The following is a 62,210-nucleotide window of genomic DNA, read 5'->3' as shown; positions in this document are numbered from 1 at the left end:
GAGCCTACCAAAATGGGAAAAAATAGCTAAAATAATAAGAAGAGTGAGAATGTGGTTGCCTACTTCAGCTGGGTGCTCAGCAAAGTGGAGCACAATTGGGCCGTCACTTCCTGTGCCTACAAGAGCAACAGTTCCGGGTCAGAACTGACCATGCCAGTCTTCAATGGCAGTTCAGATTTAAAGAAATCAGAGGGACAGATAGCCCACTCGATAAAATGACAACAAATCTTCCACTTCACGCATGAAAACGGCCAAGCAAAGCAATGCAGATGGTCTCTCTTGTTGCCCTTGTGCAAGAAGCTCCTAGCACCATTGTGGCTGGGCAGAAGAGAAAGGGTGGAAGATACATCACACGTTTTTGCTGCTGCCGGCACCGCCCTTCTAGTCCTTGAAGACTGGCCACCCTCACAGCTCGTAGAAGTTCATAAGGTTCGCCCAGTCTTCTAGTGGGTGCAGAGGCCCCTTCTTCTGTTTTGTCTTCTCTCTCTACAGATGTGAAGGCCAGTGGGACTGCCTGATGGTTAGACAGGGGTTGCTGTATTGGAGGTGGAGGTAACCCAGGGTGGGCACGGATCGCATGCAGCTGATTCTTCCCCACAGTTTCTAGCTTCAGGTCCTAGTGCCCTAGACTCTGGGCACATCGGGGTGAACAAGACCCTGGACTGGCTCTGCAGCACTTCAACTGGGGCCGGTGCAGACAGAATCTAGAGAGCTGTGATGCCTATGCCACTAAGAAGGCACCGGGAGCCAGGCCAGAGCACTACTCCAGCAACTATACAGCAAGGCCGACATGGAGAGGGTGGGGGTGGATGAGCTGGGTTCACTTCTCGTAACCAACAGGAGGAATTGCTATAAGCTAATGGCTATGGACAATTTCACAAAGTGGCCGGAGGCATATGCGATCCTTCCCAGGATTTGGTGGTGGAGTGCCTACAATTAGGGATGTGCACAATGTTGACAGCATCAGAATAATTGCACAGCAACCGAGTGTTCTGTGGTCTGTGTCAATGCCAGTACCTCTACCCACAGCCAGCCATTACCTGTCAGTCACTTGAGTTCACGGTTGTCGGTGGGGATTCCAGCCAGGCACCAGCACCAGACTCTGGTTCAGCTGACGGACTACTACTGTGGGTAGAGTCTTAAAGGGGGGGCTAGTGTAGCGGTGGCTAGCAGAGCTAGCCATGTTATTATCTCTCACAAGCTTGTTTTCCATGTTATGGTATATGTTACCATTTTATATGATGTATTATGTAGCTAGGCAATTGCTATGCCCCTACAGTACATGTCTAACCAGCTAGCATAGAAGGGGAAGTTAAGTAGTCACCATGTTTGTGCACGTTATGTTGCATGAATCAGATGCTGACCCAAGGTGCAATGCTGTCTGTGTATAAAAAAGTCTGTGGTCTTTGCTCAATCTAATCACATGTCTAGTGAAAAACTCTTAAATAAAGCATGAGTATTTTCAAAGGTTTAACTGGTCTCTCTTTGGAAGCACTCACTACAATATTTTCAGTTGGCCCAGACAGTTTCTTTATATGAAAACATATTTTAGATGTTTACAGGCCTGCTGGCTTGTCAATAGCAGGTAGAGGGCATATATGAGGTTTTGTGTTAAAGACAGTGCCCTCTTGTGTTAACACTGGAATCATGCAGGCTTACAAATATCAAAACTGAATTCAAATTGAAACCTTAGCTTATATCTCTGTTGGGGTCACATATTTGTCTTTGCGTTGGTAATACAGATATATTTTAGTATAATACAATCTAGGGAGTAACAAGACAGTCAGGTAAGTTTCATGATATTGAGAGAAATTGCCACTCTCATTACTAGGGAGGTATTCTATCGATACACAATTGATAGGTTCGCTAATTGATTATTGTTTTAAACAATAGTTTTAAAAGACAAATAACAGGTTTTTTTTTTTAAGGTTAAGCCACAATTGTAGTGCATGGATGGGTCCCATTGTCTGATATCTGGTCTGGGCTGGATCGGTGCTGACTGCTGACTGCTCAGAGTCGACAACTGGCTTCAGTGACTCCCAGGAATGGGTAGGTCTTTTTGCTAAATAAAATTATTCCATATTAAAATGACACCTTTCTCTTCTATTTCTGTTTGACACCCATGGTCACCTGTATAGTTTACCTGTGCCACCTACAATGCAACCTACTCATCAACCATATATTTCAAATTATAGATTTTTTTAAAGGTAATTCGTAACAATACATTTTTGTTTATTTTTGCCCATAGTAGCACAAGCAAGTTTTTTTTTTTTTAAACGAATATAAGAAAAAACGCAGCACACCTCAGTCACATGACAAGGGTCACATTACTGTACAGCTTCAGTTTCACATTGTCGGAAGTGACGCTTGTTGGTGTAGGTTTGGTTGGGGCGCAGTGTTCACTGACGGAGAGGACAATATCAAAACCATAAAGGGGAAAAATCCTGACGAATTGAACGGTTGTCGGTAAAACGGGACAGAAACATGTAAGTAGGCAACACAGCTTGTCGCCGATACTGGTTTACCACCAGGGTTTGCCCGCGTGGTTTACCTGTAGCGACGATTCTGGGGTGGGCTCAAGGGTGAAGAATTGAATAACCTATGGTGATGCGAGAAGCTGGACCTGTATATCTTTCATTTCATCTCCTTACTGCGGCCTATTATTATGCGATTCCATTGCAGCGCCCATTCAGAAACTCAAGCCACGCACTGTAGTGTAACGCTACGTTACCTAGCGATAGTTTGCTTGCTGACTAGGTGACTAATGTCGTTAGCGATGCAAAGGCATTCATAGCCCATATGAGCTGGGTAATGTCGTTAGCTAAACCTTTTAGCTTGCTAGCTAGCTAACGTGACAGGTTTAGGCTAGGACAAACGTTGGGTAACTAGACCCTTGGCCAGCCAGAGGAATTGTAGAAAGACGGTCTGATTAATTGTGGACATTTCACCTGCGACTGAGCTAGCTAGCAATGCACATCGAAAGTGTCGAACATTTCCCGTTGGCTTCTAGTAGGCTTCTAGTAACCGTTTGCTGATTAGTAACGCATATTGTTAGCCTCACTTGGTTTTTATTTATTGATTCATAGCTAATTATTAAGTTAATTATGAGCTTAATTTACCACGTTTTAACAAAAAACGGTGGTCCGCGCTATCTAACAAATTAAGACTGTAGCTAGCTAACCCAACCAAAATAGTTCGATTTTTATTTCTGCAACGTTAACGTTACCTAACATTAGAATATCACCTCGTTTTATTAGAATCAGCATGTCTGACTTTGTTGGTAAACTAGTCTAACGTTAATGACATCAACCTAACCTCCGTGCTAGGCGTCCCGCGATTTAGGGTCTGTTTACCTGATCTATATCTGAATTATAGACCATAAACATTTTCTCTGATATCTTTTTGCATCCCATAGGATACAAAGAAGGTAGCTAGCTAACATATTCAGACAGTGTGTAGTTAACGTTACAGATGATTGCATTTAAATCGCATTTGAGTTTGTGTAAATCCATCAGTCATTAACACCATTTTTGTATAAAAAGTATACTGCTGTTTGTAAGGACACTACGTTGGCTTATTACGAGGGACACGCAAGCTAATAGGAACATTTATGCTATGATTTATGGGAATTTATTTAAGTTTATCATGTGTATTTTTGAGTGGAGAGATTTACATACAAACAACCAAAGCTGGCAACACTGTTTCACATCCTTTTGAGTGGTTCTGTGAAAGATTAATTTTAGGAAGGTTAAGAATTTCGTTCGTTGTACCTATCAATTGTTCTGCTTCATGGCAAGTCGTTCTCCAGTACTATTTCAAGCAATTTTCCGCCTCAGTTCACACGAGCCTACTAAAACAGTCGGGTACCAGTATGTTCAGTCGTGTGTTGAAAAGCTTATCTCTGTGGAGACGCTCGATATCCAGAATAGTTGATTGAAAACCCAGAAGGGCTCCTGTGGCCTGATTAAAATGTTTTTTTTTTTCTTTTCGTTTTTTTCTTTTCTTTTGTATTACACACGAGTGCTGCAGGTAGATCGCGGCTTTGGTGTATCGTGCCCTAGTTTTGATGCGACAGTGTCATTAGTGTCATTTTATTTAATTGATATGCATCTAGTTTGTAGAAAAGCTATTCTGAATAGAATTACATATTTAACTTTTTTTTTTCTAGTGGCTGGTTATGACCCCTGAAAACATTGTGATGTTTTCAGGGGTCATAACCTACATCCAGTGCTCTTTACTTAGCTTTTTTTTTTTTTCAATGCACGTCTTGCTGGAATTGGATACTGAATGACTACCGTGAAACTACAGCATGCTTAAACCTGCTTCAGGCATAGGTTTTCAGATAAATCTGAAAAACTCATTTTTAATTAATCTGGAAGCTTTACTGGCTATGTATCGTCTTGGTTCCAGCCCCAGTGGTGCTTGTGTTGTGTATGTACAAAGGTTGGAATGTCAGAAATAAAGCGCAAATGGAGAGACCAAGCCCTGAAATAGAATTTAACCGTTTCTCCAGTTGACTCTCCAGTCAGTGTGAAGAGTCACAGGAGTGCAGATTTAGTCCAAACTTATTACCCCACCCCAGCTTTAGTATGGTGGCAATGCTGCTCATGTTGACACTTTCAACAGTTTTTGTTTTCTGTGGTGAGAATGCCTAACAGATTTGTTCATCTTCGTTTGGAAGCCAGTTGCCGAAGATAACATGTTCTGAAACAGATTTGATGCAGAACTGCCCTACTTTTAAAAACACGACCAAGCTGGTAAATCTTCCCTTTCAACACACAGGGAAGCTTTGTTAGTGTCTAGACAGTCCATAGAGATGCCAGACAAAAACATGTAGCCTAGGTTTGATGGGTGTCAGGGTGAACAGAAGGAGAAGATGTGAACTTACAATGGAGGGGAAAAGAGAATATTAAAACTTGTCAATCCATTCATGGTTGTATATTGCATAGATAGTTAATGTGCTAACAAGGCATTGTTCTGTGGAGGGATGTTTTTTAAAATAGATTTGAAATATCAATTAAGTTATTTGTGATAAAAAGGTGTACAGTTTATTTCAATTTTCTGATAAGTGTGGTGAAATCAAGCTCGTTTGGGAAAAATTAGAAATGTCAAGAAGCGACCTACAAGTGCACCACATCTGTGGGAACTTTAAAGCACTATTGGTGTGAACTTTCACAACCGAGGAGTATGACTGCCGAAAAGATAGCATTAATATCTTCACAGTTATTACTACATAAGGTGGCCATTTTGATGAATCTTGAGATTGAGTTTTTTTGTGAAATGAAAGGTGTTTATTTCTTTATATCTGATTGGTTGAAAATTTGGCAGTCTACTAAAACCTTTGACCTGTAGTGTAGGCTATTAACAGGTTATGGGCCACTGAGTTGGTATCCGTTTCTCATGTCCAACCAAACACTTTCCCTAGGGGCTCATTTTAAGATGCATATCAATGTTTCACCCGGGGATGTCAAATATCTTTGGCCTTCCTGACGGATGGCTGATGACTGATAAGGGAAAGCACTGATGCCATTTTCATAGGATGGCTGGACATGCCCTTTAGACGATGAGCCCAAGGCGTGTTTTCAATTCAATCCATGGCAAGGTGTGACAGAAATAGCTCCGCATTGTGTGAGTAATGAGCTATCCATTGGCAGCGGTTGTCACAGCAACGAAGAAGGAAGACTAAAAGAAATAAAGATGGTTATTCTGTAATCTAAAATTGAGGCAGTCTTTGTATGCATGCAATTAACATTAAACAGTACAGTACAGTAGTTTGCTTGTTTCCTGATATCACATATTTAGATGTTCCCTAGTAGTGATTAGATGTTTAATTAGACAACCACAACAGTTCATTTTAATGGAAAGGTCAACGATAAGGTACAGTATGTTCTCAGAAGAATCTTTGTCTTAATGGATTATTCAGCATGTGGCATCTAATTTGAAAATAGCAGAAGTCGGTGGAACATTTAACAATGATCTGAAATTAATTTCGGGAGAGTGATTTCTTATTACCGAGAACACAACTAGTCAGTGGGTCTTGCCAGCCTGGTGAGCATTTGATGGCTGCACAAACATTTATTTATTAACTTATTTATTCAGGATATTTCTTGAGGCTGATTACTTTTTGTAAGCCCAAGTCAATTATACCTGGTATGCAGGCCAGTTGCAATTCCAAACAACGATAAGGTATCTATAGACACTGGAGAACATCTCAAAATTTGTAACATTGAAATTCTTTTCTTGTTGATGAAGCTCAACATTTTCTAATTTGTATGTTCTATACATATTCATATAAGAGCTTGTTTGTATGTGCATCGTTGATAAGGTTTTTTCATTTCATAGTTCAGTGTGGTTATTTAAGTAATGTCTCTGGTAATGGGACCACAGTAATGTTTCAGTTTCTATTTTGTATAGCTTTATATACAATCCAGTCACACAGTGCTTCACAATGGGCGTTTTGGTCATTCAGTGTAAAATCGACCACCTGTTCTTTTCAACGTTTTCATTTTATACAGAATTGATCAATATTTGCCCTTAAGAGAACTTGCTGGACCATGATTTCTGACCTTCTGAATAACTAGCCATTACGGAGACTGAAAGCCAACCTATACCATAAGACATCTTTTTAGAATCTTTGCTAAAAAAGAGAATATTATTTTTTACGTTTAAAGTGAATTCTCAAAGTGGATGAATTCCATTTCACTGGAATTTTATTTCAGTGGTTAGCCAACATATTTTGTTGCTCGAAGGAATCTTTCAGTCTTTGTGCTGTGCACATTACTGGTTGAGGGACTGCTTACATGCTGCCAGGTCTGTCTTCCACATGAATTGCAAATATTGCTTGAATAAGGAATTTATTGATCTGTTAATCTTCACATTTGCTCATATCTAAAATTAAGTATATATAAAAAACAATAGGTCAGCTTTGAGCAACTTTGTCAAACAATTTATCCCATAGAGATTCACTTCCATGGACATTTATTGTTATTTTTCTGATTTTATTTTGGAAATAGAAAAATCAATTTTAGCCAACATCGGAGAAGCGGCAACTTTACACTGACCTCTCTAAAGGAAGTTTATTCCAAAATGGTGGGCATCGAAAACAGCAGATTTGCACACTTAACTCAAACAATATAGGCCAGAGCTTTTAAGGGTGATGAGCAGTGATTAAGGGTGGGGTCGTGTGTTGGCCAGGTCTTCACATCATTTCTGTGAATGACGCCTGTGAAAGCTGTTATAATGCAGTCCGTTCATTCAGGGAAGCCCTGATATGCAGATTCACCATGACTAATAACACTTGTTTCCTTCAGCAAACAGAAGCAGACACCACTGCAACATGAATCCAGTTTACAGCCCGGCTCCGACAGGGGTGCCCTACGCCAACCCCAAAGGAATAGGATATCCAGGTAAGCAGGGTCCCACGCCCCTCAGAATCACTGGACGACCCAGCTAACCCTCACCTCATCATTAATGTTGCTGACCAGTGCAGGCCTGACCTTCCCAGCCATAGCTATGCAGGAACCCTACAGTTGCAGGGCATTTGTTTAGTTTGATTTCATGATATCTGATATTATTGAAATTCATCTACATCCACATAATTGCATAGTGCTGATGACATAAGGCACATACTCACTCATGTCATTGCACATATACTTGCATTCAGGGTAAAGCCAACAAGTGGTTAAGTCTTATTTTTATTGTGAACAATGGAAAGCATCTTGCTAAAATCTAGCAACATTAAGTTGCTATGAAGTACCGCAAGGGGCAAATGGGCCTCAAATTCAAATTCTGCAGCACTGCCTTTATGCATACAATTATGACATTGTTTTTGGTGGGTATCTCAAACAGTGTAGGCTGCAGTCTGCCCTGTGCCTGTGGGAAGGTTGATGTCTCTCTCTTTTGCGTTCATAGCAGGTTTTCCGGTCGGCTACGCTGCAGCTGCTCCTGCTTATTCCCCCAATGTGTTCCCTGGGGCCAATGCTGCCTTTCAGACAGGTAAAGTAAGGGCTCTCTTCATGGTCTTCCCCAAAGGGACTTTAAGGGGTAGAGACGACGTGGTCGCGTGGTTACGGTCTGGCTGTGACTCAAAGTGAACATGGCTATTGATGAAATCTGATGAGGAGCCATGCCCAGGATTCTGTTACATGCCACACATGCGTTTCTGGTTTCCAGGCCGAAGTATATTTCCCATTTCAGCCAAGCCATTTTGGCACATGCTTGGGAAATCCTGGAATGCTGTCATTTCCAGAATACATATTTGCTTATTTTATTTATCTTTTATTTACACAGGTAGTCTCGTTGAGATCAGTATCTCAAAATGTTTGGAAGTTTGGAAGTTTAATCCATCTGTGAGGGGCATTAAACATAGAACCGGTTTTGCCCAGCTCTGTGTTTACGTGTGGGATTTCTAAAGTGAAAAATTCCTGAGACCTGGTACCATAGATTTTAAAAATAATTCAAGATTTAAGATGAAACATAGTGGGGAATTAGATAAACAAATTGAATGCAATTCCCTTCTGTTCCTAAAAATTCCCTACTTTTTCCATATTAAATACATTGTTGAGTAAGAAATGTATCCCCTCTGATAAAATGCATCAAGTGCATCAACAGGATTTAAAATGGAAGGTGCTGCATGCATGTACAAAATGTCTCCGTAATCAAATGCTGTTGAAATGGCAGTTGATTTGTACAATGGTTTTTCTATTGACAAACATGCTTTATTTCTGTACAAGAATCCTATCTTAGCTTTAAGCTTATGAGACCGATGTTCCACATAAATCTTAAAGGACAGTATACTATCCAGCCAAATTCCCAAATAGGTATACGATTTTAATTATTATTTATATTAATTTAAAGCAAGCTTGTGACTAACAAGGCTAACTGAAAAGCATCAATGGCGGATTAAATTAGTAAGGGCCTGTTAAGCAAGGACCCAGTGGCATACAAGATTGTACCATCTGCATAAAAATGAATGAAAATACTGTTCTTTTCAACACTGTATTGTATGTACTGAACAAAAGGTACTTTCTCTCGCTTGTATCAAGAAGGATTCCATTGGATCCCACACCAAGACCTTGATTTCTATGCTTTCTGTAACAAGAAGCAATTCTATATTTCCCTGTGATTTCAAGATTTGTTTGTTCTCTTATTTATACGGATGTCCGTTTCATGTGGTTTTATGTCGCCTCTGATATTTCAGGTTTCACGCCCGGCACGCCGTACAAAATGTCCTGCTCACCCACCACCGGTACCGTACCGCCATACTCTCCATCACCAAACCCCTACCAGGCAGCCGTCTTCCCTGTGAGAAGTGCTTACCCACAACAGAACCCATACGCACAGGTGAGTACAGCTGGCCAGTAGCAAGCACTCTACAGAGTTGAAGAGAGTTGAAGAGAGTTGAAGAGAGTTGAAGAGAGTTGAAGAGAGTTGAAGAGAGTTGAAGAGAGTTGAAGAGAGTTGAAGAGAGACGTTCTACTGATTGTGCAGAGCTGGACATGCGTTTATTCTCAGCTGGTGTAAACAGGATGAAGGAGATTATTCAATGTCTCACCTCTCACTCTCTCCTCTTTCACTCCTCCTTTCCGTCCCTCTCCTCCATTTGTCTCTCCTCCCACTCTCCCTCACTCTGTCTATGACCTCCTGTCTCTGAGCAGCAAGGTACCTACTTCACACAGCCCCTGTACGCAGCTCCGCCCCACGTCATACACCACACCACAGTGGTCCAGCCCAACGGAATGCCAGCGACCATGTACGCGCCCCCCATCCACGCGCCCCGTGCCAACGGCGTCGCCATGGGAATGGTGGCCGGCACCACCATGGCAATGTCTGCGGGTAAGTGCTCTGCCGCCGAAATGGCTGGTTTTTAAGCGCTTCACATTCAGTAGACTGTTTGCCAGAGTAAAAAGTGCCGTGTCATCAGCTTAGTAGCATACAAAGCTACAACCAGCTGGAGCACACAGTGGAGATACAATGTGAGATACAAGTGCCCTCCTATGGCATCTCATCACTTTTAAAGATGAGCCTAAACTCACTCTCCATGTGAAATTAATGTTGTTCATCAGGCGAGCTGGTTGCATAACACCAAAAGTGATTTTCATAGATCCAGTCGGTAACACGTCATTGTCATGAAGATGGGGCCTTCCGAGGGTGAAAACAAACTTGTCTGCCATTGTTCTGAATAGGGAGCCATCGTAGATAATCGCCTTTTTAGTATTTTAATGAGTAATATCGTCATCTAATTGTATTCAGTTGTCATATTTAGAGACCAGCAGAGAGATTTTGGATCTGTAGCGTGTGGATTTGTTGCTTGTAGTTGTAGAGCACCTCATGGAGGAGCCCTGTTTTAACAGCACTGGGATTGTATAAACTGTCTGAATACCCATGGCCACAGCCATAATGCTGAACATAACCCCCGCTAGTTCCTGATCCTCTTTGAAAGTCCTCTGATTCATAAACTCAAAAACCTTGATTTTTATTTCTTTGAAAATGACATTTTGGTACATGAAGCTGCTTGAATTTTGATATGACAGTGGTAATTCTAAAAAGCTTTATGTCCAAGTTTGATATAAATGCCTAATAAATGGCTGAGGTACAGTAGGCCAACCAGTACATGAAATGCAGACTATTAAATTATTAACTTATTAACGTTGAGATGCGCAGTAGATCACAGCACCTGCGCTCAGCCCCAGCGTAATTGCAGTTGTCGTGAGAAACTGTATCTTAATAGATGTTGTGGTCGCCTTTAACTGGCAGGGACCTTGTTGACGACTCACTCCCCAGCTCCAGTACAGCCTCACCAAGTCACAATGCCCACATACCGGCCACCTGGAACACCCACCTACAGCTACGTGCCCCCCCAGTGGTAAAAGGACAACACCGTAAGTACCTGCTAGAATGTTCTCAGATGAAACATTGAATTACGTCCTTGTTTTCATGTCCTGAAAGGCAGAATGGGTAATGCAATATAAATATAAAGAAATGATACCTCACTGGGTTCTTGCCTTGTTTGGCTGTCAGTTCATAATATTGAGGTTATCTCTGAGGTTGTGCTGAAAATTAACCTCTGGGCAAGTGATGTTTTAGACTAAACATTAAGTAAATAGCCCTTGTCTAACAAGTGGACCAGCAGACATTTGCCACCATTTTATTTATCCTACAGTATATAGAAGTTCAGAACAATAATGTAAAAATGTTATATACAGTGGTCGCCTCAACGCATGATTCTGCATTTTTTTATGCAGAAAATGAGCCAAACAGTTGTGAGATTCAAAGTGAAAGTACTTAATTTAGATAGTCAAAAGCGACAAGTCACGCTCCAGTTTAGCTTGCTCAAAATGAGTAAATTAAAACCAAAATAGCTCCTAGGGAGAACTCCAAAACATTGTTTATAGTTTATTTCAATCCTTCTATTCCTGCTATTTCTTCAGACTTCTGTTACAGGTGTCATAATAAAATTATGACCAACCTACATTTATCGTGTTATTACTATTATGAGTTGGCATATTATGGCAAAAATAGCTGTTTCTATCTGAATTTGTGTTTTTGAATTTTATTTCTAAATAAATTCCTACATTCCAAAGATGCAGCGTTCCATGGGCTAGCGTGACCACTGATACACAGGAATGTGTTCCCTGATGCTGCCTGTTCAGTTTGCTTCTCTGGTCTGTAGGTTGAAGATACTAGATATGCAGTCATATTCAGACCAGTATTCTACACATGGTGCTGAAGCCCTGATGTCACCAACCAGGATTTCATTCGTCCAGTCAAATTGAGAAAAAAAAGAAGAAAAAAAGTAACCAAACAGAGAAAAGAAGGCAGATCGAGAATCTTCCCACCCTGGGTAACTGTTCCACTCCAATCTCCAACTCCACAGTTCTGTACGCTTTACAGCCGATGACTAGGCCATGACAACCACTGTGGACTGTCACACAACTCTAAATTACAGAAAAGGCAGTTTACTTGTTTTAGTTTTGGACCCATATCTAGCCGAATGCATGTTTATATAGACGCCAGTGTGAAAATATATTTAAAAAGCTTGCTCTATGTAGCTGCAGTGACTGATGCAAAACTGTCCGAAGCAAAATCCAAAGGTATTGAGTAGAAAAAAAAATGAAACTATTGTATAAACAGGGGCTACCACTCAGTATCACAGAAGCTATGTCTTAATGTTCCTAAGTAAGTATTTCTTTATAAATGAACATGTACATTAAGTTTACTATACAAAAACTCAGTGCAGTATACTTTGAACCAATGCTAAAGTTTAACATTTTCTTTAATGTGGTTTTTGTTTTGTACTGGCATAACAAAGCAGACTTTCATTTTGTTGGGTGATTCTGCATTGATATACATTTGTATATCATTTGTAGATGCTGGTTTTTGGGGTGGGTGGATGGGTGGTTCTGCACAGTGGCCTACCTGCCTAACCAGGTATGTTCCCCTTGGCTCTTATCCTGTGTAGTGTTTGCGTGCGTGCGTGCGTGCGTGCGTGCATGCGTGCGTGCGTCTGCAGGACAGAGCCTCAACAAAATACCGCAGAACTTTTTTTCCCCTTTTACTCCCCCTTTGTTTTATTATTTTTCTGTAATCTCACCTGAATAAAAAACGGAAAGCCCATAACGGGGGTGGTGAATGAAGGACCAGCCATACCCTTAGACGTTTTTAGACGGAGGCGCTGTTTCTTGGTTTACTGAATGTTTTGCCATTTTATTACACTTTAAATGTACAAATTGCTAGTCATTTAAATGTCTTTTTAAAACTACTGGTGAGCAGTTCTCTTACGTGGGTCATTCATTTGTTGGGTAGCTTAGTCCGGTCTTAAAGTGATTACCTCAAGGCCACACGAGAATGGACTGACCACATCATTGTCTTTTAGGAATTCACACTGCTTCCTTCATATTACCTCATATCTGTGGGCTGTGTCGAGGAAGTGATGGTAATCCTTCTTTTGTATTATATATTTTTAAAAGACCAAAAAACAGCAAATATAATGAGTATTGTCAAAGGTTCTCATTCATTAATTGATATCGATGCTTGTGCAAGTAGGCCAGCTATATGCTCAAATGAACATGCCTAAATGAACATGTGCTCTTCCACTCAACTCATTTAAGCATATTGCTAATAATCGACTATTTGAATCTACTTCTCCTAATATAATTTTCAAATATTACATCCTAAAATGATTTTGAAATTGCCTATTCCCTTTTGTTTTGAGAGACTGGCTATTTCAATAATCAAATAACCCTAATGTTTTTTTTGTGTTTCTTTTCAAAGCCCTTTGTACACCCTGCCTAATTAATTTCAGCAGCATATGTTTATGCAAACACCGTAAAGCATTTGTATAAATATATTCTGCCTGCATCGGACTGTACGATCAGAATACTTCTCAGTTGAAAGATGAGAATTTTGGCAGATAAAATTCTATAATGAGTAGTTGAACATGGTGAACATTTTAACTGCATCTCACCAGGTTGGCTGCATTCGTTTCCCCAGAAAGGATGGTGACAGCGTATCTTATTTGGCTTCCTGCAATTCAACCACTTAAAATACATTGACCAGAGTTTGGTTCCAGTTCAACGTGGCCAAACTTTGCTGAAACTAACCTAACAACCAGTACAGGCTGATCTAGAACAAAATGAGAGATCCAATGTTCTAAGGTGGATCTCCACAAGGTTCAGGAATATGCCTTCATATCCTGGTTTGTATTTAATTTAGACTAAAACTTCCACAGTGACACTGCTGAACTCCAAGCAATGTGGGAAGTGCACTTGTACACAATAGGGTTGATGGGGCTTGGGAAGAATCTGTTAGGTCTCTTGTTTTTGCCTTCAGATTCATTGAAATTAAGCATTAAGCCTGTGACAGCAGGTGAAAATACTTGACTGCCCAGTTACCCATCCTGCTACTTGCAACAAGCGAGCGTGAGAACAGAGGTTTGAACTGTCTTTTTGTCGATGCAGTGACCACTTAATTAAAAGCACTACTTGTGTATTTTTTGTTTGCTGGTTGAGTTCTGAATTGCTGTCCGAAATGTGACTTATAGTATTCTGACTATAATGGAATGTTTTCTTTTTGTCGTTACTTTTTTATTATTTTTTTTATTTTCCTTTGTTGTCTCAGCAATACAGTTGTACTGGTATTGTACTACTCGATTTCACATACAAGGACAATCACCGCTTTGTGTCTCCGCATTGTCTGTGGCCTGGGAATATCCACTCATTTAAGGAACGGCGTCCTTCCGACGCTATTCCTGCCCATTCCCACATTTTTTGGAAGCTGCCCTTCATGTGACCCTGCAGCACAGTGGCTGGAAGCTGGTCCGCAGGGAAAAGCACGGCAAACGTATTCTTCCGGTCCTGTCATTGTGTGTGGTATCCACTAGGTGGCGCTGTGTCTCTGAACTCAACAACATTGATCAAAGGAAATGTTTTTTTTTTTTTTTATGTTTGCAGAGATGTACTGTATTTCCAACATTTTAAATAAAGTTGATATACAAAACTTTAAATTGGCGTTGGTGTTTTTCTAGTGTCCACTTGATCTACCCAATTAAGTCAGACATCCCAACAGCGTCTCATTCTCTGATTAATCCAGGTAACCTTCACTTTTTTTATGCATTCTTTTTCATGCCAGCAGGGAGAGACAAAGAGCATGAGGCTAACAAAAGCAATAGGGTTACAAATCACATATACCTTTGGGAAAATAGACCCCTCAGAATGCAATCCATCATCTTTTCAGGATCATATACACTATACCATATGTTATATCCAATACATTTGTGATTTGAGTATGTTAATTATTTTACCTCTGTTGATATAACAACTGAGTTCAAGAAACCTTGAGCCATGAGCTTGATTAGGACTTGATAGCTGGCCAACTTGCAAAAATACTTAAAAAAGTGTGTTCTATTGTTGAAATATCATGTGGCTTGTCTCTAAAATATTATAAATGCATTCAAGATGCTTAACTGAAATGTGATCCACACCAAAAAAAGAAAAATATTTTTTTCCTGCTGAAGCACAGCATTATGTTTTAGTAGCAGGCCCAGAGGTTATGTGATGAAAATACCCAGTAGCTTTACTAGGTGCTTTGGCATCCACTGGTTACATATTTGTGACCGGAAAAAAAAAAAGCGCATTCATGATTTGCACATTTTAATCCTACCCGAAGCCTACATTTATTTGCGAATGAAAAGCAGAATAATGGCTTCCATTTGCATACAGGCACACTTCTGGGGGTAAATGCACAAAGGCAGTAGGCCTGTTCTGCACAGTACTACATGAAGACAACCACATTTCCATCAAAGGCTGTACAAATTTGGATGACTCAGTTTCTTCTAAGAAGAAATAAACAAATCACTCAAACCCCAGGGTAAAGAAATGAAATGAAAAATCCAATTAGAATTGTTTCAAAACCCTCCAGATTGATTGCGATCACTTCAAGGAAATGCATAAACCTACAGCTTCTGGGGAAGAATGTAAGCTCGGTTGCAGATATATAAGAAAAACAAATGGAACAAACGCTGATGAGGCAAGCGTTTATTGTGCAGCCCCTCGCAGCATTTAAGTCCAAAATAATACAGGAGGGAAAAAACGATTAGCCTGCTTTCACTTAGAACTTGTACAGACAGCATCTCAGCTCAGTGCTGCTCATTGAGTTATGAGGTGGAGCTGCTGTGTGAGTGTGTGTCACTGTGAAACACTGCCAGGAGACTCCAACGCCCATGAGCATATGAGCCTATTGTGTGGGTTCAGTGGGCTCCAGAATTATTGGCACCCTTCATGATAATTTATAAAAAAGGTTACATTAAAATGTATGAAAAAATACTGAGCTGCCAAAATGAGGGTGACATATGTCAATAGTCTTGCTAAAGCGAGAAGTAACGCTCCTACAATAGTGGTTGAGGGCTAGGTGTAAGTTTCAGGTCACATCTTTAATTACGAGGGTGAGTACCTACACTCAGTTCACAATAATCAGATCTCAGCACAATCAGCATTTTGATTCAAGTTCATTCAAATAGTCCTGCCTGAGGCTTTTGGTGAGGCTCACAAATTAATTTTGATGTTAACCTTGCCAAGTATGAACTACTATAATGTCTGAGGTATTGGGTCTGGCAGTCAATGCTTGTAGTTATATTTGATACAGTCTAGTTATGCAAGGTTTAAAAAGTCAATTACACTGTTAACTCACTTCAACTGCTTTCTTGTATAGCAACTGGTTGGTTATTATTTTAAAAGTGTAAATAAAAAGAAGATAACCCTGTGGCACTGTTGGATACCACTCAACTGCATAACAATGACTAATCCCTGTCCTGTCAGGTAGCTGTGTGTTAATTAATTAAGGCAAAAGGTAGTCAGGTACAATATGATACTTACACATTTGTGTGTGCACTGATTTTAAGATCAGATGGTGCTGAGGGAATTGGCTTTTATTTTGACCCTGTAATACCACGATTATTGTTGTAGCAGGGCCGGTCCGTTTCAGGATTTTGTGCCAACTTCTGCTCTTAATTATTTAATTGACTCAATCATATCTTATCTCACATGTGTACGATTACCAGCTACAGCTGCAGCCTGCAAGTGTATCCTTTTTTTCAGATTTTACTGTGCTCAAGTACAGGGTTGAACCAGGGTAATTTACAGAGCTATCAGCAAATTAAAAACAAGGCAATTGGTTGGAACAAAAAGCAGTATGCAGACTAGCCCTCAAGGACCGGAGTTGTGCACCCCTGGGTTATATCCTCATTATTATGACTTCAAGGCTTCAGCTTGGGATTTGCAAGTCTGCTGATGAGTTGTCTTTAGCTGGCTAAAATTGGCACATCCCTGCCACCACGATGCCACAGCCGGACTGCCATTTGCACCTCTGTATGTTTTCAAGCATTATGTTTGTGCCATGTTGGCTTGCTGGCGTGTAGAAGACAGTGTGTGTGCGCTAATATTTTTGTGTGGATTCATTTATTTGGCAGGAATATGCTCAGAGTACCAGGGCATGACACTAAGATACCGTAACTGCTGTTAATTAGCAGCTTCTTCTGCATATAAATCAAGGCAGCAGAGGCCCAGCAACAGTCTTGGCTGTGACAAGTTTGAGATTAATTTAGACACAATTACACATCAGCAAGTTGGCTCTGAAATACAGTCTGACATGTCTCCGCTGAATTCCAAAAGAGTTTTGAGGAACCATTAATAACACTAATAATTTCCAAAACGTCATTCTCCCATTTTACAAGCGGTAGCACACAAGAATTTCAAGGTAAGCCTCCATGAAATTTGTCATTCCAGATGAATGCTTGGAAAGCATCCAACTCTTCAGAAGTCTTTCACTGCAGCATCTCTTGAATAGTTATGCATGGTCTGCCTCAACCATTAGCAAGGTGGTTAATACAATGTTGTGGTAGCAAAGGTTTAATTGCAGTATGTTGTAACTGAGTTTGGTGCTTGACTTGTTATGTGTTGGGGTCTTCATATCTCCATCATGGCTTCAGTTTTGGAACTCACGCAGCAGTTTATCATATATTCTATGAAACACTCAATTTAATGGGTCCATGTCAACAGTACTGTGCAAAAGTCTTAGGCATATGTTAAAAAAAGAGGCTTTCACAAATAACTAAAGGAACAGTTTTAAATATAAAAAAATGTTACAATAAAGAACAGTGAACAGTTAACTAAATTAAATCGATATGTATTGTGATCACACTGAGCCTTTAAAATTTTTTAATCAGTTCTCTTAGGTAACTGTCCTGAAGTTTTATAAGAAAATCAGCTGGTCGGTTGTACCAAACATATAATTACTTATATGTTACTTTATTAAATGAAATGAAAAAATGTCACTGTAACATTATATTTTTGGAAAAATTAGTGTTTGGAAATCTCAAGTTTTCCTTTTGTACTGACACAATGCAGAAAACAAAAAGTACATTTAAAAATATCTACTAAATTCATATTTTAAAAATGCTAGGGTTCCAAAGACTTTTACACAGTACTGTATATACGTACACTCACTAAGCACTTTATTAGGAACACCTGTACACTTACTTATTGGGTGACAGCAGTGCAATACATACAATCATGCAGATATGGGTAAGGAGCTTCAGTTAATGTTCACATTAACCATCAGAATGGGTAAACATTTTATCAGTGATTTTGACCATGGCATGATTGTTGGTGCCAGACATGGTGGTTTGAATATCTCAGAAAATGCTTATCTAATGGTATGTTCATGCACAACAGTCTCTAGAGTTTGCAGAGAATGGTTTGAAAAACAAAAAAAACATCCAGTAAGCAGCAGTTCTGCAGCTGACAGGAAGGTGACAGTAACGCAAATAACCACACATTACAACAGCAGTATGCAGAAGAGCATCTCGGAACACACAACGCATCAAATCTCTTAGTGAATAGGCTACAGCAGCAGAAGAAAAATAAGTCTAATAAATACCTAATAAAGTGCTCACTGAGTGTATATTATGTATGCCCAGAGACAGAAAACTTTAGAGAGTTCTTCAAAACCTTCTAAATTAGTCAGATCATCAGTAAACCGTAAAAATACACAGTGTAGGACAGCCTTGGATATGGGCCTATGCCAACAGATGGCTGCAAAAAACACTTCCCGATTATGCAGTTAGATGGCTGAGTGGGTGAGTATCAAGACATTTTATTTGTATCGGGATGAACTCTCATCTCAACTCAAGGTTCACAGCAATTCATGCAAAACCTCATCGCATTTTCGGATGACGGTTCAAATGGCACTTCGACAAAGAAGTTCATTACTGAAATAAATTAACATGAAGGCCCACTCGAAGGAACAGGAGTGGCAGCTGGAAAAGAACATGACGGGGGACAAAGTGACGGACTTCTTGGGTCAGACTCTGGACCAGGTGAGCTTCTGCTGGATGAAATCTTTGGGATTGTTGGATCTTAGCGTACAGACGTTAACTTCATAGTTGGATACCCCAAGTCCATTGCAGACAAATGAATTCACAGAAATGAGGCATATGGGGTATTTATCCCCTCAGTACAGACAGGACAGAGCGCTTTGTGGTACCCTTTCTCTTTTTGAATTCTGATGCAATGAACATTAAACAACAAATACATAAGCTAGTTATCTGGCATGGTGAACAATTGGCATGTGTTAAAAAAAAACAAAAAAAAAACAACACACATTGAAAGAAGTCCTTTCTTCAGTCATGGTCTTTTGATGTACAAAGCGCAAGCTATAGCATAATCACATGATGAGACTTGGAGCAGTAGGTAGTAGAGTTAGTACTAACAGGTGCATCTGTAGTTGAAGTAGCGGAGTAGTAGTGCTATGGTTGTATTCCTAGTGCTAGAAACGACGGTAATGTTCTTTCCAAAGAATAACCAAGGTCCAAGAGCTGGTGCCCAAAGTCTGATTGTAACCAACCTATAAAGTGCTTTCTCAAAGGAAAAAAAAAATATCATCATAATAATTATAGCAACTATAATACAATATCAATAATAAACAAAAAAACAAAAAACAAAAGTTCAGGCACAAGCAGCACGTGTCCCCTCATTTCTTGAAGGGTGTTAGCCTGCCGATGTTGTGCCAGAAGTTGGAGCTCTTGCGCTTGGGCTCGGCGAGCATGAAGACCTGCTGCTGGGGCAGAGCGGCGGGCAGCGTTGGGTGCTTCTGGCGCAGGAGGAAGTCGTAGTAGGGCCTGGTCACAGCTGCCGGAGGGGACAGGAAGTCAGTTGGAGAGGACCACACACAGGCTTGCAAACATGCTCTGTACACACTCACCTGAATAATACACCACTGTGCAACAGAGCCGATAAAGTACGTGTTGCTAATAGCTAACAAATATATTTGGTATCGGTTCACGATACAATACTTACAATATACGTACATGTAAGTGGGGTAAAAATAGAAATAATACCTTTTCTAAAATACATTTAAATAATCTTTATACATATAAATATATTGCTTCATTGTTTGTATATATATATATCCTAAATGTCCAGAACCCCTCTACTTCACACCCCAGCTGTCCTACAAAAGGCCAAGACAGTCAGCAACGGGCACACTCCGAAAGTTAGCTGAAAATACAGTAGGTTCAGTAACATTAGTGGGGAAGCAGACGGCCAACTGAGGCTTAATGCAAGAGGGAACATGACAAACGGCCAGCCTCACAGGCCAAGGAGATTAGTTCTGTGTATGTACCCTTGACAAATGACAGCATATAAGGCTTATGTTATATCTGGATACTACTACTACTACTTATAGTGCTGGATACTATGTAATGCCTTGTATTAGGCCAGGGTGGATCAGTCGAGTTAGCCGTAGCGTAGTCAGGCTCGCACGTTACCCTGAGGCTAACGGAAGAGGTCACGACCCTGGGAGGACACCCAGGACAGGGCCCTGCGCAGGACCCCCGGGACGGGGGGCGACCTCGGTGGAGCCCGGAGGTAGCGGGGGGTTCGGGGGCCGAGGAAAGGAGGGGCGTTGTCGCCTAACAGGTGTCGGAACCCTGAGGCACGCCGAAGGGGGGTGGGGGGGGCAACGGATGGAGAAAAGGCACAGAAAGAGGGACAGAGAGAAGGATAGATGGACATGAGGATGCTGGTGGTGAAGGAAACAAGACAGGGATAGAAAAGTCTGGAAGAAAAGCGATGGAACATGATGCACTCAGTGGCCATCTGTCTGACATCCCTGCTGTAAAATCCAGCTATGCCAGCTTGACCAGCTTGAAAATTGAGCTGGTCAAGCTGAGTATGAGCTGGTCAATCAGCATGGCCAAGCTGGTCGTAAAGCTGTTCTAGCTGGGTATGATCAGGTCAACCAGCTAGTGCTGGTAGCTTATTTCAAAACATAGCTTGAGCTGGACTGAACTGGCCAACAGCAAAACCATGTTGAGATGAAATAACCAGCCACCAGTTGTTTCAAAACCTAGTTTGAACTGTTTTTTTCAGCAGGGATCCTCTGCAAGTATTTGACAGGAGGCTGGTTTGAATATCAGCCAAAGCCGGTTTTACCCAGCTTATCCCCTCACTGCTGCAGAGGATGCATTGTGTCCCAAAGAACTGTGTTCTTGTCACACTGCCAGTTTAATCCACCCTGTATTTATTCATGACGCCCTGGAGGAAATTCAAATGGACATGTTGCATTTGCCACCTTGGGTCCGTTCCATCTTTTCGCCTGTTATTTTCCTATAACGGGAACGGGGACGGGGACACAGCGAGGTAGAATGAGCCAATACCTTTCGGCTTCCCGGCTGGATGGCTTTTGCTGGCGTTCAGCATGGCCTGTTTCTTCTGGACCTCTGTGATGGCAAAACCTGTGGAACACATCGAGGAACATGCATGATAAAGAGCTTGCATGTACGCTGCTGTCAGTCAGTGCTGTGTATGCCAAGTCCACTGAAAAATAAAGAAAGCCTTTGTTTGTCCACAGTATTACCTCCCTCGCTAATGAGGACACAGTCATCTGAATAAGCCATAATGGCATATATGACTAAAGCCAGCAGGAATGTTGTATTGTGTGCTCAATGTTATATTTCATTTGTATATTATTGTGTTTGTACTGTTGGGATAAGTGTATCCATCATATATTTCGTTCAGATTCATATTCAGACACTTTCCCAGAGTTGAATTTACACACAGACGCAGGCAAGAGTTGCCATCGGCTTAGAGCTAGCTGGTCTGGGAGAGTGCTTCCTCCACATGTATTCAAATGGAAAAACCAAAACCGCATTAATTAACCACGAAATTCAGAACTTGGCAAGGAAGCCAGCCTTAAATCCTGCACGAGACGGTTTCATACAAACACAGGCCCACAAATCTATCTGCTGCTGCCAATTACAAATTACTGTCTGCTTGCCAAAAGCGTGCCTTTCTCCAGTAATGCAAGAGTTTTGGCATAATCTTACAGGAAGATGTGATCCATTTTATGTTCTACTGAGAATTGAGCTTTCTTCTCAGTCAAAGGTCAGACATGGGTTATTTCAACACTATTTTCTCCCAACTACAATCCACTACTTGCAGATTTTAATAAATCCAAATTTGGTCAAGCCAAAGCAACTAGTGCATGTGTGTGTTCAGGGGTGGGCAAAGTATAAGGATCTCTTATTAGCAAAAACTGCTTGTACATAGTAGGTATGTCATGCTCAGACTAGAAGCAAGGCATGATACAATAGAAACGGTAAACAAATACAGCACTGAGATGAATACAAAATTTTAACGTAATTCCTGGATGAAGATACAAAGTACAATAAATGTGGAAAATCTGACAATAAAGTATAATAATGTATTGTGATAATTGGAGTAGGCATCTCACCTGTTTCGCGGTCGTGCTGAACCTGTTGCCGTTCGTCAGCGAAGGCCTGCAGCCAGCGCAGCTTGTGCTCCGGCTTCTTGGCGCAGAGCAGGTGGAGCTCCTCCCCCCCGGGGGACCGCAGCTTGAGCGCGTTCTTCACGGTCACGTTCAGGTCCTTGTCCTTGCCATCCTCCACGTCTACCACCTCGATCTGGTCCATGTCCATCCGGCCTTTGTAGTAGAGCATGTCTCGCCGGAGCAGATCCTGGGGACAGAGGAAAGCACTCCACAGTGAGTGTGGAAAGGGCCGGAAAGTATCTACACAAGCAATAGCACCTGCAGGACCAAAGCAAAAGATTTCCGTGGGACATACTAGATATTTTGCCTTAATGTGTGCCAAATATGTCTGGATTTTCATATTCTTTTGCACATAAAATGTATCCCTAATATCCGGCATCTTTTAACATTGTCAGGCCTGGGCCAAATATTTTTCTATTCTTTACTGAGCTTGTCTGGTCTATTATAACAAAATAAATACTCTCAAGAAGTGCAAACCCCTCCTTCTGGTCTTCATGGCTCAATTGCTCCAGGCAAATCCACAACAATTACGTATTTAACCCCGGTCTGATCCTTGTAAAACACTAGTGAGGCTTTGTTTCCCTCAGAGAACACAGGTTGATCGCCCCCTGCTGGGTGCTGCTCACCTTCTTGCAGTAGACCATCTGGTGGTCGAACAGGAAGAACATGCGCTGCTGGCTCTTGGCCTGGGGCGGGGAGATCTTGGTCAGCTCCCCTGAGAAGATCAGGTCTGAGCTCCTGCTGAGGAGGTCCTCTCCCTGAAAAGCACGCACGCTGTCCGTCAAACACCCGAAAGCAGGGGACAGGTTTTGAATGCACTAGTGTCACATTTTCGACGGCGTCCTTACCTCCCAGTCCTCGATGGCGCTCTGCCACTGGGCGATCTTGTCGATGTTCTCCAGTCGCCTCTTTCTCTCGTTGATGAGCCGCGCCACGTTCTTCATAGCGTTCAACGCTGCTTCCACATCTCTGTAGTCCCTGCATGCCAATAAGTAAAACAGCTGCAGGTTACATTACCTTACAGTTATTTCGTTATTTTTATTGGCTTACAGTTGGCTAGACTAAGCAGGGGACAATCCCCTCTGAAGCAATGTGGGGTAAGGGCCTTGCTCAAGGGCCCAACAGCTGTGCAGATCTTGTTGTGGCTACGCTGGGGCTTGAACAAGGGTCCAGTGTCATGTCATTTTCAGGCACATATAGGTATGTGTGGCTGTGTGCAGGGTGTGTTGTGGTATATGTTGGTGCAGCCACGGCGATGGAGGTGGTGGTTGTACCTGGGTATAGGAATGTACAGTTGTTCATTTCATGCAGGTGTGTGCAGTGAGCAGTACTGCAACTACATGCAGGTATGCAAGTATGCTTGCAGGAGTACATGGATGTTTCTATGCATATGCAGGTGTGTAAATACTCCTGCAGGAGTACATACTGTAAGTGTTTTCATGCATAGTCAGGTGTGTAAATGTGCATAGGTGTTTGTCAGTGAGCTGGTTGCTGTACCTGTGCTGGGGGTTGGTGTACTTCAGTAGCTCGGCCAACTGCAGCGGGTACTTGCAGATCTTCTGTACCGGCGTGAGCAGGAAGCCATCCAGGGAGATGTCAATCATCTTCTGCAGTAGGCGGCACGCCTCGAAGAACACCACATATCTGTTGACCTTCATGAGCTTACACAGCTGGAGACAGGCATTGGGGTGGTTGTTGCAGTACTCTGAGTAGATCTGGAAATCTGTTTGCTGGAACAAAAAGGTAGGAGAGTGATATTTATCAGCACTGCACTCTGAATTGTTCACAGATAACAGCATGCTGAATGTAATATTTAAATTTGTTCTCAAATTCTGCTATGGAATTACACATACAGTATAATGTGTGTGTGTTTAGCCCTTAATGGGAGGTTTACCTCTACAAAAATGAAGTACGGCAAAAGCAAAAAGAATAATTACAGACAGACTTAACAGCAATGAACACACAGATACCACTACAAATATGTCACTGTATGTAAATGATTTGGGGATTTGCTCACATGCTCTAAGAAACAGGAGCCTATTTCGCTGGTGTGGGGCTGCTCCTTGTTAAACTTCTTCTCCAGGACCTTCAGGAATTTCTTCTGGAAGCGGTAGATCTCTTCGATGTTGCCGAAGATGGTGCGGAGCTGCTCCTCGGTAAACATGTCTGTCCTCTTCCGGCACTGCTTGATGTAGCCCTGAGTAGGGATGCAAAAGACATCAGGAAGTGATGACTACAGTTGCTTTTTGACTTATACAGACAGATCTGGAATGCTATGTGTGCGGTTCACACCTGTGACCTGTTTTCAAGTCCAGTGCCCTATCAGCCATGCAACAGAACTTCCCACAAGGCATTCATCATGCCCTACTGGCTCACACATTATGCAGTTGAATGATGTTTGGCCTAAAAATAAACCACACCTGATGTACCAAAGAGAGATTAGCCAGAACGGCTTGTTCTGAACTCACTGACTCTACCTACTGACCTCGCAAATGTCCTTCAGGTGCTTGATGTAGTCCCTCTCGGTGCTCATGATCTCGTTGATGACGTTGGCCCTCATCTGCTCCTTGCAGGGCAGGCCGGGGCCCAGGAGCCTTCCCGTGGAGGCGCTGTCCTCCTCCTGGGCCTCCTCCAGCTTGGCCAGGTACTCCTCCATCGGCTCATCCTGGTTCACTCGTAACTGTACAGCATGTTTTAAATGAAATGTTTGCATTTGCTGAAAACCTCAAAAGACAGGAAATTAAATTGATCATCCCTAACGCTAACATCAGCCTGCTCTCTATCAAGGTGTATCAGCACAGATCTTTGACAAGATCTTTGATCTCTGAGAAAGATTGTTTTTGGTACTTAAAACCTAAAAACCTACAAACTAAAATCTTATGGTTATCAGGACCAAAAACACTGGAAAGGTGTACAATATGGGACCTTCCAGTGTTTTATTTTTGGTTTAAGCTGGTCCTCAGCTGAAGTGTGGTCATTTGACCTTGAGGTGGAAGTTTGGGAGGAGGCCTACCCTAACGAAGCTGGCCGGGAACCAGCCCTCGTTGTCTTGGATCCGCCCCCACCACCACTCCTTGTTGGTAGCATCCACGACTTCGATGACATCGCCGGCCTTGAAGCCCAGCTCCTGGTCGTCCATGGTGACATGGTCCCAGAGCGCCTCTGCACAGACGCTGCCATCACTGATCAGCTGTGGAGAAAACAGGTACAACTGACCTTGGATCAGTCTGTTGTAGATGCTGTTATCACCAATACGCTGGGAGACAGCGGGTATGACCAACCTCAGATCAGTCCTGAGGGGGTGGCCATAGCGCATGCTGACAGTGCATGGTGGGACAACATTGATTAACCGCCACCATCCATAATGCAACAGCAAGCCATGTTTCAGCCAAACCAATAATTTGGCTGTTTTTTTAGAAGACTCAGCTACATAGTTAAAGACCAAGCTGTCACAGAGATTTATGGGAGAATTAACTAGCAGTGGAGTTCAGCTCATTTGGGACTGTGAGAAACCTGGCAGATTGAGTCACAGGGGAATTGTAGGAAATATACACACATACAAATATACAGTGGACTCTAGAAATATTGGCACCCTTGATAAGTATATACACAAAAAATATACAGTGGGCTCCAGAATTATTGGCACCCTTGATAAATCTGCAGAAAAAGTGCTGGAAACTAAAAAATAATAAGATTATTGACGTAAGCTTTATTTTCCAACATGCGTACAGTAGTGCACTTTATTATTGATTCAATGGAATCAAATAAAATCATAATATAACAAAAAATATTTTGGAACCCCTGGTTTAATACTTTGTGCAAACACCCGTGGCAAAGATGACAGCCATGAGTCTTTTCCTATAATTTGTGATAAGGTTAGAGAACACATTTTTTGATAATTCCTCCATGCAGAATTATTCAGGGATATCACCCTCTTCAGTTCAGACCACAGGATTTCATGGGATTTAAGATGGCCATTGCAGAACATGCTTGTTGTTTTCACTTAACCATCTGTGTGGTATGCTTGGAGTCATTGTCCAGCTGGATTATCTACCTATGACCAAGACCCAGCTTCCTAGCAGAGGTAACCAGATTTTCTGCCAAGATTTCCTGGTAGTTTGTTGAATTCATTGCGCCATTGATCTCAAATAATGCCCCTGGACTACTGGCAGCAGTAATGGTCAATTACCATCTATATCTTCTCAAATGACAGTTCTTTGGTTTTTCCCATGCTGATGGTTAACAAAGGGATTTTGCATGCTTGTTAACTCATTTTTATACTCTAGTGACACAGGAAGTGATGGAATGACACAATATAGTTCCTTTAGACTGCAATGAACTAAATTAAGGTACATTTGTATTGCCAATTTCAATTTGTTTGATTTTATTTACAGTAATTGTTAGGGGTACCAATAATTTTTGCACTTGTGGTTTTCAGGAAAATGAGATTACGAAATAAAAACATTGAAACATGAGAGTAAATGTATGGAAAATAAAATATATAGTTTTCCCATATGATTGAACATATATAAAATATAGACCATTATCCATGTTGTTTATTATATAGCCTTTTTGATCCATTTTTATTAAGGGTGCCAATACTTCTGGAGCCCACTGTATATGTATACTGTTCACACATGCACACACCCCAAGATGGACTCATACACACGTGCACTCGGACACACACCCATACACAAATACACAAACGCATACACAATGAAAATGGTGATAAGATATTCATAGTCATTCATAGTCATAGTCATGAAATAAAAAATAGACTCCTCGTCACCCTCCCATCACCCTCCCCACTACTGCCCATTTCCAAGCGACAGGCCCACACAAACTCTCCCCTTCCCCCCGCTAAGTACCGGAAACACTACACAACTTCAGGCCACAAAACAACAAACGACATAGAATAAAGTAGGCTCTGAAAGGTGAAGGCTTGCCTTCCCAAACGGGTGCCTGGAGTCGAGCGCTCCTACAAAGCGATGCGGAGCAAACAATCACCCAGATCAAACAGACAGCTGCGTGCTCATCTGGCCCGTCTCCAAACCCCAGAGCGGCCCTGGGGGTGCAGACTCCGTGCATCCGCTATTTATATCCACGCACAAGGTCTTTCACTGGAAACAACAGCAACATCAAACAACAAAGGAGACTGACAAAAGGACACGCGTGGCGTATACTGTACGTGGAGATGTGCTTCTCATCGTTTCGGCAGAGTGATACGGGATGGGGGCTCCGTGCTTTGCCGGCTCAGACCTTTAGGCCAGGGCGAGTTCGCAGTGGTCAGATAAACTGTCCCCTCCCCTTCCTATGTGAATCACACCCAACTGCGGCATGGCCTCAGATTTATAGCGGCATAGCTGCTTTTGCATGATCTGCAGATCTGCACAGCTTTGGGGGGTGCACAGGCCTCTCGGCCCACTGAAACGCATGCAAACAGATACGGAACAGAACATACATGCATCCTGCATCCTTTAATATACTTTTCACTGATTAACACAGACCCCCCCCCCCCTCCTCACTGTTGATTGCATAGCCCAGATTAAAAGGAATTACAAGTGTGCAGTCAAAGCAGTCACAAACACAGCCATCGAAACACACCTGCATCTCTCCCTCTCTCTCTCACTCTGTCTCTCTCTCTCCCAAATACACAAAAAGACACACACAAAGATAAATATATACATAAATACACGCACATACACAGACAAACACATGCGCTTTGAAATATGTTTGAAAAAGCTACTCCCTATAGTGCACAGAGCTCTCTCCCCACAACTTCTCTAAATCAGCGTCAGCTGACGCAGCTGACGTTAGCGTCAGCGCTAATGTCAGTGCTAACCGCCCCCCCCCCCCCTTCCTTTACCTGCCTCCCCGTCCTCTCGTTCCGGACACCCATGAGCGTGAACGCGCCCGCGCCCCCTACTGGAAGGCCAGCAGGAACATGAGCAGCACGTTGACGAAGACCAGGAGCACCATGATGAGGAAGACCACCAGCTTCTGTGTGTCGGGGCTGAGGTTGCAGCGGAGGAGAGACTCGGCCAGGCCCCGCCTGGGCCCCGGGGGTCCCTGAACGTCACGAGCCATGCCTCCCTTCCTCTCCGCACCTCCTCTACGTACGCCTCCTGCTCTCTTCCCTCCCCTCTCTCCGCCTTTCCTCTAGCGACACTGGTAACGCCGGCCGCTCTGACTCAGCATCTCTCCTAATCGCGATGCAGCTCCCCGGCTCCCACCGTCATTTCCCACCGCTTTCCCCCTCTCTCTCTTCCTCTCTTCTCTCTCCCCCTCTCTTTCGTCGCTCCTAATCTGCTTACACGGGAGATTCTGCTAATTCCCTGCGATCTGTTTACTTCACATAGCGGCTTTGCTCCCGTCTCACGCCCTTCCGAACGAAAGCAAGGCACAATAATGGACGCCGGGTCTGTCTTCATCTGCCCCGGTGAAAACCATCCATCCAACTCCCAGAATCGCCTTATGTATTTTTTTTTCTCCTCTAGCTTTTTTTCCCTGTCTCTCTCTCTCCCTTTTTTTTTCTCCGCCGACCAATCAGCTAGCCGAGTTCCGTGCCGTATCCAGGATACGGGAGCAGCTGGTGTGTGTGCAGAGGGAGGGGGGAATGGAGGGGGAGGGTGGGAAATAATGCATTTTAAAAAGCTGTCTGTCTGCACGAGTGTCCGATTGGCTGCTTCTTGGCAATAGCCCCCGCCCCAAACACCCCCGCCCCACCTCCTGGTGTCCTCCCTCTCCCAGTAATCTCCAGGTATTTCCGAGTTTCGAGATATTAATTAAGGAACAGAAATGCCAGGCCATTCCGGGGCTTCAGCTTTCTCTTATTTTGTTGGAGATTTGCGGGCTAACACAGTGCTGCTAATAATGTTGCACAGGATGGGATCAAAGCTGTACTCTAATACACTGTCTCAACCTGATGTCCTCTGATTCTCCACCCCCCTTCCCCCCAACACACACACACACACACCTAATCCAGAGATTGTACATAAATGAAATTGTCGGGAAAGCTTTATTTTTAATTGGCATTGGGGAGGGCTTCCACCGTTTCAAGGTGTGTAGACTGAATTTTGCTATACGTTTCAAAAAGACACCCAATGACCAGCAAATATTTAATGTATGGCCTCCAATACTATCAATCTTTCAATTTTCACTTGCACTGATGGCATTATAAGCAGTATTTGTAAAGCCAGGGTCCAGTAATAATTCAATAACAAGTCCTAACTACAGTTCAACTGATAAAAAGTAGATTAAATTCTTTGCTGTCATTATGAACATAACTATTATTTATTACAGTGTCACATCCACTTGCATGGTGCCTAATCCATGCAGTGTACCAAGCTATGAAACAATCAGCGACAATTCCTCTACTAAGTGTGCCATATAAAATAAAATTTAATTTAAAAATGTGATTGAATGGGAGAGAACACTAACATGGCTGTTCTCAGCTGCTAGGCAACACCGAGGTTCATAATGCAATTCTCCTGGGGCAAAGGGATTCAATCAAACCTTTAATTACCTTCCCCTCCAAAAAACACAGGCTTTTTATTCTGCTCTTATTGGCTAGACACGGTTGCCCTTGAGGAAGTAGGAGCTTTTTCAGTTCTCTCAGGCTCTCGGTGCAGGCTGTGTTTTTCACAGATCCCCTAATTGCCTTCCCCACCAGGTACCATCCATAATCTGTCACGTTAATTCCGTCTGACTCGTCGGTCGAGGGTGGTATAGGAAGGGGGGGCGCCCCTCCCAACCAATCACGTATGGATGCTTGCCCGCCAGAGATGCTTGAGAGAAATGCCATTCAAGTCACTCAAAAAATGGGTGGGTGTTTTATTCTGTTCCAGACACAAATAATCCACATGAACACATTCACACATGGACACGTGTACATGCACACACACACACACACACACACACACGCACACGCACGCACGCACGCATGCCACACACACATGCACACACACGCTACACACATGGACACGTGCGCACACGCGCACACACACACGGACACAAACATACACACACACATGGACACATGCCACACACACACATGCACACACACACACTACACACTACACACACACACACATGCCACACACACTACGCACACACACACACACACACACACACCAGCTACACCTCTCACCTCCGGGGCAGCTGGTGTGTGTGTGTGTGAGTGTGTGTGTGTGTGTGCGTAGTGTGTGTGTTGTGTTGTGGGACAGCTGGTCCCGGGGACAGGCGGGCGTCGGCGGCCGGCGGCATACCTCGTTGATGGCCAGCTGCTCCCCTCCTCCCCCTGAGTGGCCGAATCGGTGACCGGAGTTACGGAACTCCTCGTACAGGTCCTCCTCGCTGCCGACGTCATCCCCCAGGCCCGCCTTGTCCAGAGTCCCATCAGGTATCACCACCGCTGGAGGGCAGACACGCCACATCAGCCCACAATCCTTCTCTGGGGTTACCTTGCCCACATTCTATCAGGACGGTGTTTCTCAACTCCAGTTTTCTGGACCCACTTGCCAGAAGGTTTTTGTTGTAACCAAGAACTCACACACCTGATTTGATGCCTGGAGTAATCAAACCACCAAAAATTTGCTTGATTAGTTAAATCAGGTGTGTGAAGTCCTGCCACATGATTGGCTGGTCAAATAGTTGCATTAACTCGCTGGTGTACAGGTCTACCTAATAAAGTGGTCACTGAGTGTATGTATGTATGTATGCTTGTATGTAATGTATCAAATGCATTACGGCCAAGCAAAGAATCCACACACTGCTCAGAAATAGGAACAACAGCAGGCATTGGAAAAATGTAGCTTTCATTTTCCATGATGCTCAAATTATAAGTGCACAGTGCTCTGGCGATAAAGTGCTGTCCAAAAACCTGTGCAAACATGTAGATTACATCTTCTATACTGACACAATTCAGAATATACTACAAATGCAGATTAACATGCAGTCCAAGTGAGTATTCCCATGGGAGGAGCTCTGACAGGGTCAGCATGTACAGGCCAGTGGCCTGAGAATCTCTAGGTCACTGCTCTCGAATCCCCCCCCAACCCCCAAGTCTGTCTTCTCTTCCTGGGAGAGTCTCATCCATTAGAGGCTTTTTCCTTGCCTTCCCATCTCCTATTTATGGCACACGGCTCCAAGCGATCCCCATTCTGTTCGACTCGAAGCCCTTTCTGTCGTATTACATTTAATGAATGTCAGAAAGCATCAAAAAAGCAGCTTTGAGGCAAACGAAGAAGTAGAATTGATGCTCTTTCTTTCTCTCTCGCCCCCTCCCCTCACTTTCGCTCTCCCTCTCTATCTTTCTCCTCACTCTCTCACTTGGTGGTAATGGAATGGTGTGGAAATTGTGGATAATGTTCAATTCGCCACAAGCCACGAGATCCAGTAAGACAGCTCTTCTTAACTCCACTAAAAATGTCAAAACATACTTTTTAGTAAAACCTTAATCAGTCATGCACAATGGCATGTCCTCTATTCAGCCTCATTATGTGCAAACTGTGTAATCATGGCATCCAAGTCACCATGGCAACAAGCAACTCAGAATGCAAGGAAACACAGCACCCCCGCTGGCAGAGGAGGGAAGAGCAGGCTAGCTCTGTTTGCTTATGTTTTCATTCCTCATCAAAGGAAGGATGAGAAGATGGAACTAGCTGTGCTTCTTTTGTACTATGTGCATTGTCTTTTGTCCTGGAAATACATGACTTGCACACCAAAACAGTCGAAGCAAAAAGCAAAAACAGGATGATTTAGAAATGAATTTCTTTGCCAACATATTAATTCACTGAGGTCAATTTTGTAATGCAATGACATTACTTCCTTCGGCATACTGTATTTTATTAAAATGCATATTAGACTCACACTGAAGCCCAATTGAAGAAATGAACAACAAGGCTTCAGACCAAAATGACCGTAAATTATGTCACACCCATAATAACTCCTACCCACAAACCTTCAAATCCAGAAAAGTGGTTCTCAACCTCAGGGACCCACTGTGTATGTTGGGCATAATTCTACCATATTATTGATGTGGTTAAGTATATTTCAACACATGTTTGGCTTCCACATTCTCAGCATTAAGACTCAATTGATTTGTAATTTAGATGATAAATGCCCTATAATCAACATTTATGACACAAATTCTAAGGTCTTGAAATGGAGCAACTTTCAATTGGAATGATTTGCCTTATAGCACATACAGCACAGTAAATGAAAGCATACGTTGGTTTGCCCTGGGATGTAAATAGGTAAATCATCCTTCAGTAGTCTGTAAATAATCAGCATCTTTATTATCAGCGCATTACAACAGAGCTTGTTATGGTTGAAACAAAAACCAGACCAGCATACAAAGTGGGTCCCCGGGACCAAGGCTTAGAAACTCTGCTCTGGAAGAGTGGCTGTGTGTGGTGTGGCATGTGGGCAGGACTGGCTCTTCCCCAGGAATCAACAGGCCCTTGTTTACTAGCGCAGAAAAACAACTGGGCTCAAGACGGCCGACAGCCACAGGCTGAACTCTGCAGGCCTCGCTTATAATGGATGGGAGAGACAGGGTCGTATCAAAGCTTCTAAAAGGGGCGACAGTGAAACCCTGTATCTGGGACATCTGGAACACAAAAATAAAGGTGCAGATAGTATTGCATGTTCCCCTTCGCCCCATGTATCGAAATACCATCGGCATTCATCACCTTTCGTGAAATTGCTTCGGTGAGGAGTGGAATTTTCTCTCCGTTTCTTCTCTGGAGCCTGTCCTATTTAAAATGTGACAAACAAACTTGGTGGAGCGCATCTCAATTTGCGTCGGATTGTGCTTCTTTTTTTTAATTGCCGTGTGTCACTTTCCAACTTTTTTCATCAGGAAAATAAATTGTAATGCATGCCTTATTTTGACGTGAAAGAAAGGTATGACTTTGAAAATGCTTTTGAATCCACATATTAAAAGAGGCTCATTTTCTCCACTCTGCACACCAGGCACTTCTATCCGTCAAGTGCACTGCACCATTTTGGACCTGTTGACTGTTCCCTTACTTGCCTCTCTTCCACTCTGGTTGCTTGGTGGTAACGTACACAGCACCAGACCTGGGTCAAATACGTAATTCAAATAGTTTTCTATGCTTTACTGAGCTGGTCTCGTGTATTGCCCTGCTCAAAAAAACAGATCAAGCTAGATTTTTTTCAGACACCTCTGAAGCTCAGACAAGCTACCAGCACTATGAGCTGGTTGAAATTATTTGAATCTAAAACAATTACGTATTTGATATCAGGCAGTTCTGACTGGAATCTGCCGGTACCTGACCGGACACACAGTGCTCACAGTGAGGAAGACAATGATGGTTCTGCCTCTGAGCGAGACTCGGTAGTTAACGATAGGTATTTGTAATTAATGGGCCACACTGGTGCTGGGATGTTGGATGTCTGACATTATTGGAATAGCAACCGCATGCTAGATTGATAGCGAGTTTCAGAGAAAAGGCCAGGTGCTGGGATGATGGCTTGGCTGTGATGTCATCATCAAGTGACACTTCATAACTAAACCAATCCTTCATCTTCCTCTGCTGGGACTGGCAGACTCCTGTCTTTTTCTGTTTGAGCTTTTGCAATCATGGCAATAAAGCATTTATAATTTAATTGAAAGAGAGAGTGAGAGTAAAGACTTAATTTTTTTTCAAATTGAAATACTTCATTGCCATGATATATTTGACAATATGTCATCCTGCCAAAGTGCATATAGTTGGCTCATAAAACAGTAATTTTATGACATGAATTTTATTATCCCCCTCTAGCCAATTTCCTCTTCTGAGTTCTCATGCTATCATTGCTCTTCTCGACCCAAAGCACAGAACAAAGTACTGGGGAGGTCCATAACTTCTCTATCCCCTCATATACTTTAACTAACTAGACACAGATGCTCAGGTCTTCAGTTGAGGGAACAATGTATGTCCCTGCAAAACTGCAACCAGTCAGTGCAACAAGTGGCAGTTACAGCAATTCCATCCTCTCCATATCTCTAACTACAGGAGGTTATGGGTTTTCATACATCCGCAGGTATACAATATTCATTGCAAGTACTATAGGTATATTTATAAGTGGAATAAAATTGAAATGTTTCACAAAGGGAGACGGACACAGTTAAAGTTAAAATATTAGAATTCAGTGAGTTGAGTGTCTGGCCCATCTGTAACATCCATGCCATAACTGATGGTTCGTGATTGTAATTGTGTTTTACACATTTTAGAGATACAGTTTGATAAAAAAGTAACTCAGCAATGCATATTGAAACTTTGCCCCACTTATGCCAGCTTACTTCTTATCTAGCAGGGAATGTGTTAGGCACGTTGGAACTACCAGCTCTGACCCTCACACCCCCCCAGCCCGTATTTGTGCAGCTCCACTGAGCCTGTCTGTGCCCATCTGCACAGCTGCAGTAGTTCCAGTTTTTCAAGGGTGCCACCCTCAAAAGGCACTTGATTCTGTTTTACGACAAAGCAAAAATGCAGGCGAAGTGGCTACCAGCTAGTTTTATGACTACTACATCCAACCGCACACTTTCCCTTTCCTTTCAAATTTCCGAGTTCACAGAGAGGTTCATATTCACATCATGAATCATGAATGTGAATGAACAGCTGTGCCTGCGGTAATGACTGATTATTCTTCACTGACTGGGCACTGGTGTCATTTAAACTGAACTGGGTACAGCCCTGAAGACAGGGGGACAGCTGAGTCACATGACTCGGCTGGTGTAGCCAGAACAAAATGGCAGAGAGCTGAAAATGTACAGCATGATTACTAGGCTGGGTAAGTGGCCACACTTCGGGGATGTGCACCACAACCGCGAAACTGAACATCAACCTAACTCAAATTTACCTCAATTAATTTAAGCCTATTGTTATCCCCCCCCCCCCCCCCCCACGATTCAACAGACAAGCTGAAGCATAGGCCATGTGAAGCTAATGCACTCGAGGGGTAGATCTTGGCCTGTATCTGCACTCATCTGGAGCCCAGACTTCCTGGAGCCACACTGGTAGGATAAGATATGGTTTCTGCCGACAGCAGCAATGGATCACAAACACCGCGTCTCTCCCAGCACGTCTGCAGGAGTCAGTGCCAGAACGAAAGCTTAAGTCAGCTTTTAAAAGCGGCCGCTTTTGTGTACTTGAGCAGACGTTACCATGGTGCGATGTCTCTGTGCTTCCTGTGATGTCAGGAGCCTGCGAGCACAGAGATCAGGGCCCGCCCCAGTCTCTGGGGGTGGGGTGGGGTGGTTTAGCCTAGCAGGAGAGGAGGGCTGACCTGTTTCCTGAGATCTCCTGTCCTTAAATAAAGCTGACGGACACCGCAAATCGCCCAGAGGCACCTAATACCAGGGCTATTTACAGATTAATAACAGAGAACAAATAATCTACCTGTCTCTTTCTCTTTGTGATGGACCAGTGTACCACATTCACATTTGGCTCAAGAGTGCTTCTGTGGTAGCCTCCCAGCTAACACAACATTCTCACAATGTTACTGGAATGTTCTGTGAATGTTTTAACATTGCCACTACAAGTTTATGAGAACATTTTGTGTTAGCTGGGCCATCACTTAAACCGGGGAGGTCAAGGATGATTAAGGTGGGCAGTGGGACCCAAAGATTGGCATCCAATTCATGGTGCGGGTTTAGGCCAGGGTATACTGTGAAGCATATTGTGAAAAATTATTTCTAAAATGTGCTATATGAATACAGTTTGATTGATTAACCAGCAAGGTTAACTGCTAAAACAGAGTTGAGCAAATTGATTAATTAAGTCAAGAGACTAATGTCTCATCACAATCAACCACCCTCATGAATACAAATAGACATTTAATGTGCACTTTCCATCGTTTTGGATTCCACAAGCAAGCGGGGACAATACCAGTCAATTGCGCTGCTAGTTTGAGCGATCCGTCGAGTGTTCTGTTTATGCTCCTGTCCTGAGATGGTCGTGCACTGGAATCAAAAGTAGGGCTTTACAGCAATCACTGGGGAACAGACCTGGGTCAAATATGTAGTTGTTTTGGATTCCAATACTTTTCTACAGTTTACTGAACTTGTGAACTGGAACCTATGAAATACTAAAAAAGTGCAAACACTGTCTTCTGGTTCACTTGGTTGGCTCCGTTGGAGCAATTATGTATATGGGGGCAGTATCTAGCCTAGTGACTAAGGTGGATGACCTGGAAGGATGGTGGTTCAAGCCTTGGTGTAGTAAGCTGATACGATCCATGCAATGGTTGAGCAAGGCCCTTCAGCCCACATTGCTCCAGGGGGGATTGTCCCCTGCTTAGTCCAAGTTGCTTTGGATAAAACGTTCCAGCTACACAACTAATGTAAAGTCATTTGTAGTGTCATTTGACTCAGGTCTGCTGGGGAACCACTAGAACCACTTGAATCACCGCAAGCCAGATGAAGGGCTTTGTCCCTCTAGTGCAGGTAAACAGTGTTATTTGAATAGACTCTAAAGAGCGCTCTCAGGATGTGGCTAAATCAGGACATGGGATCGATAACGGATCCATGCCGTCGGAGGTTTAACCGGACACACTGATCCATCAGCCAAATTTTATGAGCCAAAACAAACCTCCCTGTGGGAGCTTCTGGATGTGATTGGTGCATTAGGTTATTAAGCCTCAGAGTAGACATTGTTACAGTGTGTAGGGCTCTATGGCCAGTTGAGATATCCACATGCTGCCATTATACAGCTGAACATTCTGAGCCCAGACTGGTTCCCTTTTACAAGGCCAGGACAGCTCGTCTTTGAATCTGTGACTCTTTGGTTACATTACATTGCAGTTATTTAGCTGATGATTTTATCAAAGGTAACTAAAAGTTGATTAAACTAAGCAGGGGCCAATCCCCCCTGGAGCAATGTGGGGTTAAGAGCCTTACTCAAGGGCCCAACAGCTGCACAGATCTTACCATGGCTACCTCGAGGCTTGAACCACCAACCTTCTGGGTCCCAGTGAAGCACCTTCGCCACTAGGCTAGATGCTGGCCACCATGCTGATTGACAGCTCTCATATCCCCACCTGAACAATCATACTTATTTCACTCAAATTTGAATTACAGTATAAGTGGAAATATATAATTCCATCAAAAGAGAAAAAAAAGGCCATCCTGCATTTCTCGTTTACACAATAAAAGGTTCCAAATGCAATATTTCTAAGATCATAAAACCTTTTAATACATTTGAATGTTAACCAAATATCATCCTAGGAAGGAAATGAATATGCATGACCAAACTTCCAAAGCTTGGGCTGGGCATATTCCCAGTTTTTAGAAGCCATTGTCTCCGAATGAAATTCCACACGGCCTGTCTGACAAACCAAAAACACTTCAGAGGCGACAACGTGCTCTGAGGGAGGGGGGAGGGGGCCATCGAGATTTGCAGGCTCCTGAAATCATTCCCTCTCCTGTCTGAGCGATGGTCACCTCACTCGTTAAGATTCCTCAGATGCGATCAGGAATCTTAATGGGCTGTTAACTACTGTTATTTATTGTTTGTAGGTGGCAGGAGATTTGGGCGTGGGGGTATCAGAGAAAAGCATTCATGTGTGCGTGCGCTACAAGCCCGTTGCGTCCTGATTGGCCAGCTCGAGGGTTGTGTGGCATTCCCCTGGTGGCTGACTCGACTTGGGCCACATGCTGACATTTAATTTCCTCTGACAAGAAAACAAATAACTGAATAAATTAATAAATAAAGTTGTTGAAAAGAAGGGCGGAGACATGAGTGTTTCCAGTCCACCAGTGAATGGCAGAACACACGCAAAAACACAAACAGACATGCAGTAGGCAGACTATGCTGAGCAAAGCACAGAGGATCAGTAAACCCTCCCTCTAAATCCTGAGCTCTTAAGGTACAGCCCCCAGCTTTTTAACTGAGTTTGATGAGAACAAGCTAATCCAATCTGTGTAGTGGATTGACCTTTCTCAAGTGTGGCTGGAGACATGAACCCCAGGGCCAAACCACTCATCCTGTTCCCCTCAAAACTCAAAAGTAAACTGCTGGCAGTACTGTGCGAGAAGAAAGCATGATGACAGTCTCTGAGCAACATGGTTGCGCTATGAACAGACCGGGGTCAAAAACTTAAATGTTTTGGATTCAAATACTTTTCTGCACTTTACTGACCTTGTCTGGTGTATTGGAACCTATGAAATACATACTCTCAAAAAGTGCCCTCGGTTGTCTCAATTGCACCAGGCAAGCACAGAAAAAAAATTTGAATCCATATTTGACCCAGGTCTGGTTATGATGTGTTTTCACTCAGCGGTGGCAAACTGGGTGAGAATGGATGGCACTCGAGAAGAATGGAGGGACAAAAGGGTAAGAAAGCCGGTAGAGGATGTAGAGGAGGCAGAGGAGTCTTCTATTTATTGCTCCGCTATGAGGACTAGAGAAGCACTGTTGACAGGATCCTCTGGCTCGCCCTGATTTAAATACACCTGTGCCGCAGCCGGGCCTCGTAATGCAAAGACGAATGGCCGCTTAGGCAGCCAATAAACCTCCCTCTTTTCCTGGGCTATTGATCGCAGGGAGATGGATGGTTGGGTTACTTCACCGGGAATTACACAGACCATTAAATCCAGGTCACCCGCCGCCTGCCGACCACCCAGCGAGAAACGGCCACTTCAGACCGAGCCTCTCCACTACTGTGAGTAAATCAGCAGCACGAAATGGGCAGAACATTGTAGTATTTCCAGTTGTAAGTCCAGTCTAACCATTACATCACTCCACCCTGCTGTAAAATCGAGCCATGACAGCTTGACCAACTTGAAAATTGAGCTTGTCCAGCTGGTCATAAGCTGGTCTAGCCGAGTATGAGTTGGTCAACCAGCATGGCCAAGCCGGTCATACAAGTGGTCTAGCTAGGTATGAGCTGGTCAACCGGCTACCAGCTATTTCAAAACATAGCTTGACATGGTCAAACCACGCCAGGCTGCAAGCTTGTCTGAACTGGTCAACCAGCTACCAGCTGTTTCAAAACCTAGCTTGTGCTGTTTTTCCAGGAAAAGATCAAGGAACAGAAAATGAGGATTAATTGTATATGCATAGATTGTTCTACTGTGTTGCAATATATTGTATAATGCTATGCTGTACCGGGATGTACTTTAATATATTGCATTAGCTCACACATCACAATGTTATATGACACTACAGTTGCTTGACAGGAGTGTTTTCAACCCTGGTCCTGGAGTACCCCTGTGTAAGCTGTTTTACTGATAATCTTGAGTTTAATTAAGGTGATTGAAAGTGTATTCCTTAAGCAGACTTTAACACCATTACCATTTGCTTTCTCCTTGAACTTTGTTTAGTATGGAAGTCCACGTGTTCATATTCAGGATTTAAGACTTCATTGATTTCAGCTGTAAGTCTATCAATGAACTCATTTGAACTTGTTTCAAAATCAATAATGTACCATGGCACACAAGAGATTCAAAGCATTAGTTGTTTGAACATTGACATGACTGGCTGAATGTCAATAAATATGTATAGAATATTAATTGTTTTTAACATTAATATATTTCTCATTTGTGTCATTGAGGGTCCTTGGTCTCTAATTGAAAACAATGAGCAACAAATCTTGATACTTTCGGAATTGCAATAAAGGTTTTAAGAAAAAGCAGCATACATACACAGGGGTAATCCAGGACCAGGACATTTTGCTAAGCCTTTGGCATGTCTTTAGTAGATATTTGGTTATTTTTGGTGGAAGTGATGAGGGAGTACCACAAAGCAGCTGGTGACATATTTCAGAATTTGTGCCACACCTTACACTCCATAGTATGTGCAGCCGTAACATCAGCCAGACCTGGGTTAAATACATAATTGTTTTGGATTCAAATACTTTTCTATACTTTACTGAGCTTGTCTGGTGTACTGGAACCTAGGTAATACTCTCAAAACTCCACCTTCTGGTCCTCTTGGTTGGCTCAATTGCACCAGGCAAGATCAATCGAGCAAAGAAAAACAATCCAAAACAATTACATGTTTGACCCAGGTCTGGTATCACCACATCAAACAGTCAGTGCTGCACCATTTCAGTTTTTAAAACAGCTTGCAGTGTTCTGCTTATTTAGAAGGCAGCCCTGGTGAGGAAACTTAAATAACAGTAATCAACCATTTTAACCACACAATTAAGTGCTGAGTAACAATAAAAGGCAGCAGTCCATGTGGCTCTCCTGATCCAAGGTTAGCATCCCTGTACAGCGGAGGGGCACTTACTGCTGTTTTATTTCATGGTTGGTTTCCTGACTGCTCCAGGAGAGGGCACTGAATCAAGTCTCCCTTCCTGCCAACCTGAGCAGATACCAAAATGTTACCCACTGGCGCCCAAAACACTGGGTGAGGGATTATGGGTAAATCATCCTTAATAATTTATTTTGTAGATCCCATTAAGGACGGGGTCAAATTTGAGCGAGAGGCTCCGCCATCACAGTGACCTCCTCTTCCGTGGGAGGCTCCTACGTCTGGAACACTGCCCTAATTCTCTCTTTCCCTCCGTTTCCCTTAAATTCTTATCCAGACACACACACGTCTTTTTGGGACATTCCCACAAAGAACCACGTTCTTCAAGGCCAGCTCACAAAACAAAGCAACAGTAACAGCTACTGTTATAAAATGAAGTAAAAATTATAAGCATAAACAAAAGTTCAATATTAATTTATACTCACTGAGCACTCTTTTTTTGGATGTATTGCGCTTCTGCTGCTGTAGCCTGTCCACTTTGTGTGTTCAGAGATGCTATGCTTCTGCATACCACTGTTGTAATGTACAGTTATTTGCGTTACTGTCACCTTCCTGTCAGCTCTGACCAGTCTGGCCCTTCCCCGCTGACCTCTCTCATTAACAATTCATTTTGCCTGCATAACTGCTGCTCACTGGATGTTATTTTTTTCTTTTTTTCACACCATTCTCTGCACACTCTAGACACTGTTGTGCGTGGAAATCCCAGGAGATCAGTAGTTTCTGAGATACTCAAACCAACCAGTCTGTCAGCAATCATTCCATGGTCACTCAGATCACATTTCTTCCCCATTCTGACATTTGGTCTGAAAAACAGCTGATACTCTTGACCATGTCTGCATGCTTTTATGCATTTATTTGCTGCCACATGATTGGCTGATTAAATATTTGCAGTTACAAGCTGGAGTACAGGTCTACCTAATAAATTGCTCACTGAGTGTATACAAAAATGTTAATGTTTTATATACTTTTCAATGTAAACAACAGGGGGCTTCTGCCTGCCCCACTCCAACTGCATGTAATCAGATGAGCCTCACAGAAATATTGCTTCATCCACTCAGCAATCATGTCTCCCACACCTTAAAAGCTCCCATTGCAAATGTCACGTTCACAGTCTTCATCCAGCTAGCAACAACCCCCCCCCCCCCCCACCCCCCACCCCCCACCCCCCCAACAGACCGACAGGCCCCCTCCAAACATGGAAGTCTGCTCGGTAACACTCTGTTGCTATGGGCGAATGCTTTCTTCCCTCCCTCTCTCTCTCTCCCTGCCGTGACGCGTATCTATTCACTGGCGGCCTGTGGAAATTGTGGCGGACAGGGACATTGTCGTGTGTGCCTTTTCAGAACCACCTGCTCTTTATAGGAGGGAGACTGTGGAGGCTTTGGGTTTTCAGGATCTGGTGGGTGTGGCTGGCGGGTTGCCCCTCCCTATGCAAATAACCTCATGACTCCACCCCCAACTATCAAAATCCAGCACTGGCACAGGTTATAACTCAAGATATTACTCACCCCCAGTAATCTCTGAGAATCACTGAAATCCAATTACATTGTTTACCCCACCCCTTCTCAAACCTGCTTGCATTTCACAAAGGATATGCACACTCCCTCTCCAAGACCAATTCACAACCATCTGGTGCTACACCACACTACTGCTATTTTTCCACCTGGACACTTGTCTATATAGAATAGGAAATGTAAACTGAATGCTTTAGACCAAGGTCGAGGAGAGCCGGAAGGGTCTACCGTTTTAGTTTTCACCACAAAATCAGCAACTAGTTTACATCCCTGAAACCAGATTACATTCAGTGTGCAACCAACTACTGTAACTGAGTAACAATGCAATCCAGCAGATCTTGTGGCTCTCCGAGACCAGGATTGGCCGGCTCTGCTATAGGTCCTTAGAACTGCCACGAAGCGCAGACAAAACAACACGCCGACACGACCCTTCCCCCACCTATCCTCTGTCTGGAGGGCTGTCAGAACAGTCCGTCACATCAGAGATGATGGTACTGGGGTCCAATTGTCAAAAACACCTCCCTCCCAATCTCTGTGGGAGCAGCTGCCTTCACACCAAACACACAAAAATTACACCAATTAAATGGTCCCATTCTCCTTCACGCCTGAGAAGAAGGACACACAACATCAACATCAGGCCAACATCGGCTTGATAGAGCATGACACATCAATGGGGGGCAAAGTAACCCAGGGGGGATTCACATGACTGTAAATTCTGCATTGATGATGATGCTCCTTAACTTGGCTTGGTGCCATTCACCTGATCTCAATTTCTGAGCTGAGAACAAGAAGTTTCTATGTGCATTCTGAGTAGTTTTGAGATATTGAGCTTCAAGTGAATGGGCTCCAAGCAGATATACCTTAAAACATTTTCCAAACCATTTTTTCATAGTTTTAAACAGTATTTTTATATAAAACTTTTTATGTGAGTTAGAACAATATAATTGTCAGCTCACAATTTCATAAGCAAAGTGCAACCGTACACAACTATGAGCCATATTACCACTATGTACTGAGAGCTCACGAACACAGAACCCCTGCTAGTGCTGTCCAAGGTTCGATCTTGAGCCTTTTTGCTGCTTTCCGATTGGGAACAGTAGAGTCACTGTCTGATGCAGGCTACCATTGTCTCTTCACTTCCTTCTGGAATACAAAACACATGCTTGGACACTATTGGGCAGATGAGGTAGCATCTTCTGTCCATGGACCAGAAGTGCGCCTTCAGTGTGTTTGTTTCCGAAAAATAAACAGCTACCATTCTTGGTGAGCACTAAGAACACACAGGTTGCACATACACACACGCATGCGCACACAAAAACGCACACACACACACACACACACATACACAGACGGACACCTGGGGTGATACCAAACAGAGAGCAAGCTGCAGCCCCATTTGTTGAATGAAGACCTAATTATCATTGTCACTTCACATCACATACGATGGGTCCTGCAGCAAGAGATGCAGGTTCAGGCCTTCAGGTTCCATAAGCTGACAATGAACAGCAAGAGCAATAACATCAACTGTAATATCCTCCATATTAAAAAGCTCCCACGGCAACTAAATCTAAAATGATTAGACGAGGAACCAACCATCTTTGTAGCAGCTGCGGCATTTGCAGAAATTGACAAGTTTCTGAGGATTTGTCTACAATTTATTACTGGAATACATCTAAACATGAAAAAATACAAAAAATGTGACATTCCTACAAATCTACTATGCCTTGATGTTTATTGAATTGTAGGACTGGGTTGGTTGTTACTATGGCAATGAGTGCCGATGTAACACATTCTGGTGTATGTTCAGAATGGCTTCATGTAAAAGGTCATCCTGAATTAGAATAAAACAAGCTTTTTTTACTGTCATCCCACACAGAATCGATGAACGGTGACAGCAATCCAACCTTAGCCCTTACATTTGACAGGATCCGTTTCCTTGTTTATGTGGGCTAGTATATAGCTGCTATTCAAATAGTCAAAGCAGCACTAAAGTACCTTTATGGCAAATCTGACGTGAGTAGAGCAGTTCACAGTTAAAATGGTTTTCGAAAAAGCAAGAGCTGGCTGCTAGCCCCCAAAGCACATCAAAACAATCCAAATTAAATCTCTGCTAATGAGGTTAGCTTCGTTGCAACATGTAGAAATCGTTTTTCAACATTCTGCTGATGTAGCTGCAAGTGTCAAAGTGGAAACACTTTGATAAAGTGCCAACACAAAAGGGACAAGCAAAGATGCTATGCAGACCAACAGTTCAATACTGCATGTCCAATTAGATATTGGTATTTGAACAGGCCCAGAGAATCTTAGTGCAGAAAAAACTATCACTTGTAAACAATGGACAGGGCTTCTATATGCTCTGATTTCCTTCGTCATATATTGTGTGTGTGTAAACATATTTAGCTTACATAGAGCCCAAAACATTGTGCCAGATTCCACAGAAATAGTACCACAGCTTTCATTCAAACAACCATCTACTGATACAGCTGAGCATGTCCTGAGGGAATTCTGTCTACACTATTCCCTGAGGCACAAAGCAGTCAAACCTACTGTCAGTGTTACATTCCAGACACCTGACAACCACTCTACTGTATACTACCATGATGAGTGTGCAGGTGTGTGTGCACTCTGCTTTGTGTTTAAATGTGTGTATATATGTGTAAGGGTCATATGTTGGTAAATGCATAAGTGATGACACTGCCCAGATCCCAGGAGAAATAGGAAAACAGAGCCTGGACGTGATGTCACCTCTTGTCACCGGGGGCGACACTGGCCCTCTGTTACCATGCCAACTGTAAGTGTAGCTAACTCTAGACAAAATGAAGAAACTGCCTCCCTCTGCACTAATGTGGCCTGGACACTGTTCCCCTCTGACTTTGGAACTGACCTTATGGTCATGTGACTTACTGGTACATTCACAACCCTTGTCCCCAGTGGTTTGCCAAAAGTCGATTATATCATAAAATTCCATTGTCTCAACACACATTTCATAAAAACATAATTTGGCTGCAGCTGATAATGAGGTATGTAAGGTGTGTCCAGGTGTGAGTTGGTTTAAGACTCTGTGTTTACTGTACAAGAGAAAGGCAGTTGAATGGGAGGTAGCGTATCACATTGCTACGGACAGTCTCATCGACTCAGAGAGAATCTTGCTCTGCGTTACCATGCAATTTCAGTGGCAATGGAGCCGTGAGGCTATTTCCCCATTTATCCTGTCTCTGACAAACATGGGTGGGGTGGGGGGGTGTTTGTGTGTGTGCTTGTTTGTGTGTGGAGGGGGTGGGGTGGGGGGACTGGCATTTGTGTGTGTGCGTGTGTGTATGTTTGGGGGGGGGCGGGGGGGTGCAGAGGCAGGTGTTTCTGTGTGTACAGATGTGGGGTGCAGTGGCAGGTTTGTGGGTGTGTGTGGTGTGTGCGTGTGTGTGTGTATGTTTGGGAGGGGTGTGTGCAGAGGTAGGTGTTTGTGTGTGTACAGAGATGTGGGGTGCAGTGGCACGTTTGTCCGTGTTTGTGTGTTTGTGTGTGTGTGTGTGTGTGTGTGTGTGTGTGTGTGTGTGTGTGTGTGTGTGTGTGTGTGTAGTGGCAGGTGTGTGCGTGTGTGGTACATTCGTTCCTTTCCAGGACCACCCCCCTATACTGGGAGATATTTCTAATAATCCAGCTCACCAGGAAATACTGTCACGCAAGTGCCCCTCCTACCTCTGCTGCAGAGTATACTGTGTACAATCACCTTGAACTTAGTGAAGCTGTTAATGAATGAAAGCACTGATTCAGTATGCTGAATCTCGCCAGGTAGAAAATAGCTATACTACATCTCTCTCCGTCTGCTGTTTTGGGTGTGTGCTTGTTTTGTTCCTCTGCATTTCACCTACTTATTTTGTCATTTGTGGACAACGCAATCGTCTCAGTCGCTAGCTAATGGATTGGCTCTCGTTCCTCCCTCACAAGCCTCAGATTTACTATGGACAGCTGGTAAAAACCCGATTCAGCAGCCAGAGCAGGGAGTGTGGCGGATCGGAAATCGCAGACACACTTAGCAGCGTGGGGCGAGAGATTGAGATTCGGTTCTCGGTCACACCGAAACAGCCTTAAGATCCAGGGAAGGCAGTGGCTGAATGTCACCGTCTGCCTGCTCTTAAAGGGGCCAGCTCGACTGACCGAATCCTGGCCACGTCCTGCCTGCAGACAGCCCTTCTGCCTTTTCAACAGACAATGTCACTCAGTCACTGTCATCCCACATCGCCCGTTCCAGACGCTGGAAAGTGTCGCTCCGTGCCTCTACACTTTCTGGGCTGATGCACCAGCGCTCTCCCCGTGTCTGGCGGCGGTCTTCGGAGGAAGAGGAGGCTCATGCCTCGAAAGCAGAAAACGAGAGAGGAACCCCTCAACCAGACGCCCGCCCCTCCCGAAAAACCCACCCCGCTCCGACGCATCTGCACTGGCATCACCTGTGCACCTGACCGAAGAGACATGCCTTCCATCACAAACCCCCCCCACCCTCCTCCACCACCACCTCTACCACCACCGCCCCTTAACGACACAAACAAAAGTAGGCAAGCGAAAAAGGGTGGCGGACGCCTCTTACCGGTGGTGGAGTGCAGGCTCTCCAGGCTCCAGTAGCGGGCCAGGAGCCCGAACCCGCGGAAGCCGCCGCCCCCGCTTCCCACCCCCCCCGCCCGCCCCACGCCGGGGCTGCTGTCCGAGTCAGAGCCGGGCGAGAGTCCGGAGCTCCCGCTGCCGCTGCTGAAGCTGCCCCCCGGCAGCGGGGCGCCCCCCTCCCCGGCACCCTGCTGCTGCGTCCGCATGCGGCCCGAGGCTGCTCCCCGCCTGCCGGCTGCGAGCGCTGGCCCCTGGCCGGAACGTCTGCGCCGCGTCGCTAACGCTACGCTAGCGCTCCGGTCCTCGCCCGCTGGGTGATCAGCCACTGCCTCTCTCGCCGGCTCGCCGAAGACTTGCGCTCGCTTCCTCTCTCTCTCTCCCTCCCTCTCTCCCTCCCTCCCTCTCGCTCGCTCGCTCAGACACACTCGCACACGCCGCCACAGCCTGACATCACTGGGGGTCCTCTGAGGGGGGACCCAGCTGTCGCCTGGAGCCCGGGAAGAGCTGCTTTCAAGGCTGGGACTGAAAACATCCCCCCTCTGCCCACCCTTCACAACCCCCCCACCCCTGTTCCTACAGCAAAGCTGTCTGTTGAGTGGCTGAAATGTTCTAGCGCAGACGAAAACTCCTACAGTTAAAACCTGTCATTGAGAGGGCTTTGAGATATGACCCCCCCCCCCCCCATGTGTACAGATATGAACATCCACACCCACACGTATATGCACACGCAGGCACACACAAACACACACACACACACACACACTGACAGCTGGTATGGAGCTGAGTGCAGATGTGGATTATATTGCTGCATCCCAATTCACTCTCTGCAGAGGAATTAACTGTAATTCAATATAACAATATGAATTAATGCAGTAAATTACTGTGGGTTTTCTTAATCTTGGACCACCAAATACTGAATATGACCAAATTAGTTCATTGCATTCCATCAACTGAATTCCCAAATGCCCACTGGTTAGAGTGCAAAGCACGAACTGACAGCACCTGTGCCAGTACATTAACTAAATGTGTTGCACCACAAAAGGTCGATCCAAGAGGTAAGATATAAGGGCAAGTACTGGAAAACCAGATCAGTGCTGCCTTTAACTTTTGTTTATTCTACCAAAATGTGATTGCACTTTTAAAGAGCAGCTGGTGCTATTCTCTGAAATAATTATTGGTTGTTTACCTTGCAGTCAGTATGCAATATGCACATCTGACAGTAAGTATAATTCAACTCAGGCATTCTGAAAATAGGTCATAACTATTTCAAAATTAGCTCCAGGGTGAGTTTTAAGTGGTATATTCTGCACATCCCACTAAATGGCCCTTAGCAGGCAAATTTTAAAATACTTGGTATGTTCCACTGAACACTTTCCCTGGGGTTACTTTTCGCATAACACACTGAAGGCAATTTAACGAGAAAAAAAAAGTGAACAAATATGCTGAGAAAAACCATGAGCAAAAGAAAGCATATGAACTGTATGAAAAGGATTACATAATTATGTAAATGATAAGGAGAATAGACTGCTGAAAGCTAGCATGAACTTAATTCCTTTTGAAATATTAATATTTTCCATTTTACTGCTGATTATGTGTTTTCAAGTTTTAGAGAACAAAGAAATTCAGCTCAGAGATTAGGTAGAATTCCCAGGATTTCTGTTAGTGACCAGCTGACCTTCAGCTGACCCTCCACACACAGTAAAGAACCAAGCAACCACGTCATCTAGTTTAATACAGCAGTCTGTGCTAACCACATTACAATTGCCACAGAATTCCCCAGAAACACAAAATGCACATCTCAAACTTAGCGCAAACATGCTCTTTTTACCTAGCAAGAGGCCAAATTAATTTCAACTCAGTTTACTCAAATCCATAGAAATACAAAATATGACTCAAAACGTGACAGAAACACTGGGTTACTCTCTAACTGCAGGTGTTAATGTTTTTCTATAGCAGGTCATTAAATATTCATCCATCCATCCATCCATCCATCCATTATCTTAACTCGCTTATCCTGAACAGGGTCGCAGGGGGGCTGGAGCCTATCCCAGCATACATTGGGCGAAAGGCAGGAATACACCCTGGACAGGTCGCCAGTCCATCGCAGGGCACACACACCATTCACTCATACACTCATACCTACGGGCAATTTAGACTCTCCAATCAGCCTAACCTGCATGTCTTTGGACTGTGGGAGGAAACCAGAGTATCCGGAGGAAACCCACACAGACACGGGGAGAACATGCAAACTCTGCACAGAGAGGCCCCAGCTGACGGGGATTCGAACCCAGGACCTCCTTGCTGTGAGGCGGCAGTGCTACCCACTGCACCATCCGTGCCACCATTAAATATTCATGTATATCTAATTAAAACAATGAATCAATCTTGATTTGTCTATTAAATGCGCTGAAAGCATTTAGATGTGAATCCTACCTACCACCCTTCTCATGCATGTTTCATTGGTTATGCTTTCTCATACGACCAAACGGGTGCCCCATTATTGTAACGGTCAAGTAAATCACTGTGACACTAATACAGAATGCTAATGCTAACAGAGTGGTTTTCTTTTTAAATCAATTGTATACCATATTTATGCTTTTTCCTAATGACATTAGGTGCGTCAGTCACTGTCAGCAGCTCCACAGTCTCTCTCTCCCACTCAGCTAAGAGTCTAGATGTGACTCATGGATGACCAGCTGAACTTCTCGAGGGAACATGTGTCTTCCAGACCTGAGTCAAAAATGTAATTGTTTCAGATTCAAATACTTTGAATCTTGCCAGCTACAGTTGAGCCAACCAAGAGGACCAGGAGGCAGGGCTTACACTTATTCAGAGTATATTTCATAGCTTACAATACACCAGACAAGCGCAGTAAAGCATTCAGCAGAAACATATTTGAATCCAAAACAATTACGCATTTGATCCAGGTCTGCTCCCAACACACAGTAACTCATCCACGACTTGTCTTACTGGGCCTATGCCATCAGATCACTGTAACTGCTCCAGAAAGCTGCTACAAGCCTGGCCTTTCAACCTACCTAAATTTACACTTGCCACTTTTCAAAAGCCTTCACTGTTTTTCCATTTATTTCAGAGCAGAAAAAGCAAGCGTCCAGATAGCGAGCGTCTCCGGGCCAGATTTGCACCAATTATGGCCCGAAATCAGCCAGAACCTGCGCAGAACCGGGCCGCAATTGCTTGCTATCTGGGAGGAGTCTCCTGCTGACTGGACCCAAAACCCCACCGTTTGGGGAGTACTGCTCTGAATTTGCATAGTAATCCAGGGAAATGCTGGGTGGACATTCTCAGATGCAGTGTCCCATGGTGCTGGGGTACAGACGTGGAAAGGAGAGGGCTGTGACTCATTTAGCACAGCCCATTTAACTTTTCCTTTAACTTGTGTTTTCACACAAGGAGAGAGCCGAGGCTTCTGCCTCAACTCTGCAATTTCAAAATATGTGCTGGAATGGACACCATTTTCATAAGGTCAGATATGACTGCTGAGCCAAGCCTTGAGGCATATTTGCTGTGATTCACTGGAAGTGCAGGAGATCGGACTGCTGATTACAGGTATAAATAGAACATAGGGAGGTTTGTGTACCAGGGTTCATGCAGAAGGCTACATCGTATATGATTCTTTCTGCTCCACAAACAGGAGGCACTCCACACACATGTAGCGCACCGCAAGTTGAACATACACTTGAAATACAGTATGGGTGGGCGTACAAATGCGTCTGCATATACACGTGTGCATGCCCCGTGTGTGACTGTGCGTGTGCTTGTTTGTGTGTGGGAGTGTGCATACTTGTGTGCATGTTGGGGATGGATGAGTTTATGTTCAAGGGGCTGAGCACTTGAATGTGTTGAATTCCATAGCAGGTCTACATCAAAGACAGAGGCATGATGAGTGGCCAGGAGCCAGAGGAGGGGTGACAGCTGACCAGCCTGCTTCTAATATAACACTGTATTACAGTCGACTGCAAGGGAATGCACCATATCAATGCACTGACAGGGAGGCCATTAAAGGCTTAATTTATCTCTGATCCGCCCCTCAGACTTCACAATTCACTAAAGGACAAGATAGATAGTGTAAGAAGATACAAATCTGGACTTTCGCTCATGCCAAACAAATTCTGAAGCCTTGAGTGAATTCCAGAGCACTGCACAAGAAATACTGCAGTGACATTTGGGGGTTCACGACTTGGCATATATCAACCGAAAGAAAAAGAAACTCTAAAGAGACTTTGCAGAACGGCTGCTAGACTGTGACTGATGCAGCTCCTGAGCCTGGAAACTGTCAGTGAGAAACTGTGAATAGAATCAGCGCCACCTGCTGGCAATTCAAAGGGGCCTCTCTTGATTTATTACAAATGTACATGCTTAGAAGAATTGCACAGTCCAGGGCAAAATAAATAAAACATGGCAGCTTGTTTCAAATCAACAGAAACAACTCAACAAATGCAATAAATGAAAGACTTAAACCAGGAAAGGAGGCATAATAATTACAATAATGCATTGCATTTTTATTGTGCCTCCCATTTCATTATCTCAAAGCACTATACATAGAAATTGGAAAACTTTGAAAGTACCAGGGCTGGGCCGGTGAGGGTTTTTTTTTGCATTCATTCCTTTATCAGGGCTCAATTTTCAATCCCTATGGTAACAGGATATATCGTTTTAAATTGTTAAAACTCACAGTTCTATCTGTATAACCTATGTTAAGATGCCATTTCCTTTGCGAAAACAGGTCTTCATTTAATAACATGCAGGTAGTAAAACAAATGTGGGAGGATCTCACCTTTTATAGTTTCTCATTCTAAAAATGTGCTAATTTGGAGGAACATCGATAGAATGTCAATTGTTTACATGGAATTTCTCTGGAGGAATCATCATTGTTGTTCGTTTCGCCATATATACTTCTACAAAAGTACTGGGACATAGAAATTCTAATATCTACATTTTGTATAGGCTCTCTCAAACATGATGAGCCCAAGTAAAACCGTCTCTCACCAGTATTTTCAACGTAGTTGCAGAGAAAAAGCGTTATCCCTATCTGTGTGCAAGAAAATTCAGTATAACTTCAGCTCATCAAAGAACTGAATATGGGCATGTTACTGAAGTGATGACTTAAAAGCATTTTAGCTAATGATATTATGTTTCAAACGGTGTATAAATTGGAGACATGGATGCAGTACTCACCATGGTAGGAGACACGGTGTGGCCAGCCCAGGCAGTCCAGGCCAATGGGGGTGCTCTGGGAGAAGGACTGGTCTTTGAGGGCCAGAGAGTTGAAGGTCTCAGTAGAGGTGAGGGAAAGTCGAGCCCCAGCCTGTGGGAAACAAGCAAAATCAAGGCTGGGGATTGACAAGACCTCTCTCCAACACCCACACCCTCCACCTCCCTAAAAAACATCCTTTAAGATTCAATTAGCAGCATTCACTACAATTACAGATCGGATTTAAGACTTCGGAAAATGAATCCTGAAACTGACAAACACATCAGACAGATACAATCGGTTAACTCAGAGAAAGAATGTCGGATTTAAAAGTAGTCAATGGAGGAAAATGATTTCCTACAGAACAGTGAACACACTAGCAAGGATAGTTCCAGAAAGGCAGTTCCAGAAGAAAGACGACTTGGCAGTGAATGAAAGACAGTGGCGGTGAGTGGAAAAGCCAGAATTGAAGACAGGAGGTGGAGCGTGAGGACAAATCTAGGGATGTAGGAATGAAGGAACGGGAGTCCCAGATCACCAGCAGGAAGCAGGAGGCAGAGAAGGAAGAGGAGGCTGAAGGTTTGACGGGCGTTTGCGAACCACGCCTCTTGCTTTCCCCACCTCTCCTGGCGTCTGCATGCTAAGCCGGCTTGTGCTCCCGAGGGTCGCTACGGACATCCTCCTCTGTCTCTTCTTCACCCTTCCAACCCAAATGTCATCTGAGCAACTGCGCCGGCTCCTCTTTGGCCTTGGCCTGGCCCTCTGCTCCACAAATGGGGGAGTAGGTCCCACTTCGCCCTCCACGTGTGCGGGCATGGCACAGTTTCCCAGGTCGGAGACGGGCCTGGGGCCGCCCTGCCCCCGGCTCTTCACCCGCAGCACGGTCACCACATCCGGCAGCCGCTTCTCCAGCGACTGGCCAGCTGCTCTACTACCATCCTGTGTAGGCTTTGAGTGCAGATTGGTTTTTGTTAGAAAGTAGTGTCTGCTGAACTTAACTGCAGTCACATTGGCTGCTAGACTGGTGCACACAGGTAAACCTCAGTTACACAGTACATAAATGTCCACATAATCACAAGGGTTCACATTACATGTTCACATACAAGAAAATATGCAATTGTGAAAACACCCAATCAGTTACAGGACAACACAACATTGAACTGATCAAATCCAGTTGGTCACTGTTCAGTCAGTTGTCTCAGGACAGCAGTGCTCCTCACTTGTGAAAATCTTGTGAAATATGCACCTATGATTAAATAATAGCATCAGTGATCTGTGTCTTTATAGTAAAGCTGTAACTGTAAAAAGTACTGACTGTGTTTCTGTGTGTAGAATGGGATTTCCTGTGATCTCTACCATTATGTATTTGTCTGTGTACTTTGATACATGATTGTGCAAGCAGGTAGAAAGAAAAACAGAAGTGTTTCCATTTGAACAGGGCACCACTAGAGGGCACCAGTAGCACAGAGTTTTGGCCTTCTGGCATGCAAAACAGGCTATAACAGATCTGATCTGTATCTCAGAGATTGTTCAATCGTAGAATAAAATTCTACAGGGCAAAAAAACTGAAAGAAAAAGAGCTGACTCGTCCTTTTCATCCTTCACTGCTCCTTCTCAGACAGGAAGCACGGAATAAAGGGATCTCTGTTCCCCAGCGAGCAAGCTGTCACAACGCTGAATGGAATACACACACACACACACACTAGCAAAACTAAAAGGATCTGCACTGTAGGGTGAGATGGATTAAGTGGTAGTGCCAACTATTCATGCTCACGTTGGACAGGACAGTAAAGAGGAGGAACAAATGCATTTCATGGCTCTCATCAGGGGGATAAATTAGCCGCACCGGAACAATTTGGCTCTGGAGTAAACAAGAGTTCTTTCTTCTGCAAAGGATTTCGATTGATGTTAAACTGTGAACAATCTCCTCCTTGTTAATGTGCACCAATATGTAAAAAAACAAAAAAAAACGTTTTGGTGCATTTCACACAGTATGACCCATTGAAGCATTGCAAAATACATCCTTTGAAATATAAACCACCTGTTCTTTCTAAAGAGGAACATTCCCTTAGGGAACTTCAACTTGGAAATAAGCCATGTCAACAAGCAGGGAATGTCATGCCAGGAAGTCATCCCCCCCACACACACACATACACATTATTGCACACTATATTTGCTCAGCCTTACCTCAAACTCGTTGACAGACAAGGAGGTGATCAGACCAATGGGTGAGGAACCATCCGCTCCAATGTTGTCACGCTGGCAGTCTGTGCTAAGGGAGATAGCTGATGATAGCTGGACTGCTCTGGGCTTCAAAGTCTTGGGCCTCTCTGGGGGGTCTGAGAGCCCCTCCACACTCACCCCCCGGCCCAAAGAGAGGAGGGAGGCAGCAGAGGCTCGGCATGGGTAGCGGAAGCTCCGGCGGTGGATCGCAGGACCGGGACTCTGTGGCTTTGGACTCATAGGCCGGAGAGGGCTGTCCATTACCTCAAAGGAGCCAAGGGACCTTGTCCAGGATGGGGCAAGCTGGAGGGCTAGGGCAGTGACTGTGGTGGGGCACAGGGGTGAGGCAGGTCTACATCCCCCCAGTGGTTGGAACCTGGAATCATTCCAGGGAGGCAGGCCAGGTGACACGGTCTCTAAAACATTATCCTCAGTCTTGGACTGCACACACATGTTAGGGTGAGGCTGGGTTATGGAAAGGCCGTTTGGCGGAAACTGCCTTTTCGTCTCTTCTGACGGGCTCTCATCTGGGGTGTCCTCCAGCATCTGCTGCCGCACACCCTTATTACTAAGGGCTTCTGTGTAACGGGGGCGTCTTGAGTCAGTTGGGAAGCCCTTAAGCCGGTCCTGGGCGGACCGCAGCGCATAGTCACTGTGGATCTGCCGAGCAGACCTGGCTCTACCTCCACCGGTGGCATCAGGCACTGAAACAGCAGTCTTCAGCAGCTCAGCCTCCTTAGACTGCTTCGGCGCCCTCCAGGACTGCCTGGTCTTCCTCTTCTCAGACTCAGGCTTCAGGCTCTCTTCCTCAGCCTCTTTTTCAGGAGGCTTAGATTCAAACAGGCTGGAGAGGGACCTATGGGCTAGAGTGAACCTCATCCGTAGATTCAGGCTGTCCGAGCTCTTGCTCCTCTTGTGGCCAAGTCTCTCAGTGACAGGGGGGTCCATGGAAGCTGGTGCCTCATGCTTCTCAGAGGGGGCATGTCCATCACAAGAAGCTTGCCTGTAGATCTGTTGGACGTGCTTTGTGCAGGGTTCCAAAGAGCAAAACCCATACACCTCTCCCTCATTGACAAGGACCTTTTCAGCAGTCTGGTGAAGAGGGCTATCCTGTTGAAATACATCCACATCCAAGTTTCCATGCCACTGCCCCTCCTCCAGTAAGTGGTCAGTGCTTGAGGACAGGTCAGTGCTGCAAAGGGAGGACTGCCGTCTTCTCTCAAGTGTGCCTGCTCTGCTGCCCTCTTCCTTGTCTGAAGGGGTGCCCCTGTATGGGAGCTCAGCCTTGCACCCTGTAGCCTCCAAAGTCTTGCTCTTCCTGAATGAGGGTATCCTGGAGAAGACAGAGAACTTGCCGGTCTTCCCTGTGGACCCAGCTTTGGCTGCCTTGCTCTTCATAACCTTGTTGCTCTCATCCATTTCATCACTGTTGGTGCTGGTAGTGTCTGGGTCACAGGAGAGATAGGGGGCGTGGTGATCTTCATGCAGTACATCTCCATTGGATGTGGGGAATGTTAACTTGTTTCCATATAGTTCAAGGCCGTTGGTACTGGACTGTAGTTCTGAATCTGTACATGATGACTTATCCCTCACAATCTTGGGTGTAGTAGAGTTACAAGGAGGGAGGGATGAGGTGTTGTGGTGTGTGTACATATCACTAGTGGCCTCCCCTTGGACCTCCAGCACCTCTGGTTCAGGGGAGCCCACATCCTCCACTACGAATGAATTATCTTGAAGATGACTGGATTCTAAAATAGGTTCCAGGTTGTTAACTGTTGAACAATTCAAGCTGTCGTCTTGGTAATGGTATTCAATGGTCTCAATATTATTCTGTAATGGTACTTGGCAGATCTCTAAAGGTACATAGCAATCCTCTGTCTTAAGAGAGGAATATTGGCTAACTGGGATTTCTTTTGCTTCATCTAAAGTCTGTTTGGCTTCCATGTTGTTTTCTACCATGTGCAAATATTCTCCACCAGTCTGTGGATAATAAGCTATAGGTTCAAGTCCTTTGCCTCCTGATTCAGTTTCAGAGCCTGGGTCCTGAAGTGGATCATCACTTTTTTCAGATTTTTGCTGGTTCACCTGGGAGTCTGGGATAATGTCATGGTTATTTGAGGCTATGCATTCCCTGTCATCCATGTCCATGTATAGGGGGAGGCAGGTGTCGATTATAGGTGGTTCCTGACCTACTACTTTTTTCTTTGTGCCACCTTGACCCGGGAATCTCTCTTCAAGGGGGTCCGCCCTGCAAAGAAACCCCTCGGCCAGGCCCGATGCCTGACTGTGACTGTGGGGTTCATAATCCAAGGTATCAGAGGTGTACTCCCAGGTACTGTCTTCCAGTTCAGACCCACTGGAGGTAACAGAGCACTTGTCCATGCTTTCCCAGAGTGGGCCAGAGGATTCATCTTCATCATCACCCTCAGAGCGAATTTCCAGTCCTCTGTTGATTGGTTGTGCCTGCTCTGCAGGAACATCTAATACAGCAGTGCTGGCAGTGCACAAATCCACAACTCTCTTGGTGTTATTATTGGTGTCAGAGTGGCATTCAGACTGGGCAGGTGAGTCATGGCAATATCTTAGCTCAGGAAGGGCATTTTGGTACTGTGCTTGTGGAATATCTAATGTGATTTCCCACTTCCTCACCAGACCACAGTCCAGACTGGAACCACAGGCCCCAACTGTTTCACTCTGAGACTGGTCAGGGTCCGTTGTGCCATTTTCAGACTCAGTCAAATGGTTAGAATTCATCTGCATTTCTGTTGCAGCTTTGACCATTTCAGATAACCTATCTGAACCACTGAGTGCAGGTTTATTACAGTCCAAATGCAGGTCAGAGGTCACATTGAGGGATGTATCAGTGGGGCTCGATGGAAGTAGAGCAAGCTCCTCTTTGCCTGCAATGCTCTGCAGTACACCCTTTTCTGACCACTCGAATGACTCGGTGTGTGAAGCTGAGGGATGGATATCCTTCAGCCCCTCACTCTGTAGAATGCACAGGTGCTTGCCTTCTCCTGACGAGAGTTCACCCAACTCTCCCAACTTACTGGCTGAGAGGTCAGACAGTTTGTAGGAATCAGTGTCCAAGCTGTCTGCAGGAGCTGCTTGCATGATCTCAAGCTCGTTTTCAGGGAAGTGTTTGCATTTTGTGACCAGTTTCTCAGTAACATATTGTACATGGACATGAGTGTAAGACTGGTTTTCTAAAATATTTTCCTCTGTATTTGAATGAATGCAGGCAGTAGTGTGAAGCTGGTTATGTAAAGCAAAATCCTCAAAGCTGGACTGTAAACACAGATTAGTGTTGAGTTGGATTTCTAAAACATTTTCTTCAGTATCTGACTGTACTTGGGCTTTAGTGTGAGTCTTGTCAGAGGCAGTACTGTGAGGCTGGGTTTCTAAAATATCTTCCTCAAAATCTGACTCATCAGAGGTAGTACTATGAAACTGGGTTTCTAAAACATTTTCCTCAGTGTCTGACTGTAAATGGGCTTTATTGTGATCCTGGGTTTCTAAATCATTGTCCTCAGTACTGGAGCGTAGACAGATGTTACTGTGAGGCTGGGTGTCTAAAATATGTTTTTCAAAATCTAACTCGTCAGAGACAGTACTGTAAGACTGGATTTCTAAAACATCTTCCTCAATATCTGACTCTTCAGGGGATTTATTATTGTGAGGCTGGGTTCCAAAAACAGTTTCCTCAACATCTGACTCTTCAGAGGATGTACTCTGAGGCCGAGTTTCTAAAACAGTTTCCACAGTGCTGGACTGTACACAGATGTTACTGAGAGAACCGGTTTCTAAAACATATTCCTCAAAATCTGACTCGTCAGAGGCAGTGCTGTGAGACTGGTTTTCTAAAACATCTTCCTCAGTACTGGGCTGTACCCAGATGTTTCTGTGAGACTCGATATGTGAGTCTTCAGGGGCAGTACGCTGAGACTGGGTATCTAAAACAGTTTCCACAGTACTGGACTCTACAAAGACGCTATGGCGATGCTGGGTTTCTAACACATCTTCCTCAGTACTGGACTGCACACAGATGTTACTGTGAGGCTGGGTTTCTAAAATATGTTTTTCAAAATCTAACTTGTCAGAGACAGTACTGTAAGACTGAGTTTCTAAAACATCTTCCTCAATATCTGACTCTTCAGGGGATTTATTGTGAGGCTGGGTTCCAGAAACAGTTTCCTCAACATCTGACTCTTCAGAGGATGTACTCTGAGGCCGAGTTTCTAAAACAGTTTCCACAGTGCTGGACTGTACACAGATGTTACTGAGAGAACCGGTTTCTAAAACATATTCCTCAAAATCTGACTCGTCAGAGGCAGTGCTGTGAGCCTGCGTTTCTAAAACATCTTTCTCAGTACTGGGCTGTACCCAGATGTTTCTGTGAGGCTGGGTTTCTGCAACATCTTCCTCAATATCTGAGTCTTCAGGGGCAGTACTCTGAGACCGGGTATCTAAAACAGTTTCCACAACACTGGACTCTACAAAGATGCTATGGTGATTCTGGGTTTCTGAAACATCTTCCTCAGTACTGGACAGCACACAGATGTTACAGTGAGGCTGGGTTCCAAAAACAGTTTCCTCAACATCTGACTCTTCAGAGGATGAACTCTGAGACCGAGTTTCTAAAACAGTTTCCACAGTACTGGACTCTGCAAAGATACTATAGTGATGCTGAGCTTCTAAAATATCTTCCTCAGTACTGGGCTGTACCCACATGTTACAGTGATGCTGGGTTTCTACAATATCTACTTCGATATCTGAGTCTTCAGGAGAACTACTCTGAGGCTGGGTATCTAAAACATCTTCCTCAATATCTGACTCTTCAGGGGATTTATTGTGAGGCTGGGTTCCAAAAACAGTTTCCTCAACATCTGACTCTTCAGAGGATGTCCTCTGAGACTGGGTTTCTAAAACATCTTCCACAGTACTGGACTGCACACAGACTTTACTGTGCGACTCGGTTTCAAAAACATGTTCCTCAAAATCTGACCTTCCAGGGGATGTACTGCGAAGCTGGGTTTCTAAAAAATGTTCTTCAAAATCTGACCCATCAGAGGCAGTACTGTGAGACTGAATTTCTAAAACAGTTTCCACAGTACAGGACTGTACGCAGATGTGACTGTGAGACTGGGTTTCAAAAATCTGTTCCTGAAACTCCCACTCGTCAGAGACAGTACGGTGAGGCTGAGTTTCTAAAACATGTTCCTCAATATCTGACTCTTCAGGGGATTTATTGTGAGGCTGGGTTCCAAAAACAGTTTCCTCAACATCTGACTCTTCAGAGGATGTACTCTGAGGCCGAGTTTCTAAAACAGTTTCCACAGTACTGGACTGTACACAGATGTTACTGAGAGAACTGGTTTCTAAATCATATTCCTCAAAATCTGACTCATCAGAGGAAGTACTGTTAGACTGGGTATCTAAAACAGTTTCCACAGTACTGGACTCCACCAAGATGCTATGGAGACGCTGAGTTTCTAAAACATCTTCCTCAGTACTAGGCTGTACCCACATGTTACTGTTAGGCTGGGTTTCTACAATATCTACCTCGATATCTGAGTCTTCAGGGGCAGTACTCTGAGGATGGGTATCTAAAACAATTACCACAGTACTGGACTGCACACAGATGCTACTGTGAGCCTGGGTTTCAAAAACAGTTTCCTCAATATCTGACCCAATAGGGGCTTTACTGTGAGCCTGGGTTTCAAAAACAGTTTCCTGAAAATCTGAACTTCCAGGGGATGTACTGTGAAGCTGGGTTTCTAAAAGATATTCTTCAACATCTGACTTATCAGAGGCAATACTGTGAGACTGGGTTTCTAAAACACCTTCAGGGGCTTTACTGTGAGGCTGGATTTCAAAAACAGTTTCCTCAACATCTGACTCTTCAGAGGATGTACTTTCAGGCTGGGTTTCTAAAACAGTTTCCACAGTGCTGGACTGTGCACAGATGTTACTGTGAGACTCGGTTTCAAAAACATGTTCCTCAAAATCTGACTCGTCAGATGCAGTACTGTTAGACTGGTTTCCTAAAACATCTTCCTCAATATCTGAGTCTTCAGGGACAGTACTCTGAGACTGGGTTTCTAAAAGATGTGCCACGGTACTGGGCTGTACCCAGATGTTACTGTGAGGTTCAGTTTCTAAGATAGTTTTGTCAGTACTGGACTGTACACAGATGCTAGTGTGAGACAGGGTATCTAAAACATATTCCATAGTATCCAACTCTTCAGGGGCTTTACTGCAAAGTTGGATTTCCGAAATGCCATCCTGAGGACTGGACTGTACACAGACTTTAATTTGGGATGGGGTTTCTAAAACATCATCCTCAGTATCTGGCTGTAGACAGACACTGGTGTGGGGTTTGGATTCTAAAATATTTTCCTCAATGTCAGGTTGTATACTATCATATACATTTGGTTTTGAAATTGGGATTTCTAAAACATCATCCTCGGTATCCAGCAGACAGGAGTTTGTAAAGTTATGAGTTTCAAAAATGTTATCCTCATCTTCATAGCTCTGGTTGTCCTTGGATGTAGCCCCTCTCAGGTCCTGATGACCTTCACCCTCATCCTCTGAATGTGATCCCAGACTATCTGAGTTTAGCTCAAGGATTTTCACCTTTGTAGATTGACAGTATTCCCAGGGGCACAAGCAAGTCTGCTGCTGCAGGTCTTCATCTGTGAGTTTCACAGAGTCTGTCTCAGAACACAAGACAACATAAGTGGCCTCATTTTCACTGGGGTCTTTTGAGGACACCAAGCCTTCAGATGCAGACATTAGTCCTGTTACGCAAGTGTCAATAGCTATACACTGAGGCACCGTTACTATTTTTTCAGCCGATTTAAACTCAGATTCTGTTACAATGATTTCAGGGAATTTCAGCTCTGATTGTACAATATTTACCTCAGGGGTGAAATTCTCTGAGATAAACTGTGGTTCCATTACACTTCTGTCAGTCGATTTAATTTCTGAATGTGTTATTTCAGTAGATTCTAGCTGTTTGATTGATACACAGTTTTCTGTGAGACTAAGATGTGTGTCAGTTCCACATTTTTCTGTGGGTTGACATAGCGAGTGTGTTACATAATTTTCTCTGGGTTTAAACTGAGTGTCTGTTCCACATGTTTCTGTGTGTTTAAACTGTGCATCTGTTCCACATGTTTCGGTGGGTTTATTTTGCAAGTCCATGACAGTTTTCAACTGTAAGTCTGTTTCACATGTTTCTCTGGGTTTAAAATAAGAGTCTGTTCCATGTGTTTCTCTCAGTTTAAACTGAGAGTGAGCTCCACATGTTTCGGAGGATGTAACCTGTGAGTCTGTTCCACGCGTTTCTGTTTGTTTATACTGTGAGTCTGCTGCAGAGGCCACCATCCCAGAAACATTAAAAACTGAGGGAACAGGAAGTCCAGCTTCCTTCGATGTTGACTGAAGACTGCCATTGTTAGGGACCTCCTTGAACCGAAAAAGCTCAGTCCTTTCTAACGAGCCACTGACACACATCCGATGCGCTGTACATGAACGGAGGCTGACAGAACACGGGTCTAGAGAGGGGTCATGCTCTGGTGGCTTTTGGAGCCATTCAGGGGTCTCTTGGCACATCTCTGACAGAATACTCATAGAGTTCACTTCTGTCGCATGCTCCACACAGCCTGTGGGGTTGGACTGTCCTGCACAGGGTCCCTCTGCAGCCAGCAATGCAGCAGGCCAGTCCTCGCCATCAGGGGCTATGTCCAAAACTGTGTCGCTCAGCCAGGAGTGGGTGTCAAAGTACTCCTCTGTGGTGTCCTGGGCCTGCTCCTGCGCCACGTCGCCCCATTCTAGAGTGTCAGGGAACTCCTCTGGACCCAGTTCCTCTTCCTCCGAGCACCCGTTCTCATTCACAGGGTCTTCAAGCACTTCCGGGGCCTGAGAGACACAAGAGAATGGAACAAATGTAAGGTTCTGAATCTGTGAAGGTGGAAGGAAAGAGCTCTGGCAGTTTTACACAACAAAAAAAGTTTAATAAGGAAGTGAAGCGCACTGTCAGTTGTTTAA

At 44.0% G+C, this 62,210-nt stretch overlaps 2 protein-coding genes across 6 annotated transcripts; one reads left to right on the top strand and one right to left on the bottom strand.

The window, feature by feature from the left end:
• The first annotated feature begins 2,356 nt into the window (after positions 1-2,356).
• On the top strand, positions 2,357-14,503 carry LOC133128490 (myelin-associated neurite-outgrowth inhibitor). 2 transcript variants are annotated; one of them, XM_061242072.1, is made up of 7 exons: positions 2,357-2,486; positions 7,311-7,406; positions 7,912-7,995; positions 9,200-9,342; positions 9,657-9,834; positions 10,783-10,880; positions 11,672-14,503. In XM_061242072.1, exons 2-6 carry the CDS (start codon positions 7,337-7,339, stop codon positions 10,866-10,868), a joined length of 561 nt encoding a protein of 186 aa, XP_061098056.1. In that variant the 5' UTR covers positions 2,357-2,486; positions 7,311-7,336; the 3' UTR covers positions 10,869-10,880; positions 11,672-14,503. The 2 variants fall into 2 exon arrangements, with proteins under 2 accessions (XP_061098056.1, XP_061098055.1); XM_061242071.1 differs by having other exon boundaries at positions 10,756-10,880.
• A 4,129-nt stretch (positions 14,504-18,632) lies between these two features.
• LOC133128635 (rho guanine nucleotide exchange factor 4-like) lies at positions 18,633-58,304 on the bottom strand. 4 transcript variants are annotated; one of them, XM_061242318.1, is made up of 13 exons: positions 54,123-58,304; positions 52,557-52,883; positions 51,920-52,049; positions 30,612-30,757; positions 25,358-25,534; positions 24,830-25,024; positions 24,362-24,541; positions 23,842-24,074; positions 23,193-23,322; positions 22,971-23,102; positions 22,288-22,531; positions 21,212-21,289; positions 18,633-19,682 (listed from the first exon to the last, which is right to left on the bottom strand). In XM_061242318.1, exons 1-13 carry the CDS (start codon positions 57,270-57,272, stop codon positions 19,525-19,527), a joined length of 5,280 nt encoding a protein of 1,759 aa, XP_061098302.1. In that variant the 5' UTR covers positions 57,273-58,304; the 3' UTR covers positions 18,633-19,524. The 4 variants fall into 4 exon arrangements, with proteins under 4 accessions (XP_061098302.1, XP_061098303.1, XP_061098304.1 ...); XM_061242319.1 differs by lacking the exon at positions 52,557-52,883 and having other exon boundaries at positions 54,123-58,303; XM_061242320.1 differs by lacking the exons at positions 51,920-52,049; positions 52,557-52,883; positions 54,123-58,304 and adding an exon at positions 46,707-46,926.
• Positions 58,305-62,210: the final 3,906 nt, after the last annotated feature.

The sequence above is a fragment of the Conger conger genome, chromosome 5 (assembly GCF_963514075.1).
Source record: "Conger conger chromosome 5, fConCon1.1, whole genome shotgun sequence".
NCBI lineage: Eukaryota > Metazoa > Chordata > Actinopteri > Anguilliformes > Congridae > Conger > Conger conger.
The sequence above is the reverse complement of the archived record's forward strand: the minus strand, read 5'-3'. Positions and strand labels throughout refer to the sequence as shown.

Coding starts and splice junctions, on each gene's coding strand:
- LOC133128490 (XM_061242071.1), top strand. CDS start 7,337: ATGAATCCAGTTTACAGCCCGGCTCCGACAGGGGTGCCCTACGCCAAC. Junction 7,996..9,199: donor CAATGCTGCCTTTCAGACAG/GTAAAGTAAGGG, acceptor CTGATATTTCAG/GTTTCACGCCCGGCACGCCG. Junction 9,343..9,656: donor AACAGAACCCATACGCACAG/GTGAGTACAGCT, acceptor GTCTCTGAGCAG/CAAGGTACCTACTTCACACA.
- LOC133128635 (XM_061242318.1), bottom strand. CDS start 57,272: ATGCAAGCAGCTCCTGCAGACAGCTTGGACACTGATTCCTACAAACTG. Junction 23,323..23,841: donor TACACCAACCCCCAGCACAG/GTACAGCAACCA, acceptor ATTGGCATGCAG/GGACTACAGAGATGTGGAAG. Junction 22,532..22,970: donor AGATGGTCTACTGCAAGAAG/GTGAGCAGCACC, acceptor CTCTGTCCCCAG/GATCTGCTCCGGCGAGACAT.